Below are 72,089 nucleotides of genomic sequence, written 5' to 3'. Positions count from 1 at the left end.
CAGCAAGAACGACCTTGACTACGTCTCTCTCGCCTTTCGGTCGAACCTCCGGAGCCATCTCTCCGTTCCTTGAGAATTAAAACTGTCGATACGACTTCCGCCTATGCCGTGAGCCCTCTAGAATATACTTACTCTATGGTAGTACTAAGTGGAGGGTTTTAACATTTTACACAATCGAAGAAAACTTCATTCTTCAAAGAAATATTTTGTGAATTCATGGTTTTTTCAATATTTTGTTATATTTTCCTAAACAAAGGATTTATGTTTTTATTTTTCGGGGGTCCGGACCTCGCCACTGGCGGTGGGTAAGTGACCACTGGGTATTTACCCCGCCTACACCCTTCCACTACCATGCAAACATCATTGGAGCGTTCTCAAGGAATCAATCGTATACGCAGCGGAATACCCGTGATCCGGTGGCGATAGATTGACACGATGGCGATAGATGACGTCGTAGTCACGCATGGCCACGTACATATATATATTGTTGGCGATTAGGGGGGGATGAAAGCCGAGCAGAGTCGCTCGACGACGGCGAATTTTATATGCACACCAACGTTCATGCTGTGATTGATGGCGTGTCTTCATCAAGGGATCACTCGGGTGACGACATTTAAGTGCAATCTATTTTTACTAGAGTATCTAGGAAACGACTGCCATGCCACGGTTCACATCCCAATGTATCGAAAGCTTATCTATTGTGATAAAAACGCTCGAATAGAGGTTTATTGAAAATACTCCAACTCGTGAAAAATATACTTGTTTAATAGACACCTTTAGGTAATATTTATTTGGTAATCAAGGTTTTTGGTGTTGTGGCAATGATCACTGAAAAAAAAAAATATATATATATATATTGTGACCGGACGCGTCGTCACATACGTGATTTGGGGGGAGATAATCACGATCGTCTCGAGCAAAGGAATACTGGAGTCAAACAAATCTTAAACTTACACTCTTAAACATACAAGATATATTTTACCCTTCATGAATTATTACATTTTTCACAAAACAAAACAATAAGAATAATACCCTGATGAGGATGATATGATTGAAATGATTCCACTTCGGAACAAAATAATGACTATGATGATATCGTGATGCTTCCCACCCTCCAAAATAGTACAAGTTACAATACAACAACAAAAATCTAATGTGAATTATTTGGGCCACCATCAACTTGTATCCTTGGATAAAGTTTTTTTTTTCTCTTTGAACTTGGCTTTTCTGAGCACTTCTTAAAGTTATTTGAAAGGAAGCGATGCACTATGATCTTGGAGAAAACAATTTCTCTCTTCTGATTAGGGGAAATTAACGGTCGTCTGACCATAAACAGATGATATAAGAACTTTCTTACAGTTTTCTGTTGAGGCTGGAACGGAGAAATGGTTTGTAGCACAAGAAGGTGGATCAGCTGATCCACGGCACCGAGGTAACTCCTCTCGCACCGGGCGTGGGACACTGCCGTAACTCGTCCGGGCTGATGCCAGCGTTGGCCACCAAAAATACTCCTCTCGTTATGATGGCGATCACGCACATCAAAAACTTTCCCCTTATTCGTCCAGTCAATTATGCTCGCGACGCCTTCCCTTCACGGGCATTTATACTCCTTGGGAGGGGAAAAATCACAGGTGGAAATGGTTGTGAGGAGGGAGGGTGATTTCACTGGGGCCGGAAATAAATGGGTCACTAGCTGGTCCTAGATAACTGGGGCCAACACACCGGCCACCATACACATGACTCATTCACTCTCTCACAAACACACGTCGCAGGACACTATGTCCGACCCCAAGACTAACCCCTGCTCGAGTCGTCACGGTAGCGTGAGCAAAAACAAAAAATGCCCAATCGGCAATTATAATTAGAAAAAAAAAATACTATCTGTACGGTTCGCTACAATATATATATATATAGTCAGAGGTAGGGAAAGAAAGGGATAGGAACATATAATGGAAAAAGGACGAGGTGCCCGCCGAAATCATGGTAAATCTAAGAGTCCTGGTAGCGCAACTGGTAGAGCACCTGGCCGGCAACCAGGAGGTTCTGGGTTCGAGTCCCAGTCAGGCCGCATTATTACCCTCTGATTTCTGGCTTTTTTCCACCTACCACAGCACCGTTGTCCTCGTCCTTATTCCATTATATGTTCCTATCCCTTTCTTTCCTTACCTCTGAATTTATATGTATGTTTGCGCTTAAGGCGCCGTGTGAATGAATGAAGTAGTATATATGTATATAGTAATATTTTCAAGAATAACGTCTGTCAATCAATATGATGCCTTTTAAATTGACTAGCAACATTGAGATATCTCCATATTCGTTGAGATATTCCAATAAAGTCATGCGGGGACGCAGTATGAAGAGGCGTGTATGCCTCAGTCTCGTTTTGTAATTCGTAATTCGGGTCATAGATATTTATTAACATCTTTCCGGAACTAAGTGCTTGGATCAATAATTTTATTAAGGAGTGGGATATGTTGGGCTCAGTAGAGGCATACAAATTACAAAATAGTTCCTCATGGTTGAAACGGGATCTTTATTCTGTTATTTTTTAAACTAGGCTAATGGCGTGTGCTGATTCACATCCACGAGACGCGACTCTAAGACATTGTATCATGCATCCCCTCCACAAGTGCAAGTAATAGAGACAAAATGAAGGCTGTGACTTGTGTGTGGATGTGATTGTGCTGCCAAGGGTTAGACTCTGGCGTAAGACCGGCTGTGAAATAAAGGAAAATAAAGCACTGTAATGGATGCAGTGACTCCGGTGACTTCATGGAAAGAAGTCTTTATTCGTGTCGTGGCCCCATTGCAAACATTTAAACAGAGCAATGGTCAGTTCGTCTTGAGTACTTAATGCCTTTCACGAGTTGAATCAATGGAAGCGGGTAAGCGACAAATTTTACCAATGGCTCACGGAGTTCTTGTGAAGGAAGTAAGGACTGCAACGTTGATAAAGGGGGTTGTGACTAAACCAGCTCTACTGATGCATAAAAGGGATCTAAGTAATGTATTTGGAACAAATGAATTCCTTTTTAGATTTTAAAGCCAATTTTATAATTCAACGACGCAGTTCATGCATGAAATTCCCTTTAATGAGACTTTTTCCGAAAATATTAGAAAGTAAAGATTTATTTTTGTAAATTTAATTTATTTCGTATCACAATGAAGAGATTATAATTTCATGCATGATTTTTCCTTCCTAAAAATTAAGTTCACGCTGTTCTGCCCATGGTATCTGCAACTAATATTTAATTTTCAATCGCCCGCTGCTCCCTCGCTAAAAATCAGTCGTAATTTCAGAAAAATAGTATGCACTGTTATCCCGAATTTCACAGTTGGCCCAAGGATTTAAAAAAAAAAAACATTAAAATTTCCTGTTCTCTTGCTCAGCGAATGTTGCAGAAAATAACTTTCTGTACGTAGTATTATTGTCACATCTGTGGGGAACTGCGTTTAGTCTATGCTACGCTAGAAAAAGGTACATGTATCGATAATGTGAGCTAATAGTTTGGGTCCGTGCACTGAAAGTGGTCGCTCAGTGATTTAACCCTATGCTTCGTTTGGATTGGCGAGGGTAGAGTTCACCACGAATTAAGCCACAGCTGCACAATACCCCTAATTCAGGGTAGGGTGGCTAGTCCCATTCCCTTTTTAAAATCGCTTTTTCTGGGGGATTTGAACCCGAGTTCCTTCGATCAGAAGCCAACCGTCTATCCATTGAATCATCGCGCTACTGGCTAACTAAACAGCAGGCGTAGCCATCGCATTATTTATCTATGTCTACGAATGTTGCGACATTAATAGCTAAAATCCACATTGCTGTGGTGGAAGCGACGAAAAAGATGACCCCTGGAGTTTCCAGAGTGCATTGCTCTTGAATGGCGTGATAGTTATGCCTTCCTCATCAAGCCATCCATTCACCTCGAACGCATTCGGACCAGTCTTGCTTCCGAGAATGGGCCACCGACTTAACGCATCTGAGTACCATCTATTGACATCTATGGCGCTATCTATGTCGAAACGAGCGCGGCCAAATTTAGCTCGGTTTTTTAAGTTATTTCTTTGTATTTTTTAACGATAAACGGAGAAACATTAGGTATTTTTGCGATCTAATATATCCGTTTTACCTGTCCAAAATAGTTTTTATTGCAATTGAAGACCCATGCAAGTTCGTCATTAGTGATCACTCTGACTATGAAATTCTATCATCTGACCTAAATAACGTTCATTTGTGGAACCAAGAGTGTGGACACGAACTTAATCTGAAAAAATGCATGGCGGTACATTTCTTGCGGAATTCGTCCAACTCGAACCATGTTTATGCAGTGGTATTAACATAAAGGCAACAGATGAAGTGAAGTACCTGGGAGTTACGTTTACGTATCTCGAACCTCACGTGGGGAACACACGTAAAGAATATTTGCGGCATAGCCCTGAAGAAATTAGGATTCGTCAAGCGTATTGTGGAAGATTTTCGGATGAGAAAGTAAAAGAAAGTTGCTATTTTGCTCTCGTCCGACCGCACCTTGAATATGCAGCGACCGTATGGAATACGGTGCAGATAGACTTAATCCGCGAACTGAATAAAATACAAAGGAAGGCTGCGCGGTTCGTCAAAAACTGCTAAGGGCGTACAGGCAGAGTCACCCAGATGTTAAGCGAATTATGTTGGGAGCCATTGAAGACTCGGAGGCTGCGCGCTAGGCTTAGATTGCTTGAACAATTGAGAATGGATATCTTTAAGAGCGTCACAGAGAACATAATATTCGAGCCACACTATATTTCCAGGTCGGATAGAAGCGATAAATTAAGAGAGATGTTTTGCCGAACGGATAGATATGGGAATTCGTTTCTCCCCCGAACCATAAAGGACTTTAATAAACGCTAGTACCAACCTAGTTAGAGTTCATTTTTTCTACTTCGTTACTTCATTTTTTTTTAGCTGCAAACAGCTGGGGGTCTATTCTGGGTCTTTCTGGCTATAGCAACCGCGATTTGTCGAAAAAACTGGTGAACGGGGACTGAATTCGTATTCTCGTTTTCATTCGCTAGCCATTTCGCCAGAAAAGCTTCGCTTCGTTCCTTTGGCGACAAAAAAGTTATTCTCGTTCTGTCTGGCGAGCAATTTTCGAATGTAAACATTCGCCAAGAGCGAATTTTGCTAGCGACGACAATGAACTCGCTCTAGCGACTTGGCGAAAGAATTGGTGAGAGAACGACTGGTGAATTAATTACAGCCATACACCATTATTATGTAATATTTTTTATCCCAATTAGTTTAATTGTTATTCAAATGCTTGGCATACAACCTGTGTGTTGTTTAATCCGTGTTGTCGTTCTACGTAATTCAATAGATGGGATCTTAAGTGGGTTATACCGTATCGGTGGCTACGGTTATGCGCTACTAGATACTTACAAGCCTCTCAACTTTGATAATAATCACCATCCAATAAATAATTGCCTATTTTGTGGACTGCATTCGGAGATCGTGTGTTCAACCCCAGAAAATGTTGAAGTTATGCAATATTTGTGCCGAAGTAGGCGTTTGTTATGCTTTGTGCCAGCCGGGAAGAAAGATAGGAGGTGAAACAGGAGTGTTGGTTTATAAATCTAATATCACTTGGTTTTGCCTACTTCATCAACGGTTTCAAAATGTGATGGTGTTTACGAAGACAGTTTGAATTAGAAGAACAGCCAAGTTTCGTATTGGCAATCGAAAGTGAGAAAAAGATCGTACCTACTATTTGCATTATGATTTACTAGCATGAGATGTAACTATAGAATTCATAATTAATTGTGAGGATATATTTTATGAAGTGAAAGGGTGTAAGCTGTTAAAATGTTTTCGTAATGCCTTTTCGGAAGGATATGTTTGTCAAAGTACTTAAATAAAAATTGCAGGTTACTCCAATAACAATATGTGGCGTACGGCTTGGTATTTCTTGATGATAAATATATGGGAATAAGTGGGGCTAGTGAAAGATTGCGTGAAAAAGAAAGGAATTAGCACATTTCGTACGTAGTTTATTGTAGATGCTGTTTGAGTTTTCCTTAGAAGTTGAGGAACGCAAATTGATGCAGTCAATACAGCTCGTGTGGGTAAAAAAAGTGAGAATGACTGATTTGCTCATAAGATGGTTTGACATATTAATTATAAATGAACTGGTTTGGAAAATGAGCATTTAGAGTGTGGACGTTTACTAATTATTGTATTTTTTGTGACTAAAGTAATGACCTCTCATCCTTTTGATGGAAAAAAACTTGGAAAGGCACCTTAAGCAAGAAAATCTTCCCTTCTATGCAAATTTTCTGTTCTAATGCATTGCCTTTAATAAGTTTCAAAAGGATAAGTGAAGACATATTCCTTTAACAGTCATTTTACTTCACATATCTGGTACACATGTTAGTTTCTTGGGGATTTCAATCCCATACATAGCTTTTATTAATTTTTTCATTTACCATCCATTGGACTATCACTATTGAGTGCAAAAGTTCAAAAATCCATTAGGTATAATATCTTCAACACTTGTAACAATGGGCGGGATGACAAGTTTTGACAAGTAGAGAATTTGGACCCTTACACCTGAAGAATCATAAAACATCAAAGCCAGATTAATCAAAGAAATATTATTTATTATGGTTCTCAATCCTTGTCCGCTAATGGAATATTTGAAATAATCAGAATCAGTTGTATTTTTTATAATATTGAGCCAGCTGGGCTACTCTGCCTATTGGGGAAAGCTGTTGTCTGTATACCTATGTGCTAATGAGGCTGAATTTACAGGAAATGACTGCATTCACCACCCATTATTTTCCATGCTCATCAGTGACCACTGAAGTTTTTTTTAAGCTCTTTCAAAGTATGTTGTATGATGTTGGGCAAGATATGGTGTAAGTTCTTCATATTAGTAAAATTAGACTTTGCAATATTTCTACTGAGTTTCATCATAATATACTCTGTGGAAATATTGCAATGTCTAATTTTACTAATAACTCTCTCAAATTCTTGAATGTAATTCTTATCGTGGTTTCTTCCTAAAATATTAACCTTTACTACTACTTGTCGACATTTAACTAATTATTATTATTATAGTATTCTACCGATTAAGTTAGGTTTCCATGGAGTACGCAAGAAGTGATTTGGGAGCCTCCCTTTCCTTCCAGCACTGCCTCCTTTAACTCACAGTAAGGCCTACTCTCTTTCAATCTATCTAAAAATCCTATTCTTCTCCTTCCCCTCCCTAGTTTCCCTAACATTCTACCCTCTAGCACCATTTTCAACATCCCCTCACCACTAAGCACTAACTCCATCCATACCTTCTGTCTCCTCCGTATCTCATCTAAAAGCTGCCTCTCCTACCAAACCATATCCAGCACTTCGTCGTTCCTTTTCCTCTCCGTCCATTTCACCCTCTTCATTCTTCTCCATACCCACATCTCGAATGCCTCCAATCTTCTCTCGTCTTCTTTCCTTAGTGTCCACGTTTCCGCACCGTAGAGAGCTACACTCCAGATCAAATTCTTCACTAACCTTTTCTTTAAACTCTTACATAACGATCCTCTTAGAAGCTCCTTCCGGTTCATGAACGCCTCCTTCGCTAATGCAATTCTCTTCCTAATGTCCTTACTACTGTATCGGTTTTCCTCTAACGTACTGCCTAAATAGTTGAATTGCTTAACCTGCTCAAGTTTTTCACCACCCACCTTTATCTTAAGTCTCACATTCCTCGCTCGTGATGCTTTACAAAACCGCATTACCTTAGTTTTCTTGTGATTAATCCTCATCCCATATTCCTCGCAACGCTCGTATAACGCATCCACTAGAGCCTGAAGCCCCCTTGCTGACTGGCTAATCAGCGCCTGATCATCCGCGAATCTCACTGATTTGAACATCATTCCTCCCACTTTTATTCCAGCTTCTAACTCATCCCATGCTTCCCGTACCATCTCTTCAGCGTACACGTTAACCCTTTAGCTGCGGGAGCGTCAAAATTTTTCTGCCACTGTGTGCGGGACATAAACGGAGAAGATATTTTTCCGTCGACCCCGGGCGTGTGTCTAGCAGGTAGTGGACCCTCATAATCCGGGACTACCCACCCTACCCCCTGACGACAGACATCTACATCTACATCTACAAATTACCCTGCGAGCCACCTCTAGGGTGTTTGGCAGGGGGTGATCAATCACCAGCATGCAGCATGCATGCTGGTGATTGATCACCCCCTGATCACCATGAATACAATGAGCCCTTTCAAAGAATAACAATTGGAATTGAAATATTTGATCGTTACTTTTTCTAAATTGAATGTAAATGAATTTTTTTCCTCAAATTTGGCCAGCATGACATTTTTATGAGCGATTTGATATCAAACAGTAATAAAATCCATTGATTTTTAACCATATTTCTCAATATTTCAACCATACTTCAGCCGATTTGAACTTTGGGGAGCATTTGGAACGTATGTTTGGATGCGGTAGGTAAAGGTAATGGATAATAAAGGTTATAATAGGTATTCTCATGAAGGTGGTCCGATATTACACGAGATGAGGAGCTGTCGAACTGGAAAATCTGAGGAGTAAAATCATCAGTCCTGGACCAAGAAGATGATGCGGATTCAATGTCTTCAGCCAAATTGAATGGACCACCATCGCAAGAATCATTTGCATCATCCTCATCCGTCTCAGTATCCCTGGTAGACACAGACACATCGGAAAAATTTCCATCCTCACTCTCACAATCAGAGTCGAATAAAATATTGAGAACTTCATCCTGGAGAGAAACCTTTCTCCTTTTTGGCCGAGATGGCAAATTTTCACTATCCATAGTGACAATAAATGAAGAGATTCACAATATGTAGTCACTCGAGTAGGTACTTGATTAGGAGCAAACGTACACCACCGAAACTCTGGAAAAACTGAGCAAAGATCAATAGAGCATGTGGAAAAGACAGGATATTCGAAGGGAAACCCATTCGGTGGGAAATCCAGAACGAGATTATAATACTCAAAGGAAAGAAATGTCCTTGGTAATTACGCAGGTACGACTGACCCACCACCGAAAGTATAAGAAAGAATAACCAATGCTTTCAAATAAGTTTCCCCGGCTAATGGACAATGACAAGATTAAAAAATTCCTAGGAAATGTAAGGATTCATTGGAATTGTTTTCTTCGTGAATGTGCCGCGGAGAGCTGGGAGCTCTCTCCCTCGGTGAAGGGATAATCTGGGTAGCGCTCCCCGTGGTGAGGGTGCCCAGTCCTCGAAAGACGCCTCTGTGCTCTCTGCCACTAGGTTGGGCCGAGTTCAAGCAACCGCGGAAAGGATGGCAATAAAATCCTTAGGAAAGTCTGCCAGTGGTAAGAAAATCTGGTCAAACGTAGAAAAACGTTTTTCCCGCACTCACCATGCAGAACGTTTAAAAACGTTCCCGCAGCCTAAGGGTTAAAGAGCAGCGGCGACAGAGGACAGCCTTGCCTCACACCTCGGCCAATGCTTGCCCACCCGGATTCTCCGTCCGCTACCCTCACTTGCGCAGTCTGGGCCATATACAGATTACGAATCAGTCGTCTATCCCTCCAATCTACACCTATTCTCTTCAGAATATCCATTAACTTTACCCAGTTCACTCTATCAAACGCTTTTTCAAAATCCACGAAACACGCATATACGTCCTGGTCGTATTCTAGGTTCCTCTCCACGAGGGACCTCATTATTGCTATTGCATCACGAGTTGACTTCCCCTTTCTGAAACCAAATTGATCTTCGCCCAAATACTCGTTTGCCCTCGCCTCCATTCGTCTGTTCAATATCCTCAGCACCACTTTCGCCGCATGCGATATTATGCTGATAGTCCTATAATCTCCGCATTCCACAGATTTCTTCTTTTTCGGAAGCGGAATTAAAACCGTCTTCACGAAATCTTCCGGCCAGCATCCCTCCTCATAGATCCTGCGCACTAGTTCGAAAAACCTATTCTTACCTTCCTTCCCTAGATTCTTCAGAAGCTCACACGGGATATTGTCCACGCCTACTGCTTTCCTAGCCTTCATATCACGAAGTGCTCTCTCTATTTCCGAATCTAATATCCCCGGCCCAAGATTATCCTCCTCCACTGCACTTTCCTCCTCTAGAGTCAATCTCTCTGGTCTATTCATTCCGTCATACAGGTCCTCCACGTATTCCTTCCATCTACTCTGTACCTCTTCTCGCTCGGTTAGCATCCTCCCATCTTTAGCCTTAATTTTAGACATGGCTTGTCCTCTTTTGCCGCCCGATAGCGACTTAACTTTGGCGTACAACGCGCCTATTTCTCCATCCTTCTGGAACTTTTCCATTTCCTCACACTGTCTTTTCCACCAAGCCTCCCTTGCCCTCTTAGTTTCACGTCGTAATCGATTATTCAGTTCCCTATACATTCTTTTTCCCTGTTCCGTGTCCACGTTCTTCCACTTCCTCCTCTCCTCCATTTCCCTTATCATGTTCTCCGTTACCCACGGCTTCTTTATCCTTCTACTGTCAACGTAACCAATTGACTTCTCCGCCGCTTTGACTATTCCCGTTTTAATATTATCCCATCTTTCCTCAACAGTCTTAGTACTTTCAATCTCCCGTATACTAATGTCCATTAGTTCCTGATATTCTCTCCTCATACTCCCCTTCAGGGCTCCTACGTTCCATTTCTTCGCCTTCCTTACTTTCATAAGTCTTTTGAATCTTACATTGCATTTCATGAGTACTAGATTGTGGTCCGAATCCGCATCCGCTGCGGGGAAGCTGCGCGAGTTTTTCACACTATTCCTAAACCTCTGTCTTACCATAATGTAGTCTATTTGATATCTCCCCACATCCCCTGGACTTTTCCACGTGTACCTTCGCCCTTTATGATGATTGAACCACGTGTTAGTGATGAATAATTTGTTTCTCCTACAAAATTCTTCTGCTTTCTCTCCCCTGTCGTTTCGTATTCCTAGACCAAAATCTCCTATTTCGTGCCCATCCCTCCCTTCCCCCACTGAGGCATTCCAGTCCCCCATCACTACCAGATTTTTCTTACCCGGTGTGTCTCTAATTATTTCCTCGAGCTATTCATACACCTCATCTACTTCTTCTTCCCTATGATTGCTAGTGGGCATGTAAACCTGGACCACCACCAGGTTGGTGGGCCGCGCCTCAATTTCTACCACCAGAATCCTATCGCTTACCTGGTCTATACCTACCACACGCTTACCCATCTTCCCGTTTAATACTAAAGCTACCCCTCGCTGGCTCTCTTCCCCTCCACTATATATAACCCTATACCCATCACTCCAATAGTCCCCGCCATCCCTCCACCTCACCTCGCATAATCCTAATATATCTATCCTCCCTTTATCCATTTCCCTTTTGATATTTTCTAACTTTCCCGCCCTCATCATAGTCCTCACATTCCACGTCCCCACATTTATAGCCGACTTCTTCTTCTCCATCTTCTTGGTCTTGTTTTCTTCCTTCTCCATTGCTGCTGCAGCTGATGATGAAGATGATAAGTCTCTGCAAGGATTTCGCATGTTGGCGACCCCGAGGACCTTGCCGACCTCGCTGCCGTGCCCGACACCCGCCCTTTGCGGACGGGTCCCGGGCGATGAGATTCCGAGGCTCATTTGGTTGTACTCCATGTGTTCAGGGAAGAGATAGTTGGTAGGGTTTCCCACTTCCATTCCAACTGTGTTTTTTACGTGACACCACCACGTGGACTACCTTTCGTCTGGCTCCTACCCTTCGACCTATCTGGCATGGGTGGCCCTACCGGGAATAATTTAGAATTAATCCCGCCAGTGCAGCTCTAGGGGTCATAGGAACGCGCAAGCCTTTCCACCGCGACCAGGTTGTAGCCCAAAGGAAAGGTTTTAACTAATATGTTTAATAAATTTCAAAAGGATAAGTGAAGACATATTCCTATAACAGTCATTTTACATCACATATATGGTACACATGTTAGTTTCTTGGGGATTTCAATCCCATACATAGCTTTTATAAATTTTTACATTTGCCATCCATTGGACTATCACTATTGAGTGTAAAAGTTCAAAAATCCATTAGGTATAATATCTTCAACACTTACAACAATGGGCGGGATGAATAAAAGTTGAGCAAATGCTCATGAGCATAAGCTTGGAGCATGAGCATTTGCTTTGAGCAAAAGGTAAGAGCATAAGCATTTGCTCCATTTGGTATGAATAACCTCTACCTTATACTCCGGAGCAAATGCCTCAGTTTAAATACCTTTTGCGCAACATTTTGCACACGGCGTGCTCGCTGAAGACAGACTTCCCCTGCTACTGCTGCAGCACTACAACAGCCTCGTCTACAAACGGCACTTTGGTATACATTAAACAACTCATTTCTACTATTTACGCTAGCCCTTCCGTTCACACAGGGGTACTTAATTATGAGTCGAACTCTATAGTCAACTATTTTAGTCCTCTGTTATTTGCGTATATATTTGTGGTAACGTCTATATTTTATGGCAGTAATTCTAAATCGATGGAGGATTTAGATGAGTAGAATAAATTAGCAGAGTTTCATGAGTTTTTTGGGTAAAAAAGATAAAATTGGGAATTTTAAAGAATTAGTTTTTGTTTTTTTTGTAAACATTGGATTTATTTTATCCTATTTTCGATCTTAATGCTACAACAGGTCATTTCATGCGGTACACAGATTGGTCACACACAATTATTTATTATCGCTACTGGTGCAATCTTATGCATTCGTGCTTATTTGAAGAAAACTATGCCGCGTGCAATAGCAAATCAATAGACAAAAGAGTCTGCCACTTTCAAATAAAAATAAAAATTGATAATTTGCTCACAAAAAAACTTACTTGTGGCATTGGAGTATTCCTGTTTTTCAATCGATTCAATTTTTTATTTTCAATGTCTGGAGCAGGGAACCGCAATATTCATATTTCATTAACTAGCAAATGTATTTGTAGTTTTCTGAACTCCGTGAAGGTAGATGGTCGAAGGTTATTTTAATTTATATTTATTACGTACAAATTAGAAATTACTTGTAGTGAGCTTAGTGATTATTACGCTGTGTACAATATTATGGCGGCCCCGTGGCACTTCATGCCCAGCAAGTTTTCCATCTTTTCATAGAAAATAAGGGTTGGAAAAAAACTCGCACGCGCATACTCTACTCACAGGCTGTTGGCTTAGGTTGGTATGGCAATATGGGATGCAATTAACAGCCTTATCAGGTCACTTTTATTAGTAAAATATTGGTGTACTTAGTTTAAGGAATCCATGCTCTTACTGAGCAATATCTATAAAGTAACATTAACTGCTTTTAATCGTTTTGCGGGCCATTTCGAAATGGCGTCAAGGGACATATACGGGCCGTGGATTACAAACGCCTGGTCTTCAAAAATGAAGGTTGTATGGTAGGAGATGAAGCCTAGGCTATTGAAGGGTCACGTAGCTTCTGCTAAAGTGGGGGAAATTACCGGTTCGGTTATACGAAAACGTAAATTATTTCACTTTTTTTATTGTTCTAATATGTGGTGGAGGACAATTTAAGATCCACCAATCCCATTTCTAAAATATTCACTGAAGAGTTCTTAAAGCGAGGCCTTCGTAATGGAACATGTACTAGAAAATCAAAATCAAAAGGCACATGTGCTAGTTGCATAAACTATGTTATTGCGGTAGAAAGCTATGCATACCTATATCTCATAAATACAGAAGTAAAGAAAATGTCGTCAAGTACTAAATTTTGGGGTACACTAAGACCATTATGGATTTCGTTTCTAATTTTTTCAAACTATGAAATTTCATAAAAATTATTTTGAGAACCAACTACTGAAAGAAATGAACGTGTCCTAATGGAATTTTGGATCTCGATGTATGTAGCGAAGCTCTATCATAAACACATACCTATCACTAACCAGGCCATTGGCGTCCACAATGCTGAGAGAAATTTTCAATCGAAAGTAGCACCAACTGAAGCTTTTGATAGTTTTAAAAATGTCAGTGGGAGTAACCCACTGCCATTTGAATGCAACAACAAGAACAACAACAACAACATTTTCAACAACAACATTTTCAACAACAACAAAATTTTCAACAACAACAACATTTTCAACAACAACAAAATTTTCAACAACAACAACATTTTCAACAACAACAACAACAACATTTTCAACCAAAACAACATTTTCAACCAAAACAACATTTCAACAACAACAACATTTTCAACAACAATATTTTCAGCAACAATAACATTTTCAACAACAGCAACAACAACATTTTCAACAATAACAACAACATTTTCAACAACAACAACAATAACAACAACAACATTTTCAACAACAACAACAACATTTTCAACAACAACAACAACAACAACAACATTTTCAACAACATTTTCAACAACATTTTCAACAACATTTCCAACAACATTTCCAACAACATTTCCAACAACATTTCCTACAACATTTTCAACAATATTTTCAACAACATTTTCAATAACATTTTCAGCAACATTTTCAGCAACATTTTCAACAACATTTTCAACAGCATTTTCGACAACATTTTCGACAACATTTTCAACAACATTGTCAACAACATTTTCAACAAAATTTTCAACAACATTTTCAACAAAATTGTCAACATTTTCAACAACATTTTCAACAACATTTTTCACCACATTTTCAACAACATTTTCAACAATATTTTCAAGAACATTTTCAACAACATTTTCAACAACATTTTCAACAACATTTCCAACAACATTTCCAACAACATTTCCTACAACATTTTCAACAACATTTTCAACAACAACAACATTTTCAACAACAGTCCTTTGTCCTCTCACGCCGCACCTTTTTATGCCGTCCCTAGGGACGGCGGCTTGCGAAAACCAGCCATGCTATCGAATCATCCGATTCGATAGCCCTCGAGTCTAAAACAAAGATTACAACATAAAAAGAAAATGGTTGGTGGCTAACCGTTACATGGCCCCCAGTGAACAGTAATCGAAACAGAAAAACAGAACAGTAACAGAAAAAGGAGTGCAACGATGTTGTAGTGAGTGGTGAGTGAAATAATTGAAACCAAGGAAAGGAAGTTCGACACTGCGGAGCCATACGGACGTAGTAACGTCAAGGACAGAACGTAAAGTATCTGCACTCCAATCCCCCCCCCCCAGTGAAGACCCCCCCTCCTCATATACAGTGAACACTGTTCGTGTGTGGGAAAAGGGATATTTTTTTTCTCTTTGGTTGTTATAACTTGGTCCTTTCATTGTTCAACGATTTTTTTTCTCTTTGGTTGTTATAACTTGGTCCTTTCATTGTTCAACAATTTTTTTTGATGTTATAATAAGTTGTTATTTCTGTATTGTAAGGTGGCTAACCGTCATTTCCATCCGAATCATCAGCGTATTTTACTCGTGGGCGAACCCCAACACCCATCTGGGATTTCAAAATTTTCCATTTTTTTTTATTTCTTGCAAATAACCACTTCCTTGGGACGTAGGCATCAGGGGAAGGGAGGACCCATTGAACGGGCTGGTTACATTGGTAAAAGCAAAAACTTCCAGCCACAAAAATGAGACTCATCAGATATAATAAATGCACAAGAAGAAAACAACAGAATTCCCAATTTGAAAATAAACAGGGAAACTCTTACAGAACATTGGGCAATAACAAACAGAAGAAATCTATTTCTTGTGAAAATAAAAAACTGAGTAATTCTTACTCTCAGGAAGTGGAGAAATTTTGGTCAAGTATATGGTCGAATGATACATCCCATAATGGAAATGCGACCTGGATGAGAAATGAAAGAACAGCAGCGGAAAACATAGAAACTATGCTTCCCCCCATTATTACAATGGAAATTCTTAAAAAAATTCTTAGCCGAACCCGTAACTGGAAAAGCCCAGGAAAGGATAATATACACAACTTTTGGTACAAAAAATTCACCAGCTGCCATAAGCATCTACTGAAATATACAAACGAATTTTTGAAGTTTCCAGAAAATATTCCAGTTTTTTTAATGGAAGGTAAAACATATTTATTGCTAAAAGAAGTCGCATGTAACGATCCATCAAAATATAGACCGATAACTTGTCTACAAACATTTTATAAAATTTTCACCTCTTGCATAACAGAAGTAATCAACAACCATATAGATGAGAACCACATTTTTACGGGAAAGCAAAAGGGGTGTCGCAGAGGAAGCAAAGGTTGCAAGGAACAGTTGATAATTGATTCAATTATTCTTAAACAAATACAATAAAAGAATAGGAACCTACTCAGTTGCTATATAGGCTACAAAAAAGCTTTTGACTCTGTTCCCCATTCCTGGCTTATTGAAGTACTAAACATCTATAAAATTCACCCAGAAGTTATTGAATGTCTCCATACTGTGTTGAAAAAATGGAGCACCATCTTGCACATAAAAACTGATGAGGGTCTTTTGCAGACAAATAATATCAAAATCAAACGGGGAATATTTCAAAGTGACTCTTTGAGTGCATTATGGTTCTGCCTTGCGCTAAACCCTCTATCAAACCTGAGTAATACTCAATATGGAGTGAAAATAAAAGGAAAAGAACTAAGATGCCACACTCTACCGCATCTTTTCTATATGGACGATCTCAAGCTATATGCAGGATCTAATAACAATCTAAATCAATTAGTCCGTTTAACTGAATTTTTTCTAAGGATATAAAAATGGAATTTGGAATAGATAAATGTAAAACTATCACAATAGTCCGAGGTAAAATACAAAGGAATGATATTTCACTACAGGATGGGCAAATAATAGAGGCCATGGATGAGGGAGATACCTATAAATACCTAGGGTTCCAACAAGCAAGACGACTAGACCACTCTACGATAAAGCAAAAACTTTCGACTGAATTCCAAAATAGAATCAAGAAACTTGTTCGCACGGAATTGAACAGCAAAAACCTCACTAAATCAATTAATACCTTTGCCATCCCTCTCCTGACAAACTTCTTCGGTATAATCAAATGGTCACAAACAGATCTAGACCACCTACAAAGAAAAATTCGATCCCAAATGACAGAGAAAAATATGCTCCATAAAAACTCGAAAATAGAGAGGAGCATGTTGCCTAGAAAATTTGGTGGAAGGGGTATCGTAGACATCAAGAATCAGCACACTTTCTCAGTTATGGAAATATTTTTTCAGCAAGAAATCTACCTCGGATCTCCTGAGAACTATCTGTGACGCAGACAATAAATACACACCGTTAAACCTATCTGACGAAAGTATGCAAGTTAGTGAAACCACTGTTACTATAGACAGTAAAATGTCAATATGGAAAGCTAAATCCCTTCACGGAAGACACTCTCATGCCCTGGAGGCCCCTGAAATCGATAAATACGCATCGCACGCATGGTTCAGGCATGGGCAACTCTTCCCAGAAACAGAAGGATTTATGATCGCAATACCAGACCAGGTGGTGAAAACAAAAAATTATGAAAAATATATAATTAAAAACCCAAATTTATTGGATGACAGATGCAGAAAATGTGGTAATACCTCTGACACGATACAGCACATCACAAGTGGATGCAGTAACTTATCTCAAAAAGACTACCTGCACGGTCACAATCAAATATGTAACATCATACACCAGAAATTAGCCCTGAAGTATAAACTCATAGAAAATGGAGTTTCTTATTATAAGTACACACCTAAAACCATCCTTGAAAACGACCACTGTAAGATTTATTATGACCGTTCAATTATTACCGATAAAACAGTCCATAGCAATAGACCTGATCTAGTAGTACAAGATAAAACTCACAATGAAACATACTTGATAGACATTGCTGTACCTAATTCACATAATAAAACTATAGCCTACATCAGCAAAATGGAAAAGTACGAAGAACTTAAAAATGAAATTAAGAGATTGTGGAAATCAGATAAAGTACACGTAATACCTATCATTATCTCCGCCACAGGAGTAGTGCCTCATTCACTCCATCAAGGTCTTCAAACTATTGGACTGCCGAAAAACTTGTTTATTACAAAACAAAAAGCAGCAATTTTAAATACTTGCCGGATTGTCAGAAAATTTTTCAAAACAGAGTAAAAAGACGAGAGTACTTGGTGATACCCGTACCTCGCCTAAAACCAGCAAAAATGCTGTGAAAATATATTAAAATAATAATAATATCCTCTATAATACAAGGTTATCATAAAAGCCGAATATCGAACAATGCCCTTTATCACGAAAAACTTCCTTGATGCATCTAGTCCGGAGAAGATGCATTCATTTCTGAGCATTTGCTCACTCTCTGAAGCAATTGCTCCACTTTATTCATACTAAATGCTTGAAAATTGAGCATTGGCTTATTCTCCGCCTTGAGTGGCCTGAGTGATTCCATTTTCATAAATGCGATAATATGAATTCCTCACCTTGTTCTATTTATGAAGTGATTATAGAATCAAGCAGGTGCTTTCACCTGATGATAACATTAGATGCTGGAACCCAGGTTGTGCCATTTAAAATATAGTGTGGAATAAAACAAAGTTATTTAATTTATTCTGCAATGAAGCAATTCCACAAAATAATACCAGAGATCGTGTCTTATATTTAATATTTCTGCACCCCATCTCTTTTCCTTAAATCTTTCATAGAATACAAGCCTTTGCTGTTGATTATATATAAAGTCTAGTTACGATAGCACTTATAACATATTCCAACACAAGGTTTGTAAAAATACTAGCAATATTTTGTTACAGATGCATATTGTTGTAACAACATGCAACCTACTTGTAAAGTATGAAAGGTTTGCTGCAAAATTTACATTTATTTAATAATTGGATGGCAAGTTTACTAGGCCATGGGCCCTTGAAGTAACTGTTGTAGGGTTTTGCATAAGTATTCCAACTTTAATTTTTTCATTCTTCTTTAATTTAATATTAGACAGTGAAGTTATGTTCACAATAAGTGATTTCTGAACATCAATTCAATTTTATGATGAAAATGAATACATTCTCACCTTTAAGACTCACAGTCCTCCCTATTACTATATCAACTACACTTTCGACAGCCAGTATCAAAATGTGTTTCACCTTATATTTCAATGGTAAGGGCTAATTGGTGTCATGCAATAGGTTTTTGTCTCTCTAATGAAGAAATTAAAACTTAGTTCTGTCCCTAATTGAAATTTTATTTGCCAGAGATTATGGATTTCATGAAACATATTGCTTCTCAACAGTATATCAATATTCATAAATAAGATGAGATAATAAAGTTATCAAATATCTGCGACTCGCTGACAATTATATGACTCAATTCTTTTCGTGTCTGTTACATGAGTGGCATATGGCAGAAGATACCTCCTTATTGTGAACATTTTAATAAAACTGAACATACTTCTATAAAAACACAAAAATCATTAAAGGTATTACCATGAATTATTTATGAATTAATTGTTCATAGCTTAATCTAATCTAATTGTGTCTTAATGCACTACCTAAATCTATGTTACCGCCCGACTTCATGGTCGACTTGTAACTAAATATTTTAATAATAATAATAAATAACAATGACATCTTCAGTGTGACAAAAGTCATTCTGCACGTTATCGTTTATAATGAACCCTGATGAATTTGTCCATTAAACGGTGGTTGGTTATAAATTCTGTCATTGAAATTATGGCCATGGTGAGTACTTTGAAAACATGAAAGGCTTTGATTATTCACAATTTGCAAATTATTCCTAATTCCGTAAGGAACACAGAGATGATGATATACTAGCGTACTTATACTGGCTATTACTCGTATTACTCGTAGGGGAGACTGGGGCACAGTGGGACAGTTTTAGCATTTCATTTTTATTTACCACAGAATTAATGGTAAATGGAAAATGGAGGTACCATCGCTTAGAGAATATATTCTAAATCGTATAAAAAAATTAGCAGGTATTACAATTAGCCTAAAATAGTTGAAATTCTTAAGTTTCTTCTTCGATGAAAAGTGTCCCACTCTGCCCCAGCCTGGGGCAGAGTGGGACAGTGCACGGGGCAGAGTGGGACAGGCTTGCATTAGTCAATAAAATACAAATATTAAATTAATTGAGGGTACAAATGAATTCATTTACATTAATATGTGAAATATACATGCGAGAGAACATATTAATCAAGAAAATTATTATTCAAGACACATGAGCGGGTAAAAAATATTTAGTCATGTTAGTATAAATTTTAAATCACTGCTTGCAATGTTTTTCATCAAAATTTAATTATTTTAATGGCTTAAGTACTGTCAACTGTTCTTTATGGTAAATTTAGAGACTTTATTCTAACATTGTTGCTATTTCTTCCATTTCCAATCCCCATTTGTAGTCCTCTCATATGAAAATCTTTAATTTTCTTTACATTTTTATCCCTCATTTTTTAATATTTTCTTATAAGCAGGCTGTTTTTTTCTCCCTTTCCTTTGATTACATTAATTTTCCAGTGTCTTTTTAACTAGCCTATCCGTAGGGATCTCCTGTCTTTTCTTCTGTCTAGTATTTTTAGATATCAGCATGGTAGACGGACGTATTTCCTCAGGGGTGACAACTTTGCCCTCTAAAACGAAGTTTCAGCCCGGGATGTCCTGGGCTTTCGAGATTCTCCTCGGGTTCGAAAAGAAATTCTTATTGATCTTCGACAACACTGATCTTCGACATTTGCTTATGCAAGGTGTTAGTCATAAAAAATCCTTGGGTTAACAGGGCATACCCCGGTTGAACTAAACGTAGAAATAATATTATTAGATGTAAATTCTTTTTTATATGCTGTACCCACTAACTCTACCAAGTTGCAAATAGTAATATTCTCCTGAGTTGTTTAAAGGCCATACGCAGTCATTTTAATATTTTTTTCAAAGGGCCGAACACAGTTATCTAATGGCTGCGGTTTGTGACTCCAGTGAGGTGGCAAAGTAAACATTACCACTACATTCATTTTTACTAACTCAATAGCATCAACAGAAATATGCAATTCATGGTTGTGTAAAATTAGTAATGGATTATTATCTTGAGAACACTTTGCATCATCGATGAAATGCTTTAAAACCAGTAAAATTAAATTGATAGTTATCCATCCAGATGGGTTTGCGGCACGTACTGATCTCATAAGTTAAACAGTATTTTTGGGAAGAATTTCACTCTAGATAACAAAAAAATTGAGGAATTTTATTAACCTGAGCATTTATAATATAGCAATATGTCATCGAGGAGCCTCTTTCAAAGGAGGTAACTTCATCTACTTGTTTTTCACCTTTGTGGGCTATCACTTTTACTTGGAGTTGAACGGTAGTGGAACCACTTTCATCATGTTTGTATATTGAATAATAAAACGTTATTGTACTTTTCCACACGATTTAAATCAGAATCAGAATGGATTTTCACAAAGTAAAGCCAGAAACAATCGAGTTTATGATAGTATACACTTCCAGCAGAGAATGCGTGTTTCACCTAAAGATCTGACAGATCGAAAAAAATGCACTCACAACCGTCCTGTAGAGGACCATGGCTTTTATCAGTGAAGTTTCCGATGGTTAATCGAAGGATTCCGCTTCAGAAAACCATAAAATAAATCATCATCAGCGATTTCTTTCTGATTGCAGGATGGCGATTATTTCTTTCCATTGTTCTGAGCAAACTCAGATGCTAATTTTTTCGTGTGCAAGGGAAAATATCTGTGGTGAAGTCGTGCTGCAGTTGTTACCCACAGTTTACTATGGTGGTAATTAATTTTGTAAGCTATGAATCGCAAAATTTCAATTTATAAGTAATTTCAATTAAATAGATAATACGTAACAAACACTCTTGCCCCAAAATTCTCTTTAAAACTAAATTTTAATTGCCTGTTATTCTTGCTCCTGAATGTTCCCTGAATGAATCTCTGAATGTTCCCTGAGCAGGCCTATAAAAAGGAGAAATGTCGCAGCAACTAATATTTATGATACTCTCTCCGCACTACCTAAAGCTCGCTTATGGCCAGGACTGAACTGTTCCGTATATTAAAAGCATTATCTACGTAACAATTGTGTAATTCAAGAAATTTAGACAAATTGTCGCATACGATCGGGGTTCACTTAAATTATTCACTTCGGCTTTACATTTCTTACGTGCATTGCTGATGCCATTCTATACATTTTTCCTCACTTTGTTGCATTGAAATGTACTGCTTCAAATCCTAAAGCACCAATATGGAGCCAAAACACTATAAAGTCACCATGACATGAAATTAGAGTGCTTTTAGATTACGGAGATTGATAGTTCGAAGCATCTGGGCTGTAAGTTGGTGTCCAACTATGACCCAATCCGAGTTGTCCCACTGTGCCCCAATTCAAGTTGTCCCACTGTGCCCCAATTCAAGTTGTCCCACTGTGCCCCAATTTGAGGTGTCCCACTGTGCCCCGCATGTTCTGAAGTCTTATAATTGTCAGCAAAAATTTTAAACATGTTACTTTCGGAAAATATCTTTTTTTTAAATATTACAGTCTCTAAATTATGTATTCGACAAGTCATTTTGCATGAAGCTTGTTAAAATTAGGAAAATTGCATAAATATTCACAACATGAAAGTTGCGAAAATTATAGCAAAAACACATTTTATAACATTTATGCGAAGCTACTTAACATTATGAAATAAGATTTTTGTGCATTATTTCCCGTGACAAGACATCCTTAATTTTAGTACAATTGCTCTTTGTCCGAGTAAATTGTTTAAATAAATCAATTGTCCCACTGTGCCCCGTGTCCCACTGTGCCCCAGTCTCCCCTACTTATACTGGCCATAATAACGCTAAGAAGATATATCTTACTGCAAAAATATGATTAAAATTTATCGTCATAATGATTATAGCCACAAAATCTTCGTAAAATCGCTCTGGTGGTCTACTCAATAGAAAACCATTTCAATTGGTTTCACAATACAAATGAGAATCTTCGATCCAGTGTTATAAGCACAAACAGGGTTAATATACCACTATTTCTTGCAAAGGGACTCCACTTTGATTCGATCCATTCACAAATAGTCATTCATTATCACCGTGTAATTTATGGTTTACTAGTATCGCAGTACTCATACAATTAACACATGTACTTGCCAAATATTCACAAATCGACGTGAGCACTTTTATTTTGACGAGACACAGATGATTGACCATATTAATAGTCAACGATTAAAACCAAAAGTATTGGCTTCACCTTCGTTTTCAAGGCAAATCATCACTTCAAAACAAACGTAAATAATCCTTTCCCCATACTCCACACTCGATTTTCCAATTTCGGCTTTCGTTTGTTTCACTTTTCGCGTTCAATTGCTGGTATGAGAATTATTGACCTAACGGTATTCTTTATTACCTTCGTCACAGTATTTCGCCAAGAGTACGAAGTTACCCGAACTGTAGCGATAGACTGGGCGAAAAGAACGAGAAAATCGCGGAGAAAATTTTCGCTTCACTTCGAGTTGCCGTAGCGAAGCGAAGACCCGGGCGAAAGGAGAACGAGAATCACCGCCCTGGTGTACTAACACCCCATGCCACACACCTTTTAGGCGGCTTGTGGGGTAATATGTAGATATAGATGCTTTTATGTTACCCTAGCGACATTTGATTTCTCCGCACTCTGCGGTAAAAAAGAAAACTCTTAAAATCTACAGACTCATTTGCTGTATATGTTATCGCGACCAACGACATTTGTATGGCATCTAACTATCCGAATTTGTAAAATAGTGCATTTGCATGGCAATTTTTATTTGCTTCCTAAATACTTACGTAGTGTGTGAGTTCCTGTTTTAACACTGCAACGTTTGGCGTACTTTTAAAAAAAGCTGGTTGTCATTCAAGTGTTTTGTTTTCCTTGCCGTTTATAATATGAATCGCGTTTTAGTCAGCAGTTATGAAAATGGGGTATGGCCGTTATTCAATGTTTTATTATATTTATAAGACTGGCTCGTTGCCCACTGCTTCTATTTTGATTCAGTTTACATCTTATCGAGAGCATCTTCGAATTATGGGATGAAGTGCAATTGTTGATTTACCCTGTATCTCTTTTGGAATTTCGGATGAAAATGGTGGCTCACTTCAAAGCAAAATTATTTCACACTGTCTGTCTGTTGAGTGAGTAAGGTTCCCCTTTTTAGTGCTAGGCTATCCCATTATAATTATCAAATCTAACCTGCAGTTGTTGATTTGTATTGAGCATTTTTCGAGCTATCCCGGCATATCTCCTCTCCCAAATTGGAATACTAATGTCATATTAACGCGTCCAATGCTGGTAACTTGAATTCAAGGCTACATTGGAGATAATTTTTGGCCAACCTTCCTCCTTAGTAGTCGCTGCAACACCTGCGAATTTTTACAACTTGAATTCAACCAAAAATAACTATGGAAGCAGGTCATAATTTCCTTTACATTTGGAGTCCTTTTAACCCATATGTGGTACAACAGATGGTTCTCTGCCTTAATTGTCTCATTATGTCTTCAGCAGGATGAGTGGAAAGTTTTAATTTCCGTATGAAATTTTTTTACAGATATCACTACTGTTTTATTCTGCAAACTTTTTCTGATCTTGCTTATTTAGTGCTTGGATTATTAAAAACATTTTGCCTCGTCCAGTTAATTACTTTTATAATTGTTTTTGGCATTGAGTGAGTCAAAAAATAGAATACGTCTCATTATTTCATTTTTAAATGCCATAATCTTACTACCTACACCAAGAGTTTTAAAAACTATTTTCTCTGATATGATTTTTAACTTTTTCAGTATTCATTCCGTCCAATCTTCCAAATTATCCGCTGTATCTTATGTAGGAATTATCAATAGAAATTAATCAATCGTGTAAGTAGTGAGGAAGTGCTTAGAAGAGTGGGAGGAGAGGAGAGTGTTATCTCAAGCAGAAGAATTTACTTGCCCACATCATGAGACATGATGGCCTGATGAAAACAATCGCAGATGGACAGGTGGAAGGGAAGAAGGGTGAGGGACGGCCCGGAATGAGTTACTTAGGACAGGTTGTAGAAGACAAAATGTAGAAGGGAAGAAATACTTCGATATAATAAGGCTAGAGAATAGCAGAGAAGAATGGAGAACTCCGTCAAGCCAATCATGAGTCACGCGATCATTTTCTTTCGTTGCGAAAAGTGATCACTAAAGCGATGGCTTTTCGCGACGGGAATTGAAATGATCGCTCTAGTGATCATTTTTCTGAATCACAAGGTCCCTCCCGCCGTCGCCTTTCGCATCATTTCCAATATCACAGCTCGTTGTCATAGGACCCGAATACTAGGACGAAAATATATGGCGTGCTTGTTTATCTATGTCGTTCCCACGATTGTCAAACGTTGCGCTGCAATCGCTACATACGGAGCGATTGCAGCGTTCTGATTGGCTGATATGAGGTTTTAGTGACGGTTTCAGTGACGGAACCAGCGACCAGACAAGTGGTGAAAAAAGTAATTGGAATCCTTATCATTAGAGTGGCCGCGAAAAACAATTGCCGGTGAAGATCAATTGAGATTGAACACTCTAATGATCGCGATAGTGAACTTTCGGGAATGACGGATAAAATTATCGTGTGATTTAGGCTTTCTCATTGTTGACCAATGGTGATGATGACTTTATGTAGAAAATAATATCGCCAGAACCAGTCACAGTTACCTTTTCGCGTACGGAGACCACCGAAATCAAATCGGGTTTAATGTGAGGTACTTGCCGTAATGCGCTCCTTGCGGGTGTCAATATGTTCTCATCTCGTTTCCTCTTTCAACTGTTCTCTCCTTTCACGAGCGTGCGGACCGAATCCGGCGTAACCAATCGTAACGCTAACCAGTCTCTTTCACACCGCTGCCTTTGGTGAGGCCGACGCGGTCTGCCCCGGAGGTGGCCAACCCTGTATGTTGTAAGCCCTATCTCGCGTTTAAGAAATTCGGGTGTGATAAATAGCCTCACAGCTGTCCCTCACGCCCCTCATTATGACAAATGAACTACTACCGCTCCCAAATTCCCCGTGACCACATGGGAAGGGAGGCCCCCCGCGGCTAAGTTATCTTATTCCGAAAGTACTAGATATGTTTTGTGAATCTTTTATAAATCGAAATTTATGTTATTTTTGGCATTGTTTTACGCCGGATAGCGCACGCCGCACCCACCTTCTCCAGCACATTCCTCGGAACGGTTTGCCGTTCCTCGTAGCTAAGGACATAAAGTTCTAGGTGTCGGCTTCGGCGGCCGTTGGGTAAGGGTAGCAACCGCAACGTCCGTCGTCGCCAGCGAACTCCTCGTAACGGCTTCGCCGTTCTTAGAAGATCCGCTCCCAAATTCCCCGTGACCAGATGGGAAGGGAGGCCCCCCGCGGCTAAGTTATCTTATTCCGAACTGTAATACATAATTTCATGTAAGTGCAAACTTCATAAGAAAGCGGTCGTAAGATCAGCGTCAATTTTTAACTTAGAATCTCCTGGTTTGGCTTCGCTGTCTTAGTTTGTGGTTGTCCGAAGAATTTCTATTCGAAAATTCTGACCCGAAAGTGATAGGGGCCGGCTTTGCCGACCAGGGGGGAGAGAAGCGGACCCTTGGCTGCTCCACCCCCGGCATCGTCGGCAAAGTCTTCAACACGTCATCGCCCATCTTCCTACCTCTGTCCTCAAAGTCCTCCGGGGCAATAGGGCTCAAACCCCTAGAAGCCGTTTTGCGACCAGCTTGGTCGGCCGCCTCCCTGGACCGCTTCGCCGTTCCCTACCGCGGACGGTCGGAGGGAAGAGTCACTAACCGCGGCTACGCCGATCCTCGATTCAGGGATAGCATCGCCGCCCAGGGGCAAGGGAGTCCCCCGAAGCTGCGCTACTCAGACCTCTGGACTTCTTCGCCATTCCTCGTAGGGGGCACCACGCCGCCCGGAGATAAAGGAGTTTTATCGCGGCTGCCACGCTCATTCCTCGGGACGGTTTCGCAGTTCCTCGTTGAGAGGTGGTTTTGTCGCCCAGGGGCTGAGTGCGCCCCCCCGGGGTTCCCTGCTTAGTCCTCGTAACTGTGTCGCCGTTATTCGTTAAGGAGCGGTTTCGCCGCCCAGGGGAGGTAGAAGCCCCCAGCGGCTGCGCCGCTTATTCTTAGGGACGGCTTCGCAGTTTCTAGTAAAGGGCGGCCCGCCCGAGGGTTACTGACGCCCCCCGCACCTAGGCCAGTTAGTCCTCGATACGGCCGTCGCCGTCTAATCTTGTGGGTGTTTATAGAATTTTTATACGAGTAATCTGACCGCAAAGTGCTAGTACAGAGGGGAGGGAAGCGGACCCTTGGATGCGTCACGAACGCCATTGCCGGTTTACTCCTCGTAACAGCTTTGCTGTTCCTCGAACATCTGTCCACTAAGTCCTCGGGCGCTATAGGGCTCGAACCCACTTCGCGGCCAGCTTGGTCGGCCACCTCCCCGAACCGTTTCGCCGTTCCCTGCCACGGTCGGTCGGAGGGGAGAGTCGCTACCCGCGATTGCGCCGCGGCTTCCCTGCAGATGCCTGCAGACGTATTTGTTTTTGCATATTAAAATTAGTGGAAATGGTTACATTAAGTTAGGACACATATCATTTGAAAGAAAACAAATTGCACTTTCTTATTCCTGCAGTTTCATTTCGTTTTATTTCTGATTTACACTAAATTTAGAAATTATTATTATTATTATTATAGTATTCTACCGATTAAGGTAGGTTTCCATGGAGTACGCAAGAAGTGATCTGGGAGCCTCCCTTTCCTTCCAGCACTGCCTTCTTTAACTCACAATAAGGCCTACTCTCTTTCAATCTATCTAAAAATCCTATTCTTCTCCTTCCCCTCCCTCGTTTCCCTAACATTCTAGCCTCTAGCACCATTTTCAACATCCCCTCACCACTAAGCACTAACTCCATCCATAACTTCTGTCTCCTCCGTATCTCATCTAAAAGCTGCCTCTCCTCGCCAACCATATCCAGCACTTCGTCGTTCCATTTCCTCTCCGTCCATTTCACCCTCTCCATTCTTCTCCATACCCACATCTCGAATGCCTCCAATCTTCTCTCGTCTTCTTTCCTCAGTGTCCACGTTTCCGCACCGTAGAGAGCTACACTCCAGATCAAACTCTTCACTAACCTTTTCTTTAAAGTCTTACATAACGATCCTCTTAGAAGCTCCTTCCTGTTCATGAACGCCTCCTTCGCTAATGCTATTCTCTTCCTAATGTCCTTACTGCTGTATCCGTTTTCCTCTACTGCCTAAATAGTTGAATTGCTCAACCTGCTCAAGTTTTTCACCACCCATCTTTATCTTAAGTCTCAAATTCCTCACTCGTGATGCTTTACAAAACCGCATTACCTTAGTTTTCTTGTGATTAATCCTCATCCCATATTCCTCGCAACGCTCGTATAACGCATCCACTAGAGCCTGAAGCCCCCTTGCTGACTGGCTAATCAGCGCCTGATCATCCGCGAATCTCACTGATTTGAACATCATTCCTTCCACTTTTATTCCAGCTTCTAACTCATCCCATGCTTCCCTTACCATCTCTTCAGCGTACACGTTAAAGAGCAGCGGCGATAGAGGACAGCCTTGCCTCACACCTCGGCCAATGCTTGCCCACCCGGATTCTCCGTCCGCTACCCTCACATGCGCAGTCTGGGCCATATACAGATTACGAATCAGTCGTCTATCCCTCCAATCTACACCTATTCTCTTCAGAATATCCATTAACTTTACCCAGTTCACTCTATCAAACGCTTTTTCAAAATCCACGAAACACGCATATACGTCCTGGTCGTATTCTAGGTTACTCTCCACAAGGGACCTCATTATTGCTATTGCATCACGAGTTGACTTCCCCTTTCTGAAACCAAATTGATCTTCGCCCAAATACTCGTTTGCCCTCGCCTCCATTCGTCTGTTCAATATCCTCAGCACCACTTTCGCCGCATGCGATATTAAGCTGATAGTCCTATAATCTCCGCATTCCACAGATTTCTTCTTTTTCGGAAGCGGAATTAAAACCGTCTTCACGAAATCTTCCGGCCAGCATCCCTCTTCATAGATCCTGCGCACTAGTTCGAAAAACCTATTCTTACCTTCCTTCCCTAGATTCTTCAGCAGCTCACACGGGATATTGTCCACGCCTACTGCTTTCCTAGCCTTTATATCACGAAGTGCTCTCTCTATTTCCGAATCTAATATCCCCGGCCCAAGATTATCCTCCTCCACTGCACTTTCCTCCTCTAGAGTCAATCTCTCTGGTCTGTTCATTCCGTCATACAGGTCCTCCACGTATTCCTTACATCTACTCTGTACCTCTTCTCGCTCGGTTAGCATCCTCCCATCTTTAGCCTTAATTTTAGACATGGCTTGTCCTCTTTTGCCGCCCGATAGCGACTTAACTTTGGCGTACAACGTGCCTATTTCTCCATCCTTCTGGAACATTTCGATTTCCTCACACTGTCTTTTCCACCAAGCCTCACTTGCCCTCTTAGTTTCACGTCGTAATCGATTATTCAGTTCCCTATACATTCTTTTTCCCTGTTCCGTGTCCACGTTCTTCCCCTTCCTCCTCTCCTCCATTTCCCTTATCATGTTCTCCGTTACCCACGGCTTCCTTATCCTTCTACTGTCAACGTAACCAATTGACTTCTCCGCCGCTTTGACTATTCCCGTTTTAACCCGGCGTTACTCGCGCGAGATTCCCGATCGAGGTTACTCGCGTGGGGTGTTCTTGACACCCCATAGGACATTTTCTTTTTAAATGGGTTCGACAATATTTTATTTGAAAAAAATACTAGAATTAATGTATTTTCAAGGATAGTGTTATTGAATTTACGATGGGTCATCGCATAAAAGAGTAAACAATTAATATATGGTAATTACCAGTGCCCAAATGCAATAAAATAGAGATGAGCGTATGGAATTACATTTTACTGTGGAGGAACCTAATAGAAGAGAAAATTTTAATTTAGAGTTTGTCCGTTAATTATCTGAAAGTACTTATTATGATTTAAAACAATTTCTACTTGCAGTTTTTACGTTGAGGGAGAGCATCGTACTCACGGCAGAGATGACTCACATTAGTCGAGAAAAACGATGCTCGATTATAATGTTGACATGTCTGAAACAATGACCACTGTGACCCAGTGTTTCATCTGAGAAATTGTTGTTCACACTAACAATACGTACCTGAGATTATACTTGGGGGTGGTGATCCCCCAAAATTTGTATCCGAATCCTCATCCTCCCACGAAAATTACTTCATCAGAATCTTCAATATGCACTGTGAATAATGTTATCATGGCATAAGCACGGTAGTCCTTTTTCGCCGTGTTCTCACACATTTTTCCGTAACTTATCAAATATTCGTAGTCTAGGTTTGTAATAAACATAAACACAAATTGATATTTTTACAATTTATTTCCCTCTTCAGTGATCCTTGGAATTTTCCTTACAATCCTTGCAAATATAAACCATATGGCTCGCGCACATCCAATTATTGCACGAGCAACAGAACAATTTTGTTTTCATGTCTTTATTCCGCGGACATACAACACATCTACCACTTTTTCCTTTTCTTTGCTTCGTAGCACTTTCAAGTGTTGATAAATCAGCGAAATAAGCTGTCTTTCTTTTCAGTTCATTTGGGATCATTTTCATTTCCGCTCTCCTCCTTATAAATGACTTTACCAACTCCCTCGCAATTTCTCGCAGGAATTTTGATCTATACATCTTGCTTCCTGGATTTATGTTATTGTGTATAACAAATGAGTTAATGCCTACCACATTTATCAAGTGGAAAAAAATCACCATTGGCCATCTATTTGCGTTTCTTGAAACACTATATGTTACGCACATCTCATCCACTGTGTCAACACCACCCTTAGTGGCGTTATAAAAAGATATTATCTCCGGTTTCTTCTTGTCACCAGTTGAACTGTCTATTCTCATACTGCTATGCATAGTTGAAAGCAAAATTACGTTTTTACCTTTTTTGGGAACATAAGATAAGATAGTCATGTTCTTTCTAAATCCAAAAAGACTACTATTCACCTCCCTCTGTTTTGTACAAACCATCTGTTGTGGCAATTCCCTTTTGTTTTTTTTCAGAGTTCCCACCAGTGTCAATTTACTTTGTAACATGTATTCTGCCAAGGGAACACTTGTAAACCAATTGTCAACAGTGACGTTTCTCCATGTCCCTGAAATTGGTTCTACTAGGCGCCTTACCACCTCTTTAGGAGTGTTGTCTACTTTGTAGGGTCCTTCGGGTTGACTCCCTGCATACACATCCAAATTGTATGTATAAAATACATTAGAGTCAACCAATGCAAATATTTTAATGCCATATCTTGCAGGTTTATTTGGGAGATATTGCCTGAATGAACATCTTCCCCGAAAGCCGACTAACTGCTCGTCTACCGTAGTGTACTCTGACATGACATAGTTATCCTGAAACTTTCTGACCAGCATTTCAAAAAGTTGACGAATCGGAGCTAATTTGTCCATAGTTTTTCTTTGTGCCCTACTGTTGATATCATCAAATCTGAGACACTGCAAAAGAAAACGGAATCTTTGATAATTCATGGACGCGTAAAATATTTCAACACCCAAACCATCTCGATCCCATAAATCCTTTATATTTTGTCGCCCAGATCTATTTGTTCCCGCGAAGAGCAGAAGCCCTATGAAACATTCAATTTCTACCTCATCAGTTGGCCTGGTATCCCTCGCGCGCGAATAATTCGCACCTACTTTTTGAATTTGAAGATTTGTGCATGCGGTAATTGTATTGATCACTTCCCTGTCAAAAAACAATCGGAAACAATCTATAGGGCTCTTGATACTATCTTTTCTACCTTTGAATCCAGGCTTTTCGGAAATGATATTCCTTTTTGGTGTTCTTACATTGGGGCGCGGTTCCTTTTTGCTCCATGTAGTTGTGCTGTCTTTCCCCAGTAGAAGGTTGTTATTTTCAATGGGTAGTTCATCTTCGGAAATATCAGCCTCCTCCTCAGTTTCTGTTTCGTGTTCTGAAGGTTCAACGAAATCATCAGAAGAAACATCGTCCGTGTCACTCAATTCTTTATCGGATGATTCATTCAAAAGTCTTATTATTCTTTCTCTTTCCTTCTCTAAATTTTCCGACATCTACGGATAAAAAATTGAATATTTTAGTTCTGCAATACAATTCACTAGTAAAAGTACATTAGGTATGTATAAAAAAAACACTTAGTTCCATTTCACCGACACAAGATTGATTAGTAAGAAATAACCATGTAGATATATTCCTTCTAAAATGATCTTGTAAAATAGTAAAACAAGAATTAAGTTCTGAAATATATTTTAGAAGTAATTAAATGTATCAAAATCAAACTTACAGTAAAAGGTACTTACTTTTTACAGAGCGAACTATCACACTAGATATGAAATTATGGATGGTAAATTGTTGATGAAAAAATAATATTTTCGGATAAGTTGTGAGTGGATAGTCAAATCGAGAAGAAAATCTGAAATATGATATAAGATATTATGACCACTAAACCATGAATATATTTAATATTTCATCAGTACTGTTCAAAGATAGTAAGAGTCTAAGAGAAACCTACCTCACAGGAAGCACATGCCAAGGAGTATGAGGCGCAGAGTCAATTGGGGTGTTCTGGACACCCCGCGCGAGTAACGCCGGGAGCGAATGTAGAGCGAATGACTTGAAAGACGTTCTCCAGCAAATAAAAGTAAAATACGAGAATTCATGTTACATTGTAACACAAATTTCACCTTAACAATGTGGCAAGCAACATAAATGAGGTTTGGTGTGAGCATCGATCGTAAAAGATTGAGTAGCACGAGCATTATCCTGCTTTGATGCTACTACTCAAGTTACTTACTATGTATAGCTGACAAAGTCGGTGTCAAAAGAAAGAAAACATATCATATTCCAGCTACTGAAAAGGAGAGGTTTGTGGAATTAAGACTAACAAATTGATGCAATGAAATAAAGGGTGGGGTGTTCAGAACACCCCGCGCGAGTAACGCCGGGTTAATATTATCCCATCTTTCCTCAACAGTCTTAGTACTTTCAATCTCCCGTATACTAATGTCCACTAGTTCCTGATATTCTCTCCTCATACTCCCCTTCAGGGCTTCTACGTTCCATTTCTTCGCCTTCCTAACTTTCATAAGTCTTTTGAATCTTACATTGCATTTCATGAGCACTAGATTGTGGTCCGAATCCGCATCCGCTGCGGGGAAGCTGCGCGAGTTTTTCACACTATTCCTAAACCTCTGTCTTACCATAATGTAGTCTATTTGATATCTCCGCACATCCCCTGGACTTTTCCACGTGAACCTTTGCCCTTTGTGATGATTGAACCACGTGTTAGTGATGAATAATTTGTTTCTCCTACAAAATTCTGCTGCTTTCTCTCCCCTGTCGTTTCGTATTCCTAGACCAAAATCTCCTATTTCTTGCCCATCCCTCCCTTCCCCCACTGAGGCATTCCAGTCCCCCATCACTACCAGATTTTTCTTACCCGGTGTGTCTCTAATTATTTCCTCGAGCTGTTCATACACCTCATCTACTTCTTCTTCCCTATGATTGCTAGTGGGCATGTAAACCTGGACCACCACCAGGTTGGTGGGCCGCGCCTCAATTTCTACCACCAGAATCCTATCGCTTACCTGGTCTATACCTACCTCACGCTTACCCATCTTCCCGTTTAATACTAAAGCTACCCCTCGCTGGCTCTCTTCCCCTCCACTATATATAACCCTATACCCATCACTCCAATAGTCTCCGCCATCCCTCCACCTCACCTCGCATAATCCTAATATATCTATCCTCCCTTGATCCATTTCCCTTTTGATATTTTCTAACTTTCCCGCCCTCATCATAGTCCTCACATTCCACGTCCCCACATTTATAGCCGACTTCTTCTTCTCCATCTTCTCGGTCTTCTTTTGTTCCTTCTCCATTGCTGCTGCAGCTGATGATGATGATAAGTCTCTGCAAGGATTTCGCATGTTGGTGACCCCGAGGACCTTGCCGACCTCGCTGCCGTGCCCGACACCCGCCCTTTGTGGACGGGTCCCGGGCGATGAGATTCCGAGGCTCATATGGTTGTACTCCATGTGTTCAGGGAAGAGATAGTTGGTAGGGTTTCCCACTTCCATTCCAACAGTGTTTTTTACGTGACACCATCACGTGGACTACCTTTCGTCTGGCTCCTACCCTTCGACCTATCTGTCATGGGTGGCCCTACCGGGAATAATTTAGAATTAATCCCGCCAGTTCAGCTCTAGGGGTCATAGGAACGCGCAAGCCTTTCCACCGCGACAAGGTTGTAGCCCAAGGGAAAGGAAATTTAGAAATAAACATTCAAAAAAGGTTCAAGTTTAGCGTGTTTCGCTTACTGTCCCCTTGACGACCGTCAGTATTGTTTATGACGTTTGAAATATCTTTCCATCACACTAAGTTATAAATGCCATTTTCCAAGGAGATGTATTACTACCACAAATCCCTATTATTCCGACTGATGTGCCAATTGAATACATACGGCTTCAATTTCTAATTAGATTGGCAATAGCAATGACAATGAATAAGACCAAAGTATGTCTGTTTGTGGCTTAGATAATAGAAAACTTTGTTTTTTACACTGACACAATTTTACGTGGCATGTTTTATCGCGTGCGTGTACCATCCAGTTTATTTGTGTTTGCAAGAGATTGAAATTAATGTAAATATCGTACATTTCATTGCACCAATAGACAAAAATTTCGGGCAGGTACGGTTTATAGGGTAGGAGAAAATTGCACCTACTGATATAACTTCATATCGATACACCTTGATAAAAGGATTTAGTTCAGCAAAATACTTAATATGTATGAATACTACCTTGCCTTCTATCATACACATGCCACAGTGATTTGGGAGTCCTTTTTGACTCCAAGCTTACCTTCACCCCTCACCTTAAGCACATAACTACCAAAGCGATGGCTCTAGTTGGACTTTTGTACAGATTTACAAAAATACGGAGTCCTTTTGCTCTGAAATCTGTCTTTTCCGGATGTGTTCTTCCACTTATTGATTATTGTTCGCCCATATGGTCTTTAGCCTGTCCCTTAAATGTCAAAATTCTTAATAGACCTGTTAATTTCTTCGTAAATAACGTGAAAAACCGTAACCCTTCCCTCCGTAATCTCACTGTTGATGATCTCCTCTCTCAACTTGACATAGTGCCCTTAGGGCGAAGACGTACTCTTAGCGACCTCAGGTTTTTCCACCGAATCATGAATGGCCACTTCAGGTCTAACGACATTCTTTCAATGTTCTCCCTCCGTGTCCCTTCCCGTAAAACACGGAACTCATCCCTTTTCCATCTACCTCTCCACCGTTTATCAGTGACCCAGAGATCCCTTACCTACCGGCTACCTCTTACCTACAATTTCATCAAAGCTCCTTCTGTTGACATAACATCATTAATTTCATCATTTACGACTGCCATCAGGAAACTTCTTCTTTAAATCCCTCTTTCTTTGTCCACCCTTCCCAAATAGCATATGAGCGGATGAGGCGTTCATAGAAGTGAAGTATTATGTATATCCGAGTGTATTTAATCAGGTTTTATTTTTTTGTCGTTGTTTCTTGTTCCACTTTATTATTTATCCATTTGTTTAAAAATACAATGTAAAAGGTCTCATGTATTGTTTTTGGGTTTATTGCAAATAAATAAATAAATACCGTGAAAAGCCTAATCGCAGCAACTACAGTGACAGGTCTGCAAAAGCGATATATAAGATGCTCAATTTTTTCGATCAAAACTTCAACTGTAACTACAACATTAGTTTTCTTTACCTTTTATCTTATTTTGCACCTTATTTTTATCTACCAATTAGAGTTTAAGTCCCTAACGAAAATAAATAAAATAGATATAAGGGAGAAATACTTGCAGTGTATGTATTAATCTTTGTATTTTATGTTGTTCATGTTTTTTTCTTTCATAGCACTGATGATGATTTAAAATAATTCGAAACGTTGGCTATAACTTGGCAGACAAATATATAAATAGGCAGTTATTCTGGTCGGAACGACAATAGAGTGCACATTACATTTAAATCAGTGTGTTATTTAACTACTTTATTTGAATTGAGATAATAAACCTCCCCTCGAAGAGTAATATCGTTGCTTCTAAGTCACTTTCACTTCCACTCCATGGTAAAGATCGAACGCTTGCCTGAGCGTGGAGGTAGCGTCAACGGAGATCTCCACACATTTCGTGTGGTTTCATTGACAAACGGTTCACTCTCCGAGATTCCTGCACCCCAAACACGCTTCCCTAACTGCTACGCGTGAGTGCATGGAGGGTACCTTTCAGTACCGCTAACGTTTTCCAGATTGCTAGTTTTGCATTGTTGCTATGAAGTAATATATATAAACAGCTATTCGGGACGGAACAACAATAGAGTGCACATTGCATTGAATTCAGTGTGTTATTCAACTCTTGTATTTTAATTGAGTGATTAAAACTCCCATAAGAACCATGAAGTATATGTTAGGAGAATGTATTAAAAAACAGTACTTAGTTTCATTCACAGGGGCGGATGCAGGATTTCTTTCTGGGGGGAGGGACAAGCAAGGTCGTATCCAAGATTTTGTTCCGGGGGTCCTGAGGATACCTCGTAAAACAAAACGAATGCAACGATATTCGGACCGTATAAAAAATCTTGCATATTTTTTAAGAGTCTGGGGGGGGACGTGCCCCTATGGCCCCTAGATCCACCTATGTGCATTCATATCTTTCCTTGTACAGTATAACTTTCGGTCTTGTCTTTCCTTTGCCGAGATTCGCCATATTCATTAACCGCATAATTGTTGGTACTCCTTGGCAGTGGTATAATACACAAAATCTGCGTACATTAGTAAGGAAACTGAAGAGGACAGGGTTATTTCCCTCTCAGTAGGTGTCTTTGGGGAGGAAGACGCAAAAAAGTTGAAGGTGTACCCCAGGAAAGAAAGGAAAGAGGGTTGATTCATGTTACATTGACCTTCCTCACAGTTGCCAAAGGTATTTATCCGTGAAATTAACCTCAACTTCAACACGTGATAATGTATTTACTTAGGTCTCAATATTGGCTATCATATTCAACTGTCAATGGAATGCTTATTATAAAAATTAATAAGAAGCCGAATGGAACAGCGAAGTCGGCTAAGGGTTGGAGGTAAGGAATTTATATTATTCCGACAGATGTGTCAATTGAATACTATCGGGTTGAGTTTTCAATTACATTGGCATTCGCAATGACAATAAATGAGACCAAAGTATCTCTGTTCGTGGCTTAGATATAGGAAAACCATGTTTTTTTTACAACGAAACAATATTACGTGACATCTTTTATCGCGTGGATAAACCATCCAGTTTGTTTGTGTTGGCTGAAGATGGACTTATTGTAAATACCGTGCACTTCATCGCACTAAAAGACAAACATTTCGGGCAGGTATGGTTAATGTGGTAGGAGAAAATGACACATATCGATATAATTTCATATCGACATATCTTGATAAGGGGATGTTGTTCTGCAAAATATTTTATATGTATGAATACTAATTTACCTTTTAGCATACCGTTAAAAGTCTTATCCCAGCAACTATTGTAAAAGTTATGCAAAAGGGATCTCTAACGTACACATTTTTATCGATCATAACTTCAACTATAACAACCGAATTAGTTTATTGCAACTTTTAGCTTGTTTTGTACATTTCTTTATCTACTGGTAAGATTTTAAGTCCCTTACCTAATTAAATAAAAAAAGATATAAGGGAAAAATCGAATTCCAACATTTTCGATTTGATTTTTCTTGTTAGAAAATGGGTCAAGGGGGATGTTCATCATTGCTAAATGTGACCTATATGGTAAGTATCATGTCCTAAAGCGATTTTGATATATCCCCATTTACTTTACATTGAAAGCGTATTTCGGCATAAAGTTAAAACTATGCTATGGAAACCAAAAGATAACAGAAATCTTATATCACCAATCACGTACTATCCTAAAAATTTCGGTCAGGTACGATCAATAACAAAGGAGAAAATTAGACCTATCGATATTATTTCATTTCGATATATCTTCATTAGGAATCATTACTCATCAAAATAATTTACATGTGCGTATAGTACGTTGCTGTCTAAGCAAATATTAAAAAATTATATCCCCGTAACTATGTAAATAAGCCTGAAAAAGACATGTATCGAATGCACACTTGGATCGATAATAACTTCGCCTCTAATTATTCGATCCGCTTGATTTTACTTTTGCCTGATTAAACACGTTAGCAGTAGTAAACGTTTTGAATTGCGTATTCATAACTAGAATAACAAAAAAGTTATTAGCGAATAAAGCGTATCCAAGGAGATTGGTATCGATATAACTCTGACATGAATCGATACAGTGGAATGGTTATCATTGCAAAAGTTGTCCTTTTTGATATTAGTATTACCTTGAAAATTTCATTCATATAACTTCAACGGTTGTCAAGTTATTCAAGATCGTGAGCTTCACAAAATAATGGCGACAATAATTTTTCATGTGCAGGATATTTTTCGGAATTTTATTATTCATTAACCAAGAGGGTTACGGGGAACGTAGCCGAAAACGTTGCGAAAAAACGGGTGCGAAGCACCTTAAACGGTTTTTCTCGAAAATTCCGAATTTTCATATGGCATATGTCTCATGTCCGAAATCCGAGTTTGAAAATTCGTCATCTCAACAATGCAAAATCTAAAATCGTTTATTCCTCGGAATTCTTTCACTTTATGAATATTCCAAATAACCAAAAAATCAAGCAAAAAATCTTGTATTTTACGTTTCAAGGAATTTGTCCTACAATTATTGCAAGTTGGTCAAAAAAATTCCAAAGATAGGCCAGCAAGAAAAGCATAGGGAATTTTCAAAAAAATCATAAAAAGTACTACTTATCAATATATCGCAATGACAATCAACTCAAAAAATTGACAAAAAAATCTAGTATTCGTCACAGGAATCTCATCTTCCTAAATTATTAGCAAATTCGCTATAATTGGAAAAAGGTTTTAGTCCCATAAGGCTCCCATGTTAATTCAAGTCGATATATCTCGAAAACTAATCAATTTTTTTGAGTTTTCGGAATTTTTCTCCCAATCAATATTTATTTTCCGCCTGTGCAACAAATTTCAGCTCTCCAGCTTTTCTGAAAGTGGTCGGGAATTAGTATACATGAGGGGTGCCCAGGGTGATTCGGGGGTTTTAATGTGTTACTCGCTTTGCTCGCTGGGGGGCTCTGAAGGCCCCCCGAAAAAGACCGGCGGCCTGTTATGCTCACTGTGGGGGGTCTTACACTTTTTGTTTGCTACTTGTTACTTAAGGATCGTTTACTTTTGAGCAGGCTAGCTTAGGTATAAGCAATATTTCCACTTTCACGTAAAACGAGCGCATGGTACGTAGGCTACAATATGAATGTAAATATTTATAAAGAGAAACGTTTTTCTGAGGGGCTTAAAAAGTAAAATAAATTTCTTCGAGTATCTCTAACTTATTCAATTCAAATACAAAAAACGTTGAGACCACGTTCCACTGTAACACCCAATGCATACGTAATATCATAACATAACGACTTTACGAATTACAATTAAAAACACGTTTATTAATTATTAATTCCACAAAACTCAACCAAATTCTTGTTATACGAATAAGATGTAACAGCTGTTCCCCTTCGTAAGCGAATTACGTTGGGACTGAATATCAATATCTAGAAACAAATGTACCTTAGCATGAATTGGGGCTAGTATAACGAATTTTATCGAAATATTATTTATCGTGATCGCGAATGATTTCACTTCAGAAGTACCTCTATTTAAAGTTTTAATGAATCGGGATACGCAAATATCTCAGCTTTAATATCCAACGCAATGCGCAATAAATCTGGTGAGTAACGGATCACAGCCTTTGGTGTACAAGACATTGTGAATGTCAAGCTTTCGATAATTTACACAGTTGAATAACTTAGTCACTCAAGGAAACGTGATTTTCGCAAGACAAATAATTGAATAAGAAATTCATTTGCACGTATCTTACATATTGTACATTAAAAAGGACATTAACGGAAAAAAGAACGTAAACAAAAATAAAAAGTTATCACCATCACAAAAAATGAAAATAAAATCATTTTTACCTACCTATATTATGTAAGACTTGTTTGAAAGTCTTTCTACTACAATCGTGTATCTCCAACAAGATACGAACTATAGTCAACAGCACGAATCATATTTCTAAAATGGCATTTAGTGCACTTGTTAACTTTGATATTAATAACCACCACACTTTCGATGTAACATACCAAAAACAACAATAATTTCCTACCTTATATTTCTCCGCTTTTCATTTGAATGCGCTTTGATTTAAACAGATGTTGGTTCTTGCGGAAAGAAGACGCAAAGAAATAGACACTTCAAATATTATTTTCCTTATTTCCTTCCATATATTTATCAGTTTTTCGTTTTAATTCCTTTATCTTCTTTCCCAATTTAGCTCCTCTTGTTTGCATAAACAAATATGTTGCTATGACTGTTAGTTTGTATGACTGCCGCGCCGCCATTGGAATTTGGTGGCCATTTTTTGAACTAATCCCCATACTCAATTTCAGATGAATAGACAGATAAATAATTGTAAATTTAGTGTTTTCATAATTTTTCCTGGGGTTTCAGACAATTTTAGAGGGGGTCTTCATTAGACTTTTTGCCGTATCTCGTCTCGTTCACCCCAAACATTTGTATAGGTGAGTGAATTAATGAGTGGTCGTAACTGGGCTTCATGTTATATAGATACATGCGGTCACTAATCCTCCACAGTGATCACGTAGCAATGATTGTAAAGAAGAGTGCAATGCGGAGTAATAGTGGCGACAAGTACCCATAAAAGGAGACTAATGGCAAGTTTTCCATTTTTTTGCGGGAGTTTCCAACAGAATACCGGGGGTTTTATACTTGTGTTAAACCAGTGGTCACAAATCGTTCTCATGAATTCCGTGCCGATAAGTCCTAGGGGTCAGGAGCAGTGGTCTGACGACTTCTTTTACCTGGAGAGGCGATTTATTAGAAATTTTTTGGGAGGTTTCACGGGGTTATCGGGAGTTTTAATAAGTGGTAGGGGCACCGGTTAAATTCTGACGAAAACTATTCGGAAAGGCGACTTTAAATTTTTTTTTATTTTTTTTTCGGCGATGTTCCAGGAGGTGATCGGGGGTTTTCGGGTATTTTTTCCCGTATGGTTTACGGTGGCTCGCCCTCACCAAATATTCCGGATCTAGAGCTCAGAGGGGACGGGTTGTGCGGCGTTATGTTTGCGAGAAGTTCCCGAATAGGGGATTAAATGACACATTTTACATTTGGGGGGATTTCAGGGGGATACCGGGGCTTAAATGTGTTTACTCCTGGTGGTCACCATCCAATCACATAATTTCCGTGGGGATGAGTCGTTGGGGGTGGTGGAATAGTCAAGAATAGTACCCAAAGAGTAGACTTATATGAAAATTTTAATTTTTGGGGTTTTTTTGAGGGTTTACCGGGGGTGGCTGACACAATAATTGCCATCTGATTCTGAGTATTACTGAAAATTTCAGCTCTATTGCTAATCATTAAGTGAAAAACGTTATAATTCAATAGAAAATGAGTTGGCTTTGATTGAAAAACTTCATTTCTGGACTAAGCCCCCTTATATGTACGCCAATTACGACATCCTCTGTCGAGGAGTCCCTGAAGGCCATAGCTTTTTTGATGATATTGCGCTGCATTTTATGGAGAGCAAAAAGGGTCCTTGAATGAGTTATTTCGAGATCAAGAAGGTCACAGCCTCAACCGATTCCTTTTTTTCCGTTCGTTTGTTGAACTGTTTTTAGCGAAGCCGCACTTGAAAAGCTCTCTGACTCGCTCTCTTCCCTTGTGAGTGCGGTAAATGGGAGCAAAAGTGCCTCGGCGATATCAAATGCACACCATATCAAATGGCGAAAATTTTCGAATTAAAACGGAAGAAACCTTTACGGCTCCGATGTTGGGTTCGCCTCGGCAGCAGGACTTAAGTCCAAAGGAAGAAAGGTTCTCTCTCCACGGAGATCTCCAACACACTCTCTCTCACTCTCTCTCTCTCAGCTAATGAATATGGATACTGCGAAAAACAATGGACTAGGTGAATGAGCTCCTAACTCAATTACAAATACAGCCAAAAGACGACTTTTTGAGGTTTTTGCAGGATTCTTCCACCAAAATGAATGCGCTGAAATGGAATGTTATTCTCTCAACCGATCGAATATAACAAAAATTTAAAATGAAAAATTTAACCCTGTGCACATCAATCGATTCTCATTCCATATGTTAATCAGTCCTTTTGTCTCTTTACCTTAAATTTAATTCAAAACGAAATAGAAACGAAGGAAAAATATTTTAACTAAACATTGAACATGTTCTGATGAAGGCATCTACATCTACGTAATACCCTGCGAGCCACCTCTAGGGTGTTTGGCAGGGGATGATCAATCACCAGCATGCAGCATGCATTTGAAGTCCCACATGCACCCCACACCGTCCAAAAAACGTCCCGTATACTAACAAATTATACTACTCTATGCTATTAGAAATAATAATTGAATTATGCATTAATTTTTACATAGGCTAGTAGGCTACACTACAAGTCATGCAATCTATTTACGAGTTCTATTGCTGCCGTTATAATCATTTATAGATCGTGGAAAAAATGACATTCGGAATCTGTCTGTTCTGCAGTATATCTCTCTTATTTTATTTATATGATCTGATCTTCCGTAGTACGTTGGCGTCCGCAAGATATGGTTAACTTCGTCATAAAAGACACTGCTCTTGAATTTATCTATAAGGTTTAGTCTATTTTTCAATCTACGGTCCAACACAGATTCCCATCCGAGTTTATCTAAGAGGTCAGTTACACTAACAAGACTATCGTAACGACCTTTCACATACCTGGCAGCTCTTCTTTGCACGCGTTCTAACTCTGTTATTAAGCCTTTTTCATCGGTTATTTCTCGAATATGTTTATTCCACGATAGATCATTATTGAGTCTAACCCCTAGATGTTTCATGGATTCAACTGCCTTTAGTTGGGTGCCCCGAATGATTAAGTTACGCTGTAGGGAGTTATTCTTATTCCAGAAATGCATTACGACGCATTTTCCCAAATTTAATTCTAACTGCCAAGCATCGCACAAAGCTTGGATAGCTGCAAGGTCATTAGTTAGTTCGTCTATATCTTTGCTGGAACGGATTTCTCTGTAAACTACAGCGTCGTCTGCAAATAGTCGTAACTTACTGTGCACTACTTCGCCAATGTCGTTTATATAAAGAAGGAATAGGAGTGGGCCGATGACACTATCCTGAGGAATGTCAGAAGTGACTCCAACCTCATTGGAGACTGCACCGTCTAATACTACTCTTTGGACGCGGTCGCTCAAAAATTCTCTAATCCAAAAAATTACATCTTCGTCTAGACCATACGATTTCAGTTTTATTATTAACTTTCCGTGGGGTACTTTATCAAATGCCTTTTTGAAATCAAGAAAAATCGCGTCTACTGGAATGGTGTCTTCCCCGGAGACCAAAATATCGTGGGCGAAAAGCGCTGAGGTTCGCACGATCTGCTTTTCCTGAATCCATGTTGAGTTCATATGAATAAGTTTTGCGCGTCTAGGTGTTTCATTACCGAACTGACTACGATGTGTTCAAGGACCTTGCATGATATGGACGTTAAAGATATCGGCCTGTAATTTGATGGCTGTTCCTTTTCTCCACTTTTAAATATTGGCGTTACATTAGCGATTTTCCATTCATTAGGTACTTCTAGTTGCTTGATAGATTTACTGAATATTACCTGCAAGTAGGGGGCAATTTCTGAGGCTTGTTCTTTATATACGCGAGAAGGGATTTCGTCCGGACCAGGTGCATTATTTGGACTAAGCGATTTCAATATATTTTCTATTCCGAGCGTACTAATGTCAATGTATACAGGGATTGTCATCGGTCTCGGGTGAGTTCTCGGAAGGCTCGGTGAACACGCTCTTGAAGTAGGAATTTAATAAATTGGCTTTATCGTAACTGCTTGTCAACTCATCTCCATTGTCGTTTGTTTCTCAGCGAACATACGGTAGATCGTTTACCTTGAACTTCCCTAACATATGGCCAAAATGCTTTTTGGTTATCCCGTAACTGCTTTACTAGTGTTTTTCTTTTAAAATTAGTGAATGCATTCCTGAACGCTTCCTTCGTGGCGGCTTTAGTCATCCTATATTTTTTAATTATTAGCTCGCGTTCAATAGCGGATAAATCCGTGCTGACTTTTTTTCATTTTAGCATGACACGCTCTGTCGCCTGAATGATTTTTTCACTTCCGCGTCGTACCATCTCGGTTCGCTGCCTTCTTTTACTGTTTTACTAGGGATGTAGCTATTTATTCCCGAAGTTACGAGAAAAAGAAAGTCATTCCAAGTAACACTCCAATGGCCGTAACAAGGGACCTCGTCACAGGTATAAACAAAACACTGTGTGGTATGCTGGAACGGGAGGATTCGCAGCAGTGACCAACCCCAGCCTCTCAACCGGAAACCCTTCACTAACACACGATCAACAGTATAGAAACCTTCGCGAGGGGTTTGGGGGGACCTCGCTAAGGCTGCTCACGTTGAAACCAATCACTCGCTTAACTATGAAGGAACCTTGGTGAGGGTTTTAGGGGGGCCTCGCTAAGGTTACTCAAGTTAAGAAACATACACGCACACGATCAACAGTGTAGAAACCTTCGCGAGGGGTTTGGGGGGACCTCGCTAAGGCTGCTCACGTTGAAACCAATCACTCGCTTAACTATGGAGGAACCTTCGCGAGAATTTTGGGGGGCCTCGCTAAGGTTACACAAGTTAAGACCCACACACACACACACTATCACACAAACAACACTTACTCCGTGGGTTATGCTCCGGGAGAATGTGCTCAAAACTGAGCGATGGAACTGCCACCTGGACGGGAAAAGCCTACCGGTTTCGGAATCCAAGATTCCCTTCTCAACGCAACTGAGGTTAAAGCTTCACTTCAACAAGGTTGAGTGATGAAAAAACAATAGACACCGCTGAAATGTATGAAGAAGAGAGTGAGGGGGAGGGGAATAGTTGTGGTGTAGAGGATGGAAGAGGAGAGGGGGAAAATTGTGGTTGGACGTAAGTTGGTATGGGGGGGCGGAATAGGAGGGGAAGAGTTAACGGACGGAGAAGGGGGGGGGGAAAGGGAAGGTTTAACTTGGAAGGAGGGTGAGGGAACGTGACGTAAGGATGACCGTTACGGAGTGGAAAATAACTGAGGGCGTAACGTTCTTAGTGCAATAGAGAAAATAGAGAAGAATACGGGATGGGACCTTCGTCACTATTAAGGAGTTTCCCTTTGTTTCTATAAATGTAAATGCTCTCGTATGCGTCAAGTAGGTGTTTTGATGTTTGTTTCAATAGAGTAAGGTTGTCTAGGGTAATTTCGTGGTCTGTGTCAGTAAGGTGTTGTGCAATGCTGGATTTCTCCGGTTTGTTGTTTTTGTAATATGAGAGGTGTTCTTTGTATCTGGTAAGAATGTTGCGTCTTGTTTGACCTATGTAGGAAGCTGGGCATGAATTACAATTAATCTGATATAAGCCGGATTTTTCTTGAAGTGGTATTTTATCTTTACTGGTGCTTAAAAGTTGTCCAAAGTCCACAAGGCCAATTGCCCAATGAGCCCAATTATTTATTAGGTCGTGTAATATTTGTGTCACAATTGAAATAACAGGCGTAGAATCTGAGTTTTTCCCGGCGTATGCTCTGCAGGAATATTTCTCGGGTTTCCCACCGGGTGTCGTATCGGGTTGTAGTTCCCAACGTTTCCCCCCCTTTTCCATTAATGACCCCTGATGACGATGACGGACTTAGTCATGGAAACGTTGGGAACTACAACCCGATACGACACCCGGTGGGAAACCCGAGAAACATTCCTGCAGAAATAACAGGCGTTAGCACTGTAACTTTAACTTTCAATGTGGTCTCAAAGCGTTAGATATTCGTTTCACGAATACCTGGGCGTTTGCCAGTATTGTGACTCTTATGTTATGCAATGTTTTTTAGTAATTCTGGTGACTTCGAAATTGCTTGCAGTAAGATGGAGAGTTGACTGGGTTTTGATTGTTTTTTATTATAAATACACCGTCATTTCAATATTACAGCTGCCGGCCGTTTTCTGTCACTTCTTTCTGACCTCTGCATACAAATGGAATCGTATTAATCCCGAATTCATATTTTGCTTTAATCAATGCCCTTCAATACGCTAAATTTTACCAAGAAACATTATATGAAATTTTATAATTGGTTGAAAAATCAAATTTTCTCAATTTGATATTTTAGTGACTAAAAATTATTTTTTATCAGTTTTTCAATTAATTTATTTCAATTAAGTTTGTTACGAAAAGGATTTTGATGGAATTTTTTAGGTTGCGATGAAATTCTGTTTGATTTTTTTTATGTCAAACTTTTTCTCTATTCTTATCATCCGTATTCACGCGATTGATGTCACGACTCAACACCCATGCACTTACTAATGCTCTTTCGAGTTTTACATCGGAACTGTTGATATAATTCATGTTTTTCACATGTTCCTAGTGACTCAGTCATTGTAACTTTTTTTAGGTCCTTCGGCAGCAATCTACTCGCGCGATAAACGTTGAGTTTTCTTTCGAAGAAGGTGTGAGGATTAAGCCTAGAATTTGATCCTGAAGGCTTCCGGATACATCGGCCACTTTCGAGTTGTGGATCTTTCCCCCCAACCCTCAAAAACTCGGCCTAGTGGCCAGCGAGCCTAGCCGACTAGCAAGTGGCCTTGGACTCGAGGCAGGGAACATAGGGGGGCAGTGTTTAGGGAAGGGAGGGAAGGCGATGTGTAGGGGATGGGGTTTAGATGACTGAAATTTTGGGAACCTTCTCGCTCGGGTTTGCGACTGTTGAACAGCCGAGTGCCACCGTGCTCACCCTCTGCGCCGCAAGGAAGTATACGTACCTTAAGGCAACACGGTGGTCTTCAAGATTGGTAAATGGATATTATTTACGGAAGAGTAGAGCACAGAGATTGGTGAGATTTCGTCTCCAAAAAACCGGAAGTATTAAAAAAAATTTAATAATTCATTTCGTTACTAATTAAAGCAATCTCATGTAGTAGCGTGAAAATCCGGTAAGTAAGAATTGAAAGGTACAGTTTTATTATTCCTTGACATTTTTGAGAATATCGTTTGTTCTTCATGGTGTTTCAACCCGTCAAAATGTTTCAGAGATTTCGTTTTCAATGAAAATCGTAACTCCCGATGCATAAAAATATTAATTTCTTAGTTTTCCAATTTAAGTATTTCTGGAAGAAGGTAAAATGTTTTTAACTTCTCGTCCATGAGGTCTTCCCATAAAGCCTTGTCCATCTAATTTTTTTCTTAATTCCACGTGGAGTGCAAAAGAAAAATATACAATGCGTTTATATATTATTTCGTATATTTCGTGGAGTATTCTGTTTCCCCTGGATTTCAAATAACTTTTGATCTTCGCTTCAGATAAATATTTCCTTATCGCATTTCACAGTAATCATCAATTGGAGAATCTCAGGAGGAAATTTCTTCTTCCTAAAGGCTGCAACTGGACGTTAGGGATGACGAAGACGCATGCTATGGTATTTTAGGCACTTATAAAATTTTCATAAATATAATCCGTACAAAAATATGTGTCAAAATTTACATATAATTACTAAAGTAACCTACCGATTAAGGTAGGTTTGTAATGAGTATATACTAAACATTCTGGCTGTACTTCCTCCTATCATGGATTTCCTCTTCAATTCACTATGAAATTCCTTTCCATCTAATCTCTTATTTCCTTTCTATCTCTCACTTACCCAACATTCTTTCCTGTAACACAGTTTTCTCTCCTCCCTTGCTATGTCCTACACTTCGTCGTTCTTCTTAGTCTCCGTCCGCTTCACTTTCTCCGTTCTTGTCCATTTACTTTTATCTTGTGTCTCAATCGTAGCTCGTGAATCTTTACGAACCGCATAAATAATAAATTGGCCAATTTATTTTTATTTATCCGTGGAATCATCATTAAAAGCACATTTAAAATAAATTAGGATAAAGTAGGAATCCCATTTAGGCCTTGCCTGTAGGATACCTCAAGACAAATGACAATACGTATTGCAAAAATTAGTAAGTTGAGACCAGATACGAAACATAATAAATGCTCGAAAAAATAGCAATTTTTGTTTAATCTCAGCCTGCCGTGCAAAAAAATATATTGAGCATTAAACGCACTATCAACAAATTAATTTATTTGGATTTTCTACAATAAGTTACCACTTACATAATCTTTAAAAAATATGTTAAACTATTTGATCCTATTATAATTTCTGACCATCAAGAAAACAATTTCGTCTTACATAGATAAATGAGCGTTTGAACGGAAAAATTACGCGTCGGAAAAATATAAATTTTGGTAGATCTTAAATTGAATGCATTGGTTTCAGCTTCTTCTTTACGTTTATATCCTCTTATGGGGTTGAAAATTTTGAATACTTAGAAAAGGTTATGGTGACGTAAAGGGAGAACTGTAAATCTACAAATATAGGGAAGGACGCACAGTGGGCTGAAATCGAAAAAAGCTGGACAAAACCTCGAAAATGGTTTTTTTGAGTATGGAAGTTGAAACTTTGCACAGTTGTGCATTTGCACAGAGTGCATTTTTTGACGCAAAATATTTTTCTTAGGCTAATTTTTTATATAAAATACATAGCCTCAAAGTTGAACAAATTTGGCGGAAATTGCCCGCTTTGAATTTTTTTCGAAATTCAGCATGTTTAAACTAATGTCACACCTTTAGTAGTTATTCAATAGCAACAAAAATTTATAAATTTGTTAAACGGTTTGTTATCATCGATTACCATCAACTTTCACGACTTGGTTGTTGTATTTGTGACCAATACGATACAAAATGGCGGACCCTGTTTTTCGTCGAATTTTTGTGTTTATGTAGGATTTTAAAAAAAGGATCACCGAGTTACCTCGAGATATTTACACCACATATACAACAAAGTATATAGATTATGATAATCGGAAGTACAGCTGCGACCACCTGCGACGCCGAAATTAAGATCGATTTTTCGAACGTGCGGCACCGCCCGGAGCTGGCTGCTGGCCACGGGAATTGCCGTACTCGACGGATGTTGGATAGTGAATCATTTTAAATAAATTTATTGAATAAAAGCTATGATATATTATTACTGCATTTATTTTCCTTTTGTTGTAACCCGATTTCTTTACTGTCTTGTCATATTTATCACCGATGCAGTACAAAATGGCGGACGCTAATTTCAGTAACATTTTTGCCCGTGTGTGACTGTATAAAAAGGAGGACACCGAGTTGCTCTCAGATATTTACATCGTAATTGCATCAAGCCTTTTAGAGTCGTCATCCACGGAAATAATCTGCGGCCGTTGGCAACAAACTAAATAAAATCGATGTTTTTACCGTGCCGCGCAGTCCGCGGCTGCTCCCTGGGCTCATGGATTGTCGTGACGCAGCGTACATTATAAAGCGCTATGAATGCAAAGCCTTTGCTGAGGATGTATTTAATGTTATTATTAACTGTATAGGCTTTTAGGCTTCTTTCTCAGTCCTTCCATTTTTGATAAAAGGTTATCAATGAATATTTAAATGAACCCTATGTACTATGTAATAGCATCACTCCGAGTCGGTTGATGAACTGTCGCTTTCACTTTGAGGCTGCAGGATTTCTGGGTCATCGTCATTTAGTAACAGTAAATTCCTCACTTATATCGGCATTCTTCGGGATTTCTTTGTAATTAGGGGTGCGGCGTTGGGTATTACTGAATCTGAGGTCAGGAGGAGGCGACGAAATAAGTCATCGTTGGTAGATATATTCTAGAGTGCTTCCTGCTAAAGCTTTCTCGATATTTTCTGCTATCTTTATTGGGTGCTTCAATTGCTTCTTCACATAATATCCCTAGAGGAAGAATCATCTCTGTAGCTATACCTGCTCCATGTATTAGGACCTTATGAACGGTTTGGGGCACCATAGAACTCCTACCTACAAATATTCCTCCGACCTAGGCTCTTGTTGCCAAACTTGATTATACTGCGAATGCCCATAACTGCCGTCGAAATCATATTTACAAATCAGAGTGCACTTCAATTCACTTCTGGCATCAGGAACAGTTGCCACGCAAGCTAGAATCGGTGAGGCAGTGTGCGACAGGAGAGTTTGTTGATTGACTTCGCACGATATTTCTAAAATCTCTATGCCATTCGGGTACGTAGTATTTTTAGCAAACCTCACTCTTTCATTGTTCGGGTATAATTTATGACCATGGCTTTCAGCTATTTTCCGAAGACACTTGTAGTGGTTTTTTGTCAAGTGCATCGATATGATAACAGAAAGAGCCTCGTCTTCTGACATCATGGAGGAACCTGAGATGGGTGTCTTCCATTTAGCTAGGACTCTCCTTGCTCTGCTTGGAATGGTCGTTTTAATGTCCTCCACTAATTTGGAGGCCGCCTCATCTCCTTCCTCTCCAATTGTCATCGATGCTGCGAATGATAAAGTTGCTGCCGAGTGAGAAGATCTAAGACTCTCAGTCTTCCTCCTCTTAGTTCTTTTGCTAACTTTGTCATTTTTTTCCGGGCGTCCACCAGATTATAATGGGATCAAAGTGAGTAAAAAATCGCTCTTAAATCCATTGAGATAATGCAAAAACTCAGGTCACTTATTAATCGCATATACTTATCCAAAGAATTAGAAAACGTTCTAGAATTGACAAGAGCTTCTTATTTTCTTCTTATTCTCGCAGAATTTCGAAAAAAATTCAAAGCGGGCAATTTCCGCCAAATTTGTTCAACTTTGAGGCTATGTATTTTATATAAAAAATTAGCCTAAGAAAAATATTTTGCGTCAAAAAATGCACTAATGTGTTGGCAACAACTGTGCAAAGTTTCAACTTCCATACTCAAAAAAACCATTTTTGAGGTTTTGTCCAGCTTTTTTCGATTTCAGCCCACTGTGGGACGGTTCAAATTATATTTTATAGCAATCAGTCAATTGCTTTTTGGAGAATTAGCAACCAATTGCTCGAACTTTAATACCCCTCCCCAGAATGTTCTCAAGTAGTTAAATTATGATTGTACTGACACTTTTTTAATTGTTTTAATAAATTTTGGGTAACATCATAGAGTAAGTTTATATTCTTACTCAATGGTAACATTTACTTCGGAGGGAGTAAAGCGTTGCGTGGATAATTTTATATTTCCTGGAAATTTGGTTAACTTAATTATGACTTTAGTCTTCTTGTGAGTAATCCTCATGCCATATTCATCACATCTCTTGTCTAATGCATCCACTATACTCTTCAGCCCTCTCGCTGACTGGCTAATCAACGCCTGATCGTCCGTGAACCTTACTGATTTTACATCATTCCTCCCACTTTGACTCCAGTTCCCACCTCATCCCACGCTTCTCTTGCCATCACCTCAGCATATACTCCAGAAAACAATGGAGATAGTGAACAGTCTTGCCTTACTTCTCGGGCAAAGCTTGCCCTCCCAGTTTCTCCGTCCGCTACCTTCACTTGCGCAGTATTGACCAAATGAAGATTACAAATGAGTCGCCTATCCCTCCAATTGACGCCTATTTTCTTGAGAATATCCATAATTATGTCCAGTCCACTCTATGAAATACTTTTCCTCAAATACTTACATATACTTCAGCAGAATTCACGGTGAAAGATGGTACATCATCCTTCTCTACTTCACCACCAGCAAGGTTGACATTGACATCCACCTCTTCCAGATCGTTAACATCTTGCCCACAAACCTAAATAAAATTCGATCAAATAATTATTAGAAATATTAACCTCGATTTTTTTATAGATGAAACTTCAAAATCATGCAACCATTTTCCGTTTTCAACAGATAAAAATAGTGAAATCGCCAGAACACATAAAGAGTAGAAAATGGGTATGGATAAAGATCTACCGATGGGGATAGATAAGTAAAAATGTTCTCAGATATTTATGCATTGAAGAAGTTATGTTAAGGTCCGCAGGATTAGCGGAGAAAACTTCTCCGTCTTCAACTGTAGCTTTGAACTGCACATTAGCATGAATGGTATTTGTTTTCCTTCAACGAGAGCATCGAGGAACTGGTGTGCTGTTGGAATCTTGCGAGTCAGGCTCAAGGTAAGCCTTGTAATTTTCTCGCACTCTAACCCTCGGCATGTTGATTGAATTTCGCAAGGCAGTGGGCTATTCATGTAACAGTTGGCTTTTTCATGCATTCACGTTTTGTTTCACGATATCCGAGCGCCAGATCACACAAGAACAAAGTCCGATATTCATATGTTGAACCACTTACGTGGGTAATTTCGCCGCCATTGCTTTTTCTGAGAGACCCATCCCTGAGAGAAAATTTTACAATAAGGCATGTGTGTGTATGTGTGTGTGTGCCTCATGCAATGCTATGTTCTAACTTCCAACTGAAGATATGACCTTTGCCAGGCAGATACATGGTACAAGAGTAGCTTATTCCTACAGCTCCCTAGACTATCCTCAAGGTCGTTTCAGCATCAACCTCAAAGGTACCGGACTCAGGGTTCATAGCAGTATAGGACGTGGATCAGGAGCAGCTGTTCATGTCAGCAGGAAAGACGTGAGTGCATGGCTCTTAACTTTTCTTCATCCCATATGGTGCCAACCATCAGCCTGGGGGATATGTGCAAAGAGTATATTTGGCTGCAGTGGCACAGTGAGGGGGGGTTTGAGGGATAAAATCCCCCCCCAGGCCTCAGAGAAGTTTCAATCCATTATACTTAATTGGATTGATATTACTAATAGAATGGTGAAAGGATTGATAAAATATCCCACAGAAAGCCGTAAAACTCACCATTTTGATCAATTTTTCTTAAAATTTAGCAATTTATTAACCTCTCACCTACCACTTATACTGATGGGTATTCCATACCCCACACACTCTGGTATTAGTGGCATCTAAACCCCTTAATTCCTAGCTGCATCACTGTTGGACTGATCTATGGGCTGGTTTTTTTTTGCACCCAAGCCTCTTATTTTTTGTGCCTTTGTCTCTATTTTGTAGTACTTTGTCATGCTTCAACACGACATGTACCGCAAAAAATGCATTTTAGGCTCTCTATAAATGTTTAAGTTCAAACTAGCAAATTTGCCAAAAAAGACCATGTACTCTTGAGCTTACCAGACAAAATAGGCTGGCACTTAAAGGGATAATATTCTACTATTTAATGGTTTGGTGTCAAAGCATTCCTCCTTGGTGATGAATCAAGAGAGCATCAAGAGAACTTTAAGAGCAAACCTTGGGTCATAGGAAAAGGAGGACCAGGGTGAAATTTGCCATCAAAAACATTTGGATTATCGAATTCAAACCTAGATATCCCAATTGCAGGTGAGATATGATACCAGTTATACCACTAAGCCATATTTCAGACTGTGTTTACTCAACTTGATGTTAGAGTTTCAATTTCACATTGCGGCACAGGAGATGAAGGCAGAAAGTAGAGGAAGGATGGGATTAGAGTTAACCATCAATAATAAAAGCTGCCAAGAAGCCAGTTGGCTAAAATATGGTAGAAGGATAAAAACCTGGATAGCAGAGAAATTATAGAAGGAATGGAGAAGAGAAGGAAGTGGAAAAGTGTGGACATGGAGAAAAGCAAAAGGGAAAGGAGAAAAGCAAAATGGGGAAACAAATAATTGATTACAACGTGAAACTGAGAGTAGTTATGCAGTTGACGGAAAAGGCAGTGTGAGAAATGGAAACATTTTCAGCAGGAAAGAGGCAAAGTTAAAGTCATAAGTCATTATCAGACGGCAAAGAAATGCAAGCCATGTCAAAAGTTAAGGCATAATATATGGAAGGATCTTATCTGAGCATCCCATGGTCAGAGTAAATGGAAGTAGGTAGTATGTGGAGGATATGTAAAATAGCAGGAAAAAGCCAGGAAGATTAAATATAGTGGACATAATTGCTGTGGAATGTATGGAAATTGTATAAGAAATCCTTATGAAAATATTTAGTGGCAGATTGGAGGGATAGGCAATTCATTCATAGTTTGTACAAGGCCCAGACTATTGAAATGAGGGTAGAGGATGGAGAATCAGGGTGGGCAGACATTGGCCAAGGGGCGAGGCAAGACTCGTCATTGCTTTTTAATGTGTAGACTCATGAAATGGTAAGAGAGGCCTGGGATGAGATGGAAGCTGGAGTTAATATGATGGTAGATACGCTTAAATCAGTTCATTATCCAGTCAACAAGTGGCTGTAGGCTATGGTGGATGTGTTTGACAAGCATTGTGAGGTATATGGCATGATAATGAATCTCCAGAAAACGGTAGGTAAGAAGAATGTAGTTATGCAGTTTTGAATAGGATCACGAGCTAGGAATGTAAGACTTGGGACAAGGGAGATGAGCAAAAACTTGAGCAGGTAGAGCAATTCAACTATTTGAGCTGCGCATTAGCGGGCAACAGACACTGCATGAGGACACCAGAAAGAGAACTGCATTAGCAAAAGAGACATTCACGAATGGGAAAGTGCTGTTGAGAGGTGATTGAGTCAAAGTTATGGGAAAGGCTAGTAACCATCAATAATAAAAGCTGCCAAGAAGCCAGTTGGCTAAAATATGGTAGAAGGATAAAAACCTGGATAGCAGATAAATTATGGAAGGAATGGAGGAGAGAAGGAAGTGGAAAAGTGAGACATGGAGAAAAGCAAAAGGGAAAGGAGAAAAGCAAAATGGGGAAACAAATAATTGATTACAATGTGAAACTGAGAGTAGTCTTGAGAGAGATTTGGAGTCTAATGCTTTACGAGTTGGAAACATGGACGCTAAAGAAGGAGGACGAGAGAAGGCTGGAGGCTTTTGAGATGTGGGTGTGGAAAAGAATGGAGAAATTGAAGTGGACGGAGAGGAGGAGGAATGACAAAGAGCTGGTCATGGTGGGTGAGGAGAGGCAGCTTCCATAAGAAATATAGAGGGGACAGAAGGTTTGGATGGTGAAAGTTTTGAAGCAGGGAAGGGTGGTTGAAAACAGTTTTAGAGAAGGGGAGAATGCTGTGTAAATGTGGGAGATGGAGGAAGCAAAGAATATGTTTAGGTAAAATGAAAGGGAGTTTGCCTTATTTTGAATTATTATTATTATAGTATTCTACCGATTAAGGTAGGTTTCCATGGAGTACGCAAGAAGTGATCTGGGAGCCTCCCTTTCCTTCCAGCACTGCCTTCTTTAACTCACAGTAAGGCCTACTCTCTTTCAATCTATCTAAAAATCCTATTCTTCTCCTTCCCCTCCCTCGTTTCCCTAACATTCTAGCCTCTAGCACCATTTTCAACATCCCCTCCCCGATAAGCACTAACTCCATCCATACCTTCTGTCTCCTCCGTATCTCATCTAAAAGCTGCCTCTCCTCGCCAACCATATCCAGCACTTGGTCGTTCCTTTTCCTCTCCGTCCATTTCACCCTCTCCCATCTTCTCCATACCCACATCTCGATTGCCTCCAATCTTCTCTCGTCTTCTTTCCTTAGGGTCCACGTTTCCGCACCGTAGAGAGCTACACTCCAGATCAAACTCTTCACTAACCTTTTCTTTAAAGTCTTACATAACGATCCTCTTAGAAGCTGGATAATGAACTGATATAAACTTAGTCAGTAGATAACTTCAATGATAACTACGAATTGTGGGGTTAGCTCTGAAATGGACTACACCATTGGTGTAGCTTCTTGGAAGTCCACATTCCTTTGAATTTTGGACATCTTGCATTGATCTTTGATGGATCCCAACGGCCCAAATGAAGCAACTAGTACGATGAACCTTGGTAATTTGCTATGGAACCCAATGATCCAGGGTCGCCACTGTGGCCTGAAAAACCAAAGATCTGTGGTTTCATTTGTGGGACCCGGGAATTTTGTGCTTTTGCACTTAATATTAATTTCACCGCGTTTAACTAAGCAAAGATTCAACTACCATGAAAAGTGTTTACGTCATTGATGAACTAAGAAAAAATAGAAGCTCTGGGGGTTAAATAAATATTCTGTAACTTTGTATGTTCCACACAACATTATTACGTAAACCTAACCTTGTTTTAACTGTCGCATGTCATTCTCAAGAGGTTATACACTTTATTACTATGTTGTATTAATCTGTCATTCCATAGTCTTTTATTATATGCCATTATCATGAGGTGTTTCATCTTGAGAATGATATGTGAGGGCTGAAACTGGTTTAGGTTTATCTAGTATGATTATGTGGAATTTACTATGTTCCAAGATATTTGCCAGCAGATGTAAGGTGCCACAAAGTAAACTTATAAACCGTGAAAGATATAAATAGGGGAGGGTTCGCACGCCTACTTGTAAAAAGCACATGGAAATAAGTGTTTGATTCTCCTCACACAGGATGGTCAGTCTGTGGTGGGAAGGTGTCGTGGCAAATGCGGAGCCTGCCACCCAGCAGATGAGGTGGCCTCGATGAGATGGAGGTGGCCTCCGTGGGCAATAAACAATATCCACGCTTGTGTCTTCAGGCAGGGGCAGCAGGAAGATGTTGCTCAGCCACTAAATACATTAAAATCATTGTCGTCATGCATGAATGTGATCGATGAACACACGCCATTGGAACGATGGCATGGTGAAAGATGAAGTTAGGGAGATGAAGTGAAGCCGAGCAGGTCTCGAGCTTTCAAGACCCCCTCGTTGGAATTCTTGGTGTGAAAGGAATGTTTGAAGGAACATTATCATCTGTAAAGAATTCCACCTCCGTAATAACTTATTATAGGGTGCAGTTAGTCATATCAGTTTTATTGGTGGTATCAATTCATGTTTATATATTTCAATTGATATTGCTGATTTCACTGGAATACTCGATTTGATCAGAAAATAAACACACTGCCACTAAATCAATAGGGTGGCTTCCTATTATTATTTTATTGCCTAAATCGAAAGATTATTACTCCTTGAGTACGTATTTATCGCTTTTACATTTTTAAATGACGATATCTATTTTTCGCGATTAAATGAAAAGTGAAAAATTTCAAACGCGCGAAAACGCGACGCGTAAGTAGGAATGATGGGAAAAAGGCCGTGCGACGCATTTCTGGTTCCCCCTCCCGCCTTGTGAGGTGATCTTGATCGAGGCTCTGAGCGCTGATAGGACGCAGGATGCTAGCGGATAGCTGAGTACCTTGCTGGCTTGTAGCGCTTGGCTTAAAAAAGGTTTATTAATACCTTATCAAACGAAGAAAACTTTCCGACCTTATCCAGTTTTAATACGTGATTATTAAGACACGTTTCTCTGAGCTCTGTGCCTCATGCATGCATTGGTAGCCTCAGACGATGTATAACTCCTATCTTCTCCTATAGAAACTAGGTCCCTGTGACGTCACGTGGACTGGAATCGCATGGGCGCCAATCTGGCTTTTATCAAATGAGGTTAAAATTGACCATTAACATTTGTCTAAACTGGGATTTCAAAAACCAAATAATTTGTGTATTATGAATACACTAATGGTGGGTAACGATTTGCAATCAATGCCTTTCGTTTTCTTTGATGAAGGAAACTAGCCTATTGCAGCACAGGAGTAAATTTTGTGAGCATAAATGTAATTTCAAACATAAGTTTTATTTCAAGTATATTCTTAAGCTCATGATGTGATTGTGTTAGTGACTGTTTTGAGCATATGAAGGTTTTTACATATTTATGTTGATTTATGTTGAAAAATATTCCTAATGTTTGGCAGTTATTATTAAAATGTCCACTTGATTTATGCCTCTATGATCAAACATGTGTAAAAATCCAGTTTAAGATGCAGGGGCATTGATTCCCTAGCGTGCATACGCACAATTTTCATCGGAGTCAGGCAAGTGGTATGAGCATTATCTCAAAACAATGCGTAACCGAACTATTGATTGTAAATATTTGCATATTTGCATTCTTTGTGTGATTCAATTATGATATGAAATTGATCCACGTCTTATTCTGAAATCATCTATGCTTTTTATCCATTAAAACAGTGCCATCGGGCCAATCTATTAGCTACGTTTTTTTACACTTTTACTTTTTTCTGCTTCATGTAGCTTTTGTAATTATTTTTTTAGTATCTGTCATGGTTTAACATACCTGTTAGTATTGAGGGCACCTGAAAAAAATAATTACCTTCAGAAAATGCATATATTAGGCTTTTGTTTTACTAATTTTTAAGTGCATTCCTGCGAATTTGCCAACGAAACCCTGGCATTCATCACTATACGGCAGTCACTTAGAGCGTTGATTTGATTGCCGTTGCTAGCAAAGAAACATGCCTAAAGCTCATGAATGCTTACAGGGAATTAATATTTTTGTATGTTGTGAATATTGATCTAAAAAAATGCTGAGGCCATGTCATTTTCATGGTCATTTTCATGTATGCAAAAATTTCATTATCCTTTTCACCTTTTTTATTTTACCTATTTTTCATCTTTCTGGGCAGTAATTATCCTATTCAAATGTAGATGTGTTAGTTACTGCTTATTCATTTTCATGTATGCAAAAATTTCATTATCCTTTTCACCTTTTTTATTTTACCTATTTTTCATCTCCTTAATGTAAAAAAATCTGGGATCACAGTATAATTTGTGTGTTTAACATTTTAGAGATATGTATTCCAAAGTCAAATTGCATTGATAAAATTACATATATAAGAGAGGGCCTTATCTGATACTAATTTATTGCTGAGTATCTATTGTGACAGCGGTGCCAAATTGAGATTGATGTGATTTTTAAAATCATAATTTAACTATAAAAGAATCTTTAAATCTTACAAAGAAGTGTTCTTTTCCTTCAAATTAAATTTCCTTTCAAATTAAATTCAATTTCCTAAATTGTATTTAACAAAAGAACAAAGGAGGCAGTGCTATAACCCACGTGGTTTATTGCACTGCCTCCTTTGTTCAACAGGTCATTTTCATGTATGCAAAAATTTCATTATCCTTTTCACCTTTTTTATTTTACCTATTTTTCATCTTTCTGGGCAGTAATTATCCTATTCAAATGTAGATGTGTTAGTTACTGCTTATTCATTTTTATAGAACTATAAAAATTTCGAAAATTACTCTTTGCTCATGCATCATTGAACTGTATTATAGGTATGCATTAAAGAAAGTCTTTGTGAAATATGATGTTAAGTAACGTTACTGTTTGTTCCATTGAAATGAATGTATCTGGTGAATTTAAATATTGCCATATTTGTTATTATTGATAAGTATTACGATGTTCATGTAGAGTTTTTGAAATATCTGAGGCATGCACAAAATGTCTGTGCTTCAGCAGAAAATTGATTTTGAAAGATTCTCTTTGTGTAGAAAATTTGTTTTGGACTATATTTATCAATTTTGTCTCCTCCTCTAATATATCTAATTATCTGTTTTCACTGTTGGAAACTGATATTTAAAATGCATCTGCAACTATGAACTTACAATTCAAGTGGTGATTTCCTATTTATGAAAGGAGATTTGGCAAAAAGTCTGTCTTTATCTGTCTATTATCTGTCCCATTGTGAAAGATTAGGTCGAACAGATTATATGTTGATATTTAAATTGTAAATAAATTTGTTTAATTTATATCATTGTCATGTTGTAATCCTGTAAAAAAACTCTTGTTATAAAAGCTTATAAAATAAAAAAATAAAAAAGCTTATAAAAGCTTTTAAAATTGTAATTAATAGAATTTTGCCTATTTACTTTTTCCATGCATATTGTTGGGTAATTTTTTTAGCCAAGAAATTGCAATTTATTCTATGCAATGCTTATTATTCCATCTTACAAAGATAATATCCATTGAAAACCATTGCCCTGGAAATAATAATTTTTGGAGTACCTGTTGTAAGTGGCTAGTTGGTTGTTTTTAAGTGATGTATCTTTTTTGGGAATGTTTAGCTGGGGAATATTAGCTAATAATATTTATTATTTAAAATTTATATGATTCCAGAGTGACTATGAATTGGATTGAAAAACAAGCAAAGAGTGATCATTTCAGGTGTATATTTTTTGTAAGATTTTTAAAATTTATGATGGCTGTCGTTCAGATAAGTGTACAGTAAAAACCAGAGGCAAGTTTCCCATTGAGAATTTCATACAATGTTAATTTTCTATGAGTACTTTGGAGTTTTTCTTCATGCATGATAATGTCGAAATTTGATAAGTTGTCTCTTCATATAGGTATGTAACTACCATATTGACATAACTATGTATTTTTTATAGTTAATATAATTATTGCAATATGCATGGAGAAAGCTATTCTGTCCCCATTACATTATTAGCTGTCCGGTGAATGTTGTAATAATGAAAAGGTGTGGAGTAACATAACATAACTGTCTTCAATTTAAACTAAAGTGTAGCAATGAAAATCGTAGCACTTCCACGATTAACCCTTTCACTGCTGTGGACGTACCTAGTACGTCCGCACGGCAGACTGCGGTGGACGTTCTTTTTCTTCCTCCTCGCCATGCGGTCAGCACTTTCGCCGAAGCACTTCGAAGGGACCCACTAATCAAGGACCCTTTCCTCGACGAACTCACCCACGCAGGACCGTCTCATCGGCCCTACCAGCGGGGGCCCTACCTCCGGAAAAGTGACCGCTCTGACTGCAATTTGAAAATCAATCAATCAATCCGATCATCACAATATGATCGTTTTCATCGCACTCCTGCCAATCAAGCAATCAAGTACGTCTTTGAAACGTGTTTCTGCGATGAAAAATAATGATTTTGTTAACTTTGATATAATGGCCGTTTTCCGGTGGTCCGCAGCCACGTTTTGTTTCAAAGTTAACAAAATCGTTATTTTTTATCGCAGAGACACGGTTCAAAGACGTACTTGATTGCTTGATTGGCAGGAGTGCGATGAAAACAATCATATTGTGATGATCGGATTGATTGATTGATTTTCAAATTGCAGTCAGAGCGGTCACTTTTCCGGAGGTAGGGCCCCCGCTGGTAGGGCCGATGAGACGGTCCTGCGTGGGTGAGTTCGTCGAGGATAGGGTCAGGGATTAGCGACCCTTCGGAGGGTGTACCACACCCATCCTGGAAGTACCTGCTCCATGGGCCCAGGAAACGCATTTTAACATTTTCGCCGCATGTGAGGAGAAGGTTTCCGGAGATTGAACAGCAGTGAAAGGGTTAAGGACACCGCTCGAGTCTTATACTTCGGAGTTGCTAATATTATTTGTACTGTGTACATATTAATACCAATAAATAATGTTTTTATTATATTTAATTTTCTGTGTCATATTCCACTGTTTTCCATCTAAGGTTTTCCAGAGGGTCCTCTTCTCTCCTGATCTCCATTACGAATTCCTGGTAACACACCGGCATTTTTACTGAGTAAGTGTAAAAAGGTAGTTGATCTAATAACTTGACCCTTGAGACAAAATGACAGCACCAAATATTTTGTCTCAATTGTCATGTTCTTATCCTGTAAAAAACTCTTGTACAAAGCTTATAAAATTGTAATTAATATGTGGATAAACATTACTCAATGGATAAAGATGGGGAAATAAGCCTTACCGTGAAAGATGTAAAAATCAGTCTACATCTGCACAATTACCGCAAGCCGCATTAAGGCCGCCGCCGTATTTCCTAATTTTATATTTGGATTTAAATTTCCAAATAATACATTTAAACTTTTTCGTTCTTTGCAGTGAACTCGCGTTTATAAAAAGGATTTTCATTTCCAAATCACATTTATAATTTTTCCACTCTCCGCAGTGAATTCGCGTTTACATCAAGGATTTTCATTTACAAATCAATTATTAATTTTCTCATCCGTCGCTGTGAATTCGCGTTTACAACAAGGATTTTCATCTACAAATGTCATTTTTAATTTTTTTCGCTTTTCGAAGTGAGATCGCATGTATAACACAGATTTTCCTCAACAAAGCCTTGCTTCTATAGAGAAACATACTCCATATGTAGCATCTGATGAATTGTTTCCTTACATCTATGCGTAACACACCGCCATTGACATAATACTAGTTTAAATAATGTATTTCTAATAGTTAATATAATTATTGCAATATGCATGGAGAAAGTTATTCTGTCCACATTACATCATAAGCTGTAATTTTCAGCTGTAAAAAGATTCTTCTTTTTGTAGAAAGCCCTCTTCGCCTGCGCTACTCTACTGTGTATTTCTTTCTTGCTTCGTCCATCGCTGGTAATTCGGCTTCCCAGGTAAGAGACCTCGTTCACCTCTTCAAGCTTATGCTTTCCTAGGTTGATGTTTGTTTTAGAACATTGAACATTAAAAATTAAGGGGGACCATTAAAAAATTACATTGATTAAAAATAAAAATGTCTGTTTTTATGTGTTGCACCATACTGTGGAATATGATTGAATTGCAATGTAGACTTTGGAAAATATAACGAATCATTTCCAATTACCATAAATAGTTCAGTTCAGGTCAGTTGCTCAAACTTCCAAAGTTTGAGCAACTGACCTTAAAATCCTTATTTAGCATCCGATTTCAATCGAAAAACTTTTATAATGTGTGTTTTTATATGACGCACCATGCTGTGGAGTACGATTGAATTGTAACGTAGAGTTTGGAAAATAAAACGAATCATTTCGAAATAGCATAAATAAAATCAACCTCCAAACTTTGACCCTCCGACCGTAAAATCCTTATTTATGAACAGATTTAAATCAATTAACTTTTAAAATGTGTGTTTTTATATGACGCACCATGCTGTGGAAGATGATTGAATTATAACGTAGACTTTGGAAAATATAACGAATCATTTTAAAATAGCATCAATAAAATCAACTTCCACTTTTGAGCCACCGACCGTAAAATCCTTATTTATCAACCGATTTAAATCAAATAACTTTTGAAATGTGTGTTCTTATTTGATGTATCATGCTAAGGAATATGGTTGTACTGCAACGTAGACTTTGGAAAATATAACGAATCATTTCAAAAAGGCAAAATTCCAAATTTGGAACCACCGACCGCAAAATCCTTATAAATCAACCTATCTCAATGAAATAACTTTTAAAATGTGTTTTTTTACGTATAGAACCATGCTGTAGAAAAATTAATGAATTGCAACGTAAACTTTGGAAAATATAACAAATCATTTCAGATAGGCCATTATCAAAATTTTGACCCTCCGACCATAAATTCCTTATTTATCAACCGATTTCAATCAAATAACTTTTAAAATGTATGTTGTTACTTAAAGCACTATGCTGTGGAATATTATTGTACTGCAACGTAATTTTTGGAAAATATAACGAATCATTTATAAAGTCATAATTCCAAATTTTGACCCTACGATCGTACAATCCTTATTTATCAATCGATATCAATCAAATAACTTTTCAAATGTGTGCTTTCACGTGAAGCACTGTGCTGTGGAATATCATTAAATTGCAACGCAAACTTTGAAAAATATAACGAATCATTTCCAAAAGGTAAAATTAAAATATTTGACCCTCCGACCGTAAAATCCTTATTTATCAACCGATTTCAATCAAATAACTTTTAACATGTTTGTTTGTACGTGAAACACCATGCCGTGGATTACAATTGAACTGCTACGTAAACTTTGGAAAAAATATCGAAGCATTTAAAAAGTCAAAATTCCAAATTATGACCCTCCGATCGTAAAATCCTTATTTATCAACCGATTTCAATCAAATAACTTTTAAAATTTGCGGTTTTACGTGAAGCACCATGCTGTTGAATACCATTGAAAATCGACGTAAACTTTGGAAAATATAACGAATGATTCCAAAATAGCTTCAATACAATAAACTTCCAAATTTTGACCCTCCGACGGTAAAATCCTTGTTTACCAACCAATTTTCGTCGAATAACTTAAAAAAAGTATGTTTTTACGTTAAGCACCATGCGGTGGAATATCATTGAATTGCGACATAAACTTTGGAAAATATAACGAATCATTTCAAAGAGGAAAAATTCCAAATTTTGACACTCCGACCGTAAAATCCTTATTTATCAACCGAAGCATATCAAACAACATTTAAAATGTGTGTTTGTACGTGAAGCACCATGCTGTGGAATTATGTTCAATTGCAACGCAAACTGTGGAAAAAATAACGAATAACTTCAAAAAGGCAAAATTCCAAATTTTGACCCTCCGACCGTAAAATCCATTTTTATCATCCAATTTCTATTGAATAACTTTAAAAATGTGTGTTTTTTTAATGTGAAACACCATGCTGTGGAATATAATTGAATTGCGATGTAGACTTTGGAAAATATAACGAAACATTTCAAAATAGCATCAATAAAATCAACTACCAAATTTTGACCACCCGACCGTAAAATCCTTATTTATAAACCGATTTCAATCGAATTACTTTTTAGGTGTGTGTTTATACGTGATACACCATTCTGTGGAATATCTTTGAATTGCGACGTAGACTTTGGAAAATATACTGAATCATTTCAAAATAGCATCAATAAAATGAACTTCCAAGTTTTGACTCTGCGACCGTAAAATTTCGATCGATATTGATTTCAATCGAATAACTTTTAAATTGTGTGTTTGTACGTTAAGCACCATGCTGTGGACTATTATTGAACTGCAACGCAAACTCTGGAAAATAAAACGAATCATTTCAAAATGGCAAAATTCCAGATTTTGACCCTCCGACGATAAAATCCTTATTTAATAATCGATATCAATGAAATAACTTTTAAAATGTGTGTTTAACTTCAAGCACCATGCTGTGGAATATCACTGAATTGCTACGTAGATTTTGGAAAATATAACGAACCATTTCAAAATAGCTTCAATACAGTAAACTTCCAAATTTTGAACCTCCGACCGTAAAATCCTTATTTATCAACCGATTTCAATCAAATAACTTTAAATATATGTTTTTTTACGTGATGCACCATGCTGTGGAATATCATTGAATTGCGACGCAAACGTTGGAATATATGTAACGAATCATTTCAAAAGTAAAATTCCAATTCTGACCCTCCGACCGTGAAATCCTTTTTTATCAACCGATTTCAATCGAATAACTTTTAAATTGTGTGTTTGCACGTGAAGCACCAGGCTGTGTATTATCTTTGAAATGCGACTTAAACTTTGGAAAATATAACATATCATTTCAAGAAGGTAAAATTCCTAATTTTGCCCCTCCGACGATAAAATCCTTATTTATCAATCGATATCAATCAAATAACTTTTACAATGATGGTTTTTACGACAAGCACCATGATGTGGGGTATCACTGAATTGCGACGTAGACTTTGGAAAATATATTGAATCTTTTCAAAGTAGCATCAATAAAATCAACTTCCAAATTTTGACCCCCCGCCCGTAAAATCCTTATTATTCCATTGATTTCAATCGAATAACTTAAAAAATGTATGTTATAACGTAAAGCACCATGCAGTGGAATATCATTGAATTGCGACGCAAACTTTGGAAAATATAACGAATCATTTCAAAAATGCAAAATTCCAAATTTTGACCCTCCGACCGTAAAATCCTTATTTATCAACCGATTTCAATACAATTACTTTTACATTGTGTGTTTGTACTTGAAGCACCATGCTGTGGAATAATATCAATTGCAACACAAACTGTGGAAAATATAACGAATAATTTCAAAAAGGCAAAATTCCAAATTTTGACCCTACGACCGTAAAATCCATATATATCATCCGATTTCTGTTGAATAACCTTTAAAATGTGTGTATTATTGTGAAACACCCTCTGACCAAAAAATCCTTATTTATCGACCGATTTCAATGAAATAATTTTTAAAATGTGTGTGTTTACGCGAAGCATCATGCTGTGGAATATAATTGCATTGCAATGCGTACTTTCATTTCAAAAAAGCATCAATAAAATCAACTTTTAAATTTTGACCCTCCGACCGTAAAATCCTTATTTATAAACCGATTTCAATCGAATAACTTTTAACGTGTGCGTTTATACTTGACGAACCATGCTGTGGAATATCTTTGAATTACGACATAAACTTTGGAAAATATACGGAATCATTTCAAAAAAGCCTCAATAAAATGAACTTCCAAGTTTTGACTCTGCGACCGTAAAATCCTTATTTATCGATTTCGATCGATATTGATTTCAATCGAATAACTTTTAAATTGTGTGTTTGTACGTTAAGCACCATGCTGTGGAATATTATTGAACTGCAACGCAAACTTTGGAAAATAAAACGACTCATTTCAAAAAGGCAAAATTCCAAATTTTGACCCTCCGACGATAAAGTCCTTATTTATCAATCGATATCAATCAAATAACTTTTACAATGTTTGTTTTTACGTCAAGCACCATGATGTGGAATATCACTGAATTGCGACTTAAACTTTGGAAAATATATTGAATCTTTTCAAAATAGCATCAATAAAATCAACTTCCAAATTTTGACCCCACGACCGTAAAATCCTTATTTATCCATTGATTTCAATCGAATAACCTAAAAAATGTATGTTATAACGTAAAGCACCATGCAGTGGAATATCATTGAATTGCGATGCTAACTTTGGAAAATATAACGAATCATTTCAGAAAGGCAATATTATAAATTTTGTCCCACCGACCATAAAATCCCTATTTATCAACTGATTTCAATCAAATAACTTTTAAAATGTGTGTTTTTACGTGATGCACCATGGTGTGAAATATCATTGAATTGCGACGCAAACTTTGAAAAATATAACGTATCATTTCAAAAAGGCAAACATTCTAAATGCTGCCCCTCCGACGATACAATCCTTATTTATCAATCGATATCAATCAAGTAACGTTTACAATGTGTGTCCTTACGTTAAACACCATGCTGTGGAATATCGCTGAATTACGACTTAGACTTTGGAAAAATAACGAATCTTTTCAAAATAGCATCAATAAAATCAACTTCCACATTTTGACTCCCCGACCGTAAAATCCTTATTTATCCATTGATTTCAATCGAATAACTTAGAAAATGTATGTTTTTACGTAAAGCACCATGCAGTGGAATATCATAGAATTGCGAGGCAAACTTTGGAAAATATAATGAATCATTTCTAAAAGGCAAAATTCCAAATTTTGACACTCCGAGCGTAAAATCCTTATTTATCTACCGATTGAAATAAAATAACTTTTTAAATGTGAATTTTTGCGTAAATAACCATGATGTAGAATATCAGTGTATTACGACGTAAACTTTGGAAAAAATAACCAATCATTTCAAAAAGGCAAAATTCCAAATTTTGACCCTCCGACCAAAATATCCTTATTTATCGACCGATTTCAATGAAATAATTTTTAAAATGTGTGTGTTTACGCGACGCATCATGCTGCGGAATATAATTGAATTGCGTCGTAAACTATGGAAAACATAACGAACCATTTCAAAAAAGTGAAATTGTAAATTTTGACCCTCCGACCGTAAATTCCTTATTTATCAACCGATTTCAGTCGAAAAACTTTTAAATGTGTGCGTTTACGCAAAGCACTATGCTGCGGAATATAATTGAATTGCAACGTTATCTTTGGAAAATATAACGAATAATTTCAAAAATGCAAAATTCCAAATTTTGACCCTCGGACCGCAAAATCCTTATTTATCAACCGATTTTAATCAAATAACTTTAAGTATGTGTGATTTAATTAAAGCACCATGCTTTAGAAGATCATTGAATTGCGACGTTAAGTTTGGATAATATAACGAATCATTTCAAAAAGGCAAATTTCAATATTTTGACCCTGCGACCGTTAAATCACTATTTATCAACTGATAGCAATGCAATTACTTTTAAAATGTGTAGTATTGCGTAAATAACCATGCTTAAAAATATCATTGAAATGCGATGTAAACTTCGGAAATATAACGAATCATTTCAAAAAGGCAAAATTTAAAATTTTGACCCTACGACCGTAAAATCCTTATTTATCGTCAGATTTCAATGGAATAACTTTTATAATGTGTGTTTTTACGCGAAGCATCATACAGCGGAACATATTTGAATTGCGACGTAAACTATGGAAAATATATCGAACCATTTCAAAAAGGCAAAATTTAAAATTTTACCCTCCGACCGTAAAATCCTTATTTATCAACCAATTTTGATGAAATAACTTTAATAATGTGTATTTTTGCGTAAATAACCATGCTTTATAATATCATTGAATTTCGATGTAAAATTTGGAAAATAAAACGAATCATTTCAAAAAGGCAAAATTCCAAATTTTGACCCTACGAACGTAAAATCCTTAATTATCTACCGATTTTAATGGAATAACGTTTTTATTGTGTATTTTTGCATAAATAACCATGCTGTAGAATATTATTATTAGTAGAGTATTACGACGTAAATTTTGGAAAAAATACCCAATCATTTCAAAAAGGCAAAATTCCAAATTTTGACCCTCCGAACAAAAAATCCTTAACTATCGACCGATTTCAATGAAATAACTTTTTAAATGTGTGAGTTTACGCAAAGCATCATGCTGCGGAACATAATTGAATTGCGACGCAAACTATGGAAAATATAACGAACCATTTCAAAAAAATGAAATTCAAAATTTTGACCCTCCGACCGTAGAATCCTTATTTAACAACCGATTTCAATCTAATAACTTTAAGAATGTGTGATTTTAACTGAAGCACCATGCTTCAGAAGATCATTGAATTGCGACGTAAAGTTTGGATAATTAAACGAATCATTTCAAAAAGGCAAATTTCAATATTTTGACCCTCCGACCAACGATTTTCAAAGCACTGAAGGAACAAGTGACTTTGTACGCAGTCATGCGCACGGGTGCAAAGTTAAATACACCAAAGATGTGTGCTTTTAACTAAAGCACCATGCTATAGAAGATCTGTGAATTGCGACGTAAACTTTGGAAAATATAACGAATCATTTCGAAAAGGCAAATTTCAATATTTTGACCCTCCGACCGTTTAATCCCTATTTATCAACCGATTTCAATGTAATAACTTTTATAATGTGTATGTTTGCATAAATAACCATGCTGTAGAATATCAGTGTATTACGACGTAAACTTTGGAAAAAATAACCAATCATATCAAAAAGGCAAAATTCCAAATCTTGACCCTCCGACCGTAAAATCCGTATTTATCAACCGATTTCAATCAAATAACTTTATAAACGTGTGCTTTTAATAAAGAACACCATGCTATACATGATCATTGTATTGTGAAGAAAACTTGGGAAAATATAACGAATCATTTCAAAAAGGCAAAATTCCAAAAAGGTACCTTCCGAATGTAAAATCCTTATTTATCAACTGATTTTATTCTTATATCTTAAAAAATGTGTGGTTTTACGCGAAGCATCATGCTGCCAAATATAATTGAATTGCTACGTAAACTTTTGAGAATATAACGAATCATTTCAAAAAGGCAAAATTCCAAATTCTGAACCTCCGACCGTAAAATCCTTATTTATCAACCGATTTCAATCGAAAAACTTTTAAAATGTGTGTTTACGCGAAGCATCATCCTGCCAAATATAATTGAATTGCAACGTCATCTTTGGAAAATATATCAAATCATTTCAAAAAGGCAAAATTCCAAATATGAACCCTCCGACCGTTAAATCCTTATTTATCAACTGATTTCAATCGAAATATATTTAGAATGTGTTTTTTTACGCCAAGCATCATGCTGCGGAATATAATTGAATTGCGACGAAAACTTTGGAAAATATAACGAATCATTTCAAAAAGGCAGAATTCCAAATTTTGACCCTCCGACCGTAAATTCTTATTTATCAACCGATTTCAATCGAATAACTTTTAGAATGTGTGCTTTTAACTGAAACACCATGCTATAGAAGATCATTCTATTGCGACGTAAACTTTGGAAAATATATTGAATCATTTCAAAAAAGGAAAATTCCAAATTTTGACCCTCCGACCGTAAAATCCTTATTTATCAACTGATTTCAATGGAATAACTTTATAATGTGTATTTTTGCGTAAGTAACCATGCCATAGAATATCATTGAATTGCGACGTAAAATTTGGATAATGTAACGAATCATTTCAAAACGGCAAAATTCCAAATTTTGACCCTCCGACCTTTAAATCCTTCATTATCGACCGATTTCAGTCGAATATTTTTTAGAATCGGTGTTTTTAACTGAAGCACCATAATATAGAAGATCATTGAATTGCGACTTAATCTTTGGAAAATATAACGAATTATTTCAAAAACGCAATATTCAATATTTTTACCCTCCGTCCTTTTAATCCCTATTTATCAACGGATTTCAATGCAATAACTTATAAAATGTGTGTTTGTACGCGAAGCATTTTGCTGCGGAATATAATTGAATTGTGACGTAATCTTTGAAAAATATAACGAAATGTTTCAAAAAGGCAAAATTCCAAATTTTGACTCTCCGACCTTTGAATCCTTATTTATTCACCGATCTCAGTCGAATAACTTTTAAAGTATGCGTTTGTACGCGAAGCATCACGCTCTGATATATAATTGAAATGCGATGTATACTTTGGAGAATGTAGCGAAACTTTACAAAAAGGCCAAATTCCATATTTTGACCCTCCGTCCGTTAAATCCTTATTTCTCAACCGATTTCAATCGAATAACTTTAAAATGTGTTTTTTTACGCAAAACATCATGCTGCCAAATATATTTGAATTGAGACGTAAACTTTGTAGAATATAACGAATCATTTAAAAAAGGCAAAATTTCCAATTTTGCCCCTTCGACCGTAAAATCCTTTTTTATCAACGGACTTCAATCAAATAACTTTTAGAATGTGTGCTTTTAACTAAAGCAAAATGCTATAGAAGCTCATTGAATTGCAACCAAAACTTTGGAAAATATAATGAATCATTTCAAAAACGCAAAATTCCAAATTTTGACCCTCCGACCGTAAAATCCTTATTTATCAACTGATTTCAATGGAATAACTTATATACTTTGTATTTTTGAGTAAATAACCTTGCCATAGAATATCATTGAATTGCGACGTAAACTTTGGAAAATATAACGAACCATTTCAAAGAGGCAAAATTCGAAATGTTGACCCTCCGATCGTAAATTCCTTATTTATCCACCGATTTCAGTCGAATAACTTTTAAAGTATGCGTTTGTACGCGAAGCATCATGGTGTGATATATAATTGAATTGCGACGTAAACTTTGGAGAATATAACGAATCATTTCAAAAAGGCAAAATTCCAAATTTTGATTCTCCGACCGTAAAATCCTTCATTATCGACCGATTTCATTCAAATAACTTTTAAAATGTGTGTTTTTAACTGAAGCACTATGCTACAGAAGATCATTGAATTGCGACGTAAACTTTGGAAAATAAAACGAATTATTTCAAAAACGTAAAATTCGATATTTTGACCCTCCAAACATTAAATCCCTATTTAAAAACCGATTTCAATGCACTAACTTTTGAAATGTGTGTGTTTTTGCGAAGCATCATGCTGCGGAATAAAATTGAATTGCAACGTAAACTATGGAAAATATAATGAACCATTTCAAAAAGGTAGAATTCCAAATTTTGACCCTCCGACCGTAAATTCCTTATTTATCAACCGATGTCTATCAAATAACCTTTTATATATGCGTGTTTACGCGAAGCACCTTGCTGCGGCATATAATTGAATTGCGACGTAATCTTTGGAAAATATAACGAACCATTTCATGAAGGCAAAATTCCAAATTTTGTGCCACCGACCGTAAAATCCTTGCTTATCAACCGATTCAATCAAATAACTATTAAAATGTGTCATTTTAACTGGAACACCATGTTATAAAAGATCATTGTTTTGCGACGTAAACATTGGAAAATATAAGGAATCATATCCAAAAGGCAAAATTTCAAATCTTGACCCTCCGACCGTTAAATCCG

General features: G+C 38.1%; 2 protein-coding genes across 2 annotated transcripts; one reads left to right on the top strand and one right to left on the bottom strand.

Annotated features, from left to right (window-relative positions):
- Positions 1–29,938: 29,938 nt before the first annotated feature.
- On the bottom strand, positions 29,939–32,504 carry LOC124161483. The gene is made up of 3 exons (XM_046537805.1): positions 32,406–32,504; positions 31,239–32,159; positions 29,939–29,953 (listed from the first exon to the last, which is right to left on the bottom strand). The coding sequence occupies exons 2-3, from the start codon at positions 32,157–32,159 to the stop codon at positions 29,939–29,941; spliced, it is 936 nt and encodes a 311-aa protein (XP_046393761.1). The 5' UTR covers positions 32,406–32,504.
- Positions 32,505–52,377: 19,873 nt separating this feature from the next.
- Positions 52,378–57,152, top strand: LOC124160648 (A disintegrin and metalloproteinase with thrombospondin motifs 20-like). Its single transcript, XM_046536565.1, has 2 exons — positions 52,378–52,815; positions 56,596–57,152. The coding sequence occupies exons 1-2, from the start codon at positions 52,651–52,653 to the stop codon at positions 56,836–56,838; spliced, it is 408 nt and encodes a 135-aa protein (XP_046392521.1). The 5' UTR covers positions 52,378–52,650; the 3' UTR covers positions 56,839–57,152.
- Positions 57,153–72,089: the final 14,937 nt, after the last annotated feature.

This window comes from Ischnura elegans, chromosome 6 (assembly GCF_921293095.1).
Source record: "Ischnura elegans chromosome 6, ioIscEleg1.1, whole genome shotgun sequence".
NCBI classification, from domain to species: Eukaryota; Metazoa; Arthropoda; class Insecta; order Odonata; family Coenagrionidae; genus Ischnura; species Ischnura elegans.
The sequence above is the reverse complement of the archived record's forward strand: the minus strand, read 5'-3'. Positions and strand labels throughout refer to the sequence as shown.

What these genes read in the sequence shown, in the direction of transcription:
- LOC124161483 (XM_046537805.1), bottom strand. Translation starts at nt 32,159, where the DNA reads ATGTCGGAAAATTTAGAGAAGGAAAGAGAAAGAATAATAAGACTTTTG.
- LOC124160648 (XM_046536565.1), top strand. Translation starts at nt 52,651, where the DNA reads ATGACCTTTGCCAGGCAGATACATGGTACAAGAGTAGCTTATTCCTAC. An exon ending in TTCATGTCAGCAGGAAAGAC is followed by an intron (nt 52,816 to 56,595) that starts GTGAGTGCATGG and finishes CTCCTCACACAG; the next exon opens with GATGGTCAGTCTGTGGTGGG.